Source organism: Apium graveolens, chromosome 5, assembly GCF_009905375.1.
Source record: "Apium graveolens cultivar Ventura chromosome 5, ASM990537v1, whole genome shotgun sequence".
In the NCBI taxonomy this organism is placed as follows: domain Eukaryota; kingdom Viridiplantae; phylum Streptophyta; class Magnoliopsida; order Apiales; family Apiaceae; genus Apium; species Apium graveolens.
Window position 1 is genome coordinate 298886697 of NC_133651.1, and position 72089 is coordinate 298958785.

The 72089-nt window shown below is 33.6% G+C and overlaps 9 protein-coding genes across 9 annotated transcripts; 4 read left to right on the plus strand and 5 right to left on the minus strand.

Moving 5' to 3' along the window:
- The first annotated feature begins 13843 nt into the window (after positions 1–13843).
- On the plus strand, positions 13844–15113 carry LOC141723356 (PR5-like receptor kinase). The gene is given in 2 exon segments (XM_074525145.1): positions 13844–13879; positions 13882–15113. Coding segments are annotated over 2 exon segments (918 nt in total). The 3' UTR covers positions 14764–15113.
- Positions 15114–19137: 4024 nt separating this feature from the next.
- Positions 19138–20299, plus strand: LOC141661088 (uncharacterized). The gene is made up of 2 exons (XM_074468070.1): positions 19138–19804; positions 20019–20299. The coding sequence occupies exons 1-2, from the start codon at positions 19138–19140 to the stop codon at positions 20297–20299; spliced, it is 948 nt and encodes a 315-aa protein (XP_074324171.1).
- Positions 20300–23762: 3463 nt separating this feature from the next.
- LOC141661089 (putative F-box protein At3g16210) lies at positions 23763–24962 on the minus strand. The gene has a single exon (XM_074468071.1). It carries the CDS (start codon positions 24960–24962, stop codon positions 23763–23765), a length of 1200 nt encoding a protein of 399 aa, XP_074324172.1.
- A 1465-nt stretch (positions 24963–26427) lies between these two features.
- Positions 26428–26940, minus strand: LOC141661090 (uncharacterized). Its single transcript, XM_074468072.1, has 2 exons — positions 26840–26940; positions 26428–26767 (listed from the first exon to the last, which is right to left on the minus strand). The coding sequence occupies exons 1-2, from the start codon at positions 26938–26940 to the stop codon at positions 26428–26430; spliced, it is 441 nt and encodes a 146-aa protein (XP_074324173.1).
- Positions 26941–53937: 26997 nt separating this feature from the next.
- On the plus strand, positions 53938–54714 carry LOC141661091 (LEAF RUST 10 DISEASE-RESISTANCE LOCUS RECEPTOR-LIKE PROTEIN KINASE-like 1.2). Its single transcript, XM_074468073.1, has one exon. It carries the CDS (start codon positions 53938–53940, stop codon positions 54712–54714), a length of 777 nt encoding a protein of 258 aa, XP_074324174.1.
- Positions 54715–55351: 637 nt separating this feature from the next.
- LOC141661945 (PR5-like receptor kinase) lies at positions 55352–56647 on the plus strand. Its single transcript, XM_074468974.1, has one exon. The coding sequence runs from the start codon at positions 55469–55471 to the stop codon at positions 56588–56590; it is 1122 nt and encodes a 373-aa protein (XP_074325075.1). The 5' UTR covers positions 55352–55468; the 3' UTR covers positions 56591–56647.
- Positions 56648–56740: 93 nt separating this feature from the next.
- LOC141661946 (putative F-box protein At3g16210) lies at positions 56741–57861 on the minus strand. The gene is made up of 2 exons (XM_074468976.1): positions 57317–57861; positions 56741–57103 (listed from the first exon to the last, which is right to left on the minus strand). The coding sequence occupies exons 1-2, from the start codon at positions 57827–57829 to the stop codon at positions 57080–57082; spliced, it is 537 nt and encodes a 178-aa protein (XP_074325077.1). The 5' UTR covers positions 57830–57861; the 3' UTR covers positions 56741–57079.
- Positions 57862–61217: 3356 nt separating this feature from the next.
- Positions 61218–61640, minus strand: LOC141661092 (uncharacterized). The gene has a single exon (XM_074468074.1). It carries the CDS (start codon positions 61638–61640, stop codon positions 61218–61220), a length of 423 nt encoding a protein of 140 aa, XP_074324175.1.
- Positions 61641–63815: 2175 nt separating this feature from the next.
- LOC141661093 (uncharacterized) lies at positions 63816–64238 on the minus strand. The gene has a single exon (XM_074468075.1). The coding sequence runs from the start codon at positions 64236–64238 to the stop codon at positions 63816–63818; it is 423 nt and encodes a 140-aa protein (XP_074324176.1).
- Positions 64239–72089: the final 7851 nt, after the last annotated feature.

Genomic DNA, 72089 nt, shown 5'->3' on the forward strand with positions numbered 1-72089 from the left:
GCTAGGAATGGTACACACAGATGTATGTGGACCAATGTCTACGCAAGCCATGGGTGGATTTTCATACTTCATTACTTTCATGGATAATAGATCTAGATTCGGATATGTGTTTGATGAAACACAAGTCTGAAGCCGTTGAAAAGTTCAAAGAGTATAAGTATGAAGTGGAGAAACAAACCAAACATAGTATTATAATTCTTCGATTAGATCGAGGTGGTGAATACTTGAATGGAGAGTTTCTGGATTATCTCAAAGTAAATGGTATAGTCTCCCAGTGGACGCCTCCAGATTGGTATCTGAAGGGAGAAATCGAACTTTGTTAGACATAGTTCGGTCCATGATGAGCTATGTGAATCTTCCAGTATTCCTATGGGGTTATGCATTGGAAACCTCAGCATATTTACTGAATAAGGTGCCTTCCAAATCTGTTCCTCAAACTCCGTATGAGATATGGAAAGAAAGGAAACCGAGTCTTAAACACGTTAAGATTTGGGGATGTCCAGCTTATGTCAAGTAAGTTGACCCAAATAAGATGGAATATCGATCCGTAAAATGTAGTTTTGTGGGATATCCTAAAGAGACTTTAGGGTATTACTTTTATACCGATCATCGGGTGTTTGTCTCCAGACATGCTACCTTCTTGGAAAAGGAGTTTATCCTTGAAGGAAACAGTGGGAGCAAAATTGAACTTGATGAAATTCAAGAAGCACAAACTACTACAGATCAAGTGGAAACACCTGTTCTGACTGAACAACCTTCTGTGGAACAGCCCATTCGTAGGTCAGGGAGAGTGTCTTGCCAACCTGAGAGGTAATATGGCCTTGTCATTGAGAATGACAATGAGTTGTCGATCATTGATGATGACGAACCTGTGACCTATAATGAGGCTATGAGTAGTGTTGACTCAGAGAAATGGCATAGTGCCATGAAATCCGGAATGAAATCTATGTATACGGGATAAAAAAGAATGATTAGAGCAGATGGCCAGGTGGAGACCTTTAAGGCCTGGCTTTTGGGAAAAGGATTCAAACAAAGGCAATAGACTGACTTTGATGAAACCTTTTTACCTATAGCCCTGTTAAAATCAGTTCGGATTTTGCTTGCGATTGCTGCTTACTGCGACTATGAGATCTGGCAATTAGCCAGATGGTTTTCTTTCCAAGAGAAATGAAAACCTAGTGTGTAAGCTACTGCGAACCATATATGGTTTAAAGCAAGCTTCTCGTAGATGGAACATCCGTTTTGATGAGACAATCAAAGAGTTTGGTTTTATAAAAAACGTAAATGAACCATGTGTCTACAAAAGGGTTAATGGGAGCGCGATAACATTTCTTGTGTTGTATTGAAATAGAGTTGACACACATAACAACATAGCAGACCCACTCACAAAGCTACTTTATGAAATTCACTTTGATCGTTATAAAGACAAGATGGGTATTAGATACCAGAGTGATTGGCTTTAGTACAAGTGGGAGATTGAAAGGAATATGTCCTAAGTCCAATCATGTAGAAGGATTTAGGAATAACTTTTATGTAATCTGTTTTGATTTCATTGATATTAATGAAAGACTTGTTTTGTTTTTAATACGGGCTCTATCTATTTAAGTGTTTAAATAAGATATACCATAGTTTAGAGTAAAGCCTTTTATGGATTATGATGAGATCATAATAGTGAGACCTAAAAGATGATAACTCTAAACTTAAATAGTTCCTGGTCATAGGATTACTAACTGGTAATTAATAATCCGCAAAGATCGGTACATACTATGCTTGCTTCATTTTGAAGGATGTCTGTTCTTATAGATATTTGTGTGGTGACACTATAGCTAGTATGTAGGTGCTTATTATAGAATAAGTTCACTGAACATGACTCGCACAGCTGAACAACTGATGGCGTTCACTCACGTGTCAGCAGTTGTTCACATAGTGATAGTTGTACAAGTATCCTTAGACTTGAGGTCATCATATTGTGTACACTGAACTATGCTTTGGTTTAGTTCTTAGTCTCCAGGGACAATTATTAGGGCTCTACTGGGTATAGAAATTTGTACACGAAGATAGTGTATGATCAATAAAGGATCTACCCCTTCCAGTGAAGGAAGCGAATGTTCAAGGCTGATCCACTTATGCTAGTTCAGGAATCTCTGGCCAGAGTGAATGAAATTAGAAAGGAGATTCTAATTTGCATAGAACTAAGCATAGTAAATGGTAAGTAAGTGATTAAATTAGATAGGCTTGACACGAGATCCATGCCTTGTATTTAATCAGGACATTGTAGGGTAGAAGGAGTTTATTGTACGGTAACTATTCACTGAATAGGTTCTTGGTATTCTAAGCAGTGAATTCGTATTATCCGGATAGTCGCGATATGCTGAGAAGTATCCCTCACGATGTAGAATAAATATGATTAATTAATTAATCATATTTAATAAATTAGAGAATTTATATAAATAATGATAAAATAGTTTTATTATTATTTATTTCTACTACCGGCTTAATATTGAACCTACAGGGTCACACCATAAAAATTAATTAATAATGGATGATAATTATTTATTTATGAAATAAATAATTAATTGGCAAATTTAATAATTGATTAAATTAGATTTAATTGATTATAAATTAATTAAGAAAAGTTCTTAATATTATTAATTAAGAATTTAATTTTTTGGAAATTAAATCAAGAGAGAGAATTATTTCTAAAGTGTTTAGAAAAAGGATTAATAATTAAAAGGTGTTTTAATTATTAATGAGAATAATAAATGGGTTAATAATAATAATATTTTATGGGAAAATTTCAGCTGAAAATTTTGCCTATAATATACTATTATAAACCCTATTTTTATTCTAACCCAACCCAAAAATTTTAGAAAAACCTAATTCTCTCCACCTCCTCCTCCTCCTTAACGTCGTTTTCTTGGTGGATACCGGTAGAGTGCTTCACGTTTGAGGATCAGCTGCTAAGGATCTCCGATTGTTGCTTTTGGATCGCTATTAAAGGTTAGTAATCGATTCATATATTTTAATCACGATTTATATGCTTTTATTTGGATTTTATATGTGTAAACGTGTTTTACCATGCCTCCGCTGCGATATAAATCCATCACTACCAACTCTTGGAGTAAAGTACCCTAAAGATATTGTGCTTAACATGTATGGCTATATAGATATAGATTACGCAGGTTGTAAGAAAGACATGAGAAGCATCTCTGAAGCTGTCAACCTAAGTAACAGGAGAAGCATCTATGAAGCTGTCAACCTAAGTGACAGGAGAAGCATCTCAGGAAGCTGTCAACTTCATGGAAGAAGATTGATTTCCTGTTATGATAAGAAACAACCTCAAATCCAACAACTCTATAAACACTCTATGACAAGACACCTTCACACCAGGTATCATTTCTTTAGAGAGCATGTCTTTTAATCAAAGAGTTACTGACAGAAACATTTATTAAATCACTTGATAAAGTTAATTTTTCAAGACTGGTTTGTAAGTGTGAGATATCATTCATTGCATATTAGTTGGAAATCCCATCTATAAGGAATTCTTCATATAAGTTCACAAGTATTAAATCTTCAATATTTAAAGGACTTGTGAATTTATCAGTAATCCAGTACCTTATACTTAGTGCTACTATCTTGATTATCATGATTACAATGTCATATACATTTATGGTAGTTAATTATTATAGAATTAAGTTTGAATACTATTTTAATTGATTTAAATTATGACTGTAGATAATTTCATTCCATATCAGTCTCATAATTTAAATCGTATTAAAATAATATGCAGCATAGTTATTTATATCATGTACAAATAATTGTGATACTTTTAGTATTAGTGATATATTTAGAATTTTTGTTCTAATTAATCAATGCTTATTTCTAAAATCACTAATATTGAAAGTTGAATTATTTTCCAAGTCATGTGCATAAACTCTCAATATTTTATATGTTTAGAAAGTATTTCTAAAATTACTAATTATCCAAAGGGTGATTGCCATGTATATAAGTCATATATCCTATTGGTGCTTACTCAATGATAATTATAAATATTTAAGTTATAGTATCTACCTCATAGATATTTAGTATTTATTTATTTAATATTTATTTTGGGTTGTTTGGATTATGGAATTTGAAGCAATTCAATGATTTTATTTGCTCCATAATTCAAACTAACTTAAAATAAATAAGCAGTATGATTGATTATAAATAAATTTGTCAATAATTGATATCTAGTATATTGATTGTAAGTTGTGTGTTATAAGTTAATTATGAGATTTTGGTTTTAGTGAATTTAGCAATGCTTATATCTCAAGAATTCACTGAAATCAGAATATGATTGTAGCATGATTAGTTGTGTGTAATTTTTGACTTATATCAGTTAATGATACTTAGTTAAGAGTTCAAATATGAACTAATTGTGAAGTATTAGTATTTGTGAAATTACTTAGAACTCCTCTAAGTAATCAATGCTTATCCTCAGTCACTTATACTAATATAAAATTCCTAAATACTTTGATAATAGAGGCAATACTCAATGGATCAAAGTATATGGAACTTAGAATAATTTCCTAATATTGCAAACAAGACAATGTTGGTTAATGTTTCTTTATTTATCGAACCAGTATTGTTTGAGATACTACAGTTGTTAGGAGTTAACAATTGTATGATATATGAAATTGAATGCTGATATCTTTTTTATAGATAATTGGTAATTAATTCACTGATATCTTATTTTAATATTTAAAATAGGATGCAACATAATTATTGGTATCCAAAATATTTGACAAGTATCAGACAATGATATATTGTTAATATTTTGTTGCAGATAATTGTAAGATTTTTAAGTTCTAGTGGATTTATATGAGTTGCTATATCTGACAGATTCACTACAATTTGAAATCAGCAGCATAGTCATTCTTATTAATATTATTTATTAATAAACAATGTTGTTGGTAATAATTTTATAAAGATAGATTATGGAGCTTTTGACATGAATGAGAATTGCTTAGAATTTGAAGTATTATCTGGCAGAGATTTGAAGAACCTAGGAAATGAAGATGAAACTACTTGAAGATCAGTTTAGTGCTAGAGGAACAAGCATCTTTCATTTTAGTTACTTAAAAAATCTGGAAATGCAGTATTTGATCCAGAAAACCAGTAGCATTATTTACAAGTCCTGGTACTTTACTTTTTCTAGTTGTTAGTTGAGTTATCCTCTTTATTTAATTTGTTTGTTAGGTTTAACAATCAAATAGGGGGAGATTGTTGGTGAGACTGCGTAGCCGTATGAACAGTTACGTGATAACTCAACACGATAACAACACTAGAACAAGACAGGTTAATAATACTACGTCTACATAAGAAATCAGGAAGAATGAAGACAAGACAAATACAAAGAATCAGAAGATTAGAAGAAATCTTGAAGTCTGTTTACATGTCAATGAAAGAAGCTCATTAATATGATCACGCCTCAGTGAAGAACAAAGGTTAAAGACTTTCAGGGTTTCAGAAATGTTGAAGATTCAATATACAAGTGCTACTGGAAGATTTCAGTGTATTGGCATTGATTGAAGATAGACAGTGTTCGAAGCATAGGGATCTGATGAATTGAAGACAGGGTATAGACAGAGGTTAATGAAGATGTTGTCTAAAGTACCAGAAATGATTCCAGTGAAAGTACATCTGTTTATTGATAGTCAGTGTTCGAAGAGATAAAGTTGAGGCAAGCTTAACAATGTAATCAAGGCTATAATACGAAGACCTGAATCGGGGTTAGTCGTCTGTGAACCAGACCAGTTGCACTAGGCGTCAACAAGACCAGTTGCACTAGGCGTCAACAGCTCGTGAAAGGAATCTGAGTATTATTTTTAGAAGAATTGTTAAGTTGAGGAACGTACTTGGATTGAACATTTATCTGGTAAAGTACGAGAAAAGGTGTGTGGGATATACAGCTAAACAACTAAGGGGACTGGCGAAGCTCAAAGTTTAATTGTTAAATTAATTAAATTTATGTAATGGACTTTAATTAATTTATTTAATAAACTTAAAATGATTTATTTTATAAACTTTAAATAATTTTATTTTATAAATCTAAATTAGTTTATTTATATAAGTTATATTTAAGTTAATTTTATAAATAAATTTAATTACAATTTAAACTTAAAAAGAAAAGAAACAAAAAGAAAACAAAAAAAAGGATAAAAAGAAAAGAAAAGAAAAAGAAATGAAAAAGAGAAAAAATACAAAAAGAAAGAAAAACAAAAAGAAAACAAAAGAAAAGAAAAAGAAACAAAAAAAGGAAAAGGAAAAAGTAAATCACAGGTGCATGTTTGTTTTGGTTAAGTAGAACATTACCTGTACCCCTAGTCGCCATAGGTCTTATGTATTAGTTTAGTTAAGTACAAAGTTGTACTTGTAACCCCTGTGGTCGCCACAGGGGAGTTAGAATAATATAATTAATTGTAGTAATACTAGTACAAGTAGCTAGTCGTCAGAGAACTTTTTCCCCCTTGGTCGCCACAGAAAAGTACCTCCTGTTATCGCCATAGAATCCTCAGCCACACAATTTTATTGGATATAAAGACTACACATTTGCAGCAGAAGAAATCAGCCATTCATTTGGATTAATTTATGTTCATCTTCTCTCCCGAGAGAGTAGTGAAATGGCAGCAAAGATTTACAGAGAAGCTCAAGCTTTTTGTATATCCGATTAAATTCTCACCGGAGTAACGTTATAATGTCCGATTTAATTCTTGTATATTCTTAGGGGCATTATAATTGTTACTCGGTAATTAAATCTTTGTACAAACAAAAGCTAGATCATTGTATAGGATTTCATTTGTAAATCTTTGTAGAAGTTAGGAACTTTGTTGTTCTTAGATTGTAGCTAGTTAATTTATTTACCGGAGTGTAGCAACATCCCTCGAGGATTTATATATGAATATATACTTCCCCGAATATCTTTTGTTGCTCGTTTTATATTCCCAAACACTATTCAGCTCAAGAACACGGAACCACTAACCGGGCACTAAATCTATATCCACTAAAGATTCGAAAATTTTTTTAATTTAGTGATTATCGTATTCAACCCCCCTTCTACGATAATTCGGGACCTAACAAAATCAACCTAATGAGCTTTTTGAACAACTCGTAGGAGTTAACTTGATAGATAAGGTTTTGTCTTGGTTGAATCTTGAGGATAATGCAATTAAGTCTCTTCTTGAAGAAGTTGTTTTGCGTGAGTATGAGAGCGATAGAGAATTTCATGAGTTGTATAAGAATTTTACTTGTGATGAGATGTTAGAGGAATTTAATGCAATTTTTTCTAAACATGAAATTCAACTTGAGGATAATTTTTTTGATCCTAAGACCATTGTTAAGACTTTTGTTGGTGAGCCACCCACACTCTATTATATTCTTTCATTTTTGATTCTTGAACAATCCTTGGTAGTTAATAATAAAACTCATCATGTTGTTATTTCTAGTAGCAAAGTTCATAACCAAGCATTTCAAGTCACTAATCTGCTTAAACAACATAAAGAAGCGTCTAATTGGTCTATGAAATATATTAGTTCTATGAGTTTTATTTTGATGGATGATCTTATCTCTCTAGTAGATAATGTTGTTCTTATGAGTGAGTTTCACATGTGTATTGATTGTATTACGAAGGTAGTTTTTTCACGTTCTGGTATTAATTAATTAATATTTTTCTATATGTGTCTCACATAGTAAAGTGTAGGTATGGGGGAGTAATTATGTGTGTGTGAGTCTGAGTGTGTGCGCGTTATAGGTAATTGTATTTCTCCGTCATGCCCTTATCAGGTATTCTCGTCCTTTTACTTTGTCACTTTTCTCTCATTTGCATTCATTGAGGATAATGCATAATTTAGGTATGGGGGAGGGGTTTAGTAGTACTTATATATATAAAAATTCAAAAAAATTGAAAAGTGAAAAAATCCAAAAAAACCCAGAGATATTTTAGCTAAGTTGTCCAGTCCACTCTTGTACTTTAATACTAGTTGGTGTTAGCAGTTTTTCAAAAAACTTATTTATATAATGCCTTGAGATGATTTGAACATAGTTGAGTAAGGTCTTCTTCATGATACTTGTGTCGAATGAATTTTTGCTTAAGAGTCCAAGACGACACATTTGCACAATGTCATTGTAGGAATGATTATTTAAGGAAAGTTTTCGATATCTGAGACAGAGCCCACATGTTGAAACAATGTCGGATCAAATTTTTACGAAAAAAAGAAAAGAAAAAGATGCTTGAATAAACTATTTCAATACCCAGTATTCCTCACAAATAAAAAAGATTGAGATGATGGGCACAAGTAGTATAATTGGCTAGTCTTGTTTTATGGCCTTTGTTACTCGAGTAATTAAGTTTGTAGAGATATTTCAAAACCTAGGGCCCTAAGACCAACTGGTTTGGGAGTCATTGGCCCAAAACTCGCTACATGGGTAACATAGAAAGCTTAAGAAAACGAACATTACACATTTAGTAAAAAAATGAAAAACAAACTGTGAATTTTGGCTAGATACTTATTTTGATAGAGATTGGGTCCGTTCAATATTGGTTGAAAAAGAAGAAATGTACTTACACAATTGATTCTTCAGAAACCTACTTTCACGACACATCTTGGGATTTTATATAAACGTTCATAGTCAATATAAGTGAATTGTTGATACCTATATCTTGGCTATAATTAGAAGAGTGTTAAAGGCATGTATTTTCTTAAAAATTATTGTGTTGACACTGATGAATGTTATTGTTGATAGAGTTTTGACATTTACTAAAGTATTTCGCAGATTTTATGGGCATATCTTCTGTAAACCTTTATGAGACAACACTGCTCTTGTAGAGATCGTCTATGAGTTTAACGGGTTGGTAAACCTAAAATTTCCCGTCACGCCTACGAAAAGGAGCATAGGACTTTTCTTAGTTAGCACTTTTATTTTTGATTTTTCTCAAGGACGAGCAGAAGATAGGTTTGGGGACATGTGATAGGTTCATATTATTGCAAATTAGTAATACCTATTTTATGTCAATTTTCATAATTTTATTAATAAATAAATTGGTTTTACTTTGTTTTGTAGGAAAATAAATAAAATTAGAATTTGAGTTGGAAAATGTGCAAATAGGAAATGAGGTGGACTAATCTTGAAGACAAAGGAATTGGAAGATAAATAGAATACTTATTGGAGAAGAACAATGAAATATTTTAAGAATCTTACTTGTATTCCAAAACCCAAACCCTCATATTTTCCCTATATATATGGGTCTCCCCTCTTATATTTTACACAACCAACACACTCTAAGACACCTAATTAATTATTTGTTTTTTTCATATTTTTATCATGTGTAGCTAAATTTGTTCTCTAGGATGAAGATGAAGTTAATTTAATTGTTTCGATACCTTCTCGTTCTTATTATTTGATTCTCATAATTTTTCTTGGTGCTTAATTGTTCAATTGACAAAGTAATTTTGATATATTATTGTTACCGGATTTATTTTTCATAGCCTATACTTACTCCATTAAGTTTTGATGGGTTATTGTTAGATAACAAGTTTCACAGTATATGTTTGTCTCGTTAATTGATACGTTATTTTTGTGAAGAAAAGAGAACTAGTTTTAGGGCGAGTTGATATTAATTATGATTGATTAACGGATTTAGATTCCTAGGTTTTTCATATTACTTGTTATTTGCTAATTAGGTTAAACAAATCTCATCTCAAATCTATTTTTCTAGTTTGCCTGATTTAAATTATTAGGATTTTGAAAATTCGTAGTCTTTGTGGATCAACCTGTAATTGTTACAATTAAACACTGTGCGCTTGAAGTTCTTATATTTTTACATATCTTATCCATTAGACTACCTTAATAAGCTCTTATGTCATTATTTTAGCATATCAACATCAACATAAAATATAGTAAATTAACAGAAATAGCAAATCTAATCAGGAAAATAAATATTTTATGTTAACCCCAATTATGTTTTTTATTCTTTTAAGCCCATGATACAGCTCGTTGAATATCAACTACACATTTCACTAAAAGTCCGCACTTATCTGATTTTAGTTGAAATTACTTGCATTTAACAAGTAACACGTGCAGATAACTTTGAAGCAAGAACATTAAATATTGCCGCCACAAATAAAACTTCTCACCTCAATAATTTAAGATGCACATAAGAAAAAAAGAGATTACATAATGATAATTATGTTCACACTTTTGATATGGCACGAGCTACAAATGGGCAACTAAAAAAACACCAATATTAAATGGCGGACACCAAAATTTTTTACCTCAAAATTAACCCACAAATCAAAATAGGACATATTTAAACAATAAACCAACACTTATAATTATTTGCTCAATTAACTAGTTATAACTAATATACATCAAACATATGATAATAAAAATAGTCATATTAGAGTACATCCAGATTAAAGGTACATAAGCTTTTTCACAAGTCACAGAAGCTGACACTTACACATCAAAATCATTATATTTAACAAACGAGTGAAATCAGGGCCGGCCCTATGTATTTGGGTGCCCTAGGCGGGATTCAAAAATGGTGCCCCATATTCATAACCAAAAAATCACAATAAGATATATTCATTGTATAAAAGAAAACTTACCTGAATCTAAAGTAGCAAGTGAATATAATGAATTTCTTGTACGCTAAATATCCAAGTTTTCAACCTCCTGCAATAATCTCCTGCAAGCCACTGATGTAGTATCATGAATATAGAACAGTCATCATTACTAGTACACAATAATGTCAAAATAAAGTTATAAAAATGAGTTTACCTTTATTGATTTTGAAACTTTTTTCTAGGCTTTTGAGATGTGAATCTCTTTATGATTTTGCTATAATCTAGAGAACTTGCCAGCTCACTTTCAATAGACAATAAAGCCAATCCATTAAGTATATCTTGAGACATCGAAAAGCGGAGATAAGATTTGATCAGTTTCAATCTAGAAAATGTCATTTCCGCCTCTACCACTGTAACAGGAATGGTCACAACGATTCTATAAGCTATCTAAGCATTTGGATAATTTATTTGTCTTGAACTAAAACTTAAATAATTAAGCACATCTATTGCCTTTGTTATCTCATCGGGTATTACCATTCGAAGCACTAGTAACTCGTTAAACAACTCTGCGCCAACAATATCATATCGCATATCATGTCTAAGAAATTCATGCACCTATATACATATGTTATTGAAATATTTTGGTGCCCCTGTGCGCGGTGGTGCCCTAGGCGGCCGCCTTTGTCGCCTTACCCAAGGGCCGACCCCGAGTGAAATTCATGTAAAAATGCAAATAAAGTACATAAACAATTCATTTAACACATTTAATAAAAATTGTCCGTAACTTATGTTTTAACAATTTTATATTATCCAACTTAAGAATTTAAACAATTTTATTTAAACAAAGTACAAGCACGTTTAAAAATATAATTCACTCTTTATATTTTCTCAGATATATACACATAAAATTATTGTACAAACAATAATCAATTATTTATTCAACAGTTTAAAAATAAAAAAATTGCTACCGAGATAAATTAATTCTCAATAACAAAACTGAATTATTACACTGTCCGCACACATCTGGACAATAATACAAGTCAAGCCCGGAAACACACGTATTATCCTCCCAATATGAGAATTTATGAATGCAATTTTAGTTACCATAATAAGATCAAGTTCCAAAAAAATTATTAGTCTCCAAGGAAGGCTTGCAATATATATATATAAGAGTAAAGTTCTATGGAGTCCACTTTTAATTGGAGTCCTCGGAGTCCATATATGTTCTGCAAGTAAAATATAGCTTAAAATATTGCAAAACATATTATTTTTCGACAAACATCACTATTCTATCAAAAATCTTGTAGATTGCATACATTTTACAAGCAGAACATTGCAAAAATATATATTCTACAAAACATGTTTAGTTTGCAGAACATAAATGTTGAACATATTGCAGAACATACATATTGTACCGTAAATATATGAGATTTGCATGATTTTGTTGAAGTTATGCTATTTGTGTAACATTTTTTGCAAAATAACACGTTTTACAATATATTTTATTTGCAGAACGTAGATGGACTCCGAGGACTCCGATAAAAAGGTATATATACTAAAAAGAACCTGACCAAAAAAGTGGTTTTAATTTAGATTATAAATATAGAACCTTTTCATACTCTTATACGAAACACAACAGCAAGTGAGTAATATTAAAACTGAGTACAATTAACACATGGAAGTATAAAAAAAAATCAAATATATTGATAGCTTGTATCAACTGGCAGAACAAATAAATATGTCATGCATATCGCAACAACTTAAAATAGTACAATTCATTGAAACAAGTGCCATCGAATTACTACACTCCGCCCGCAAGGGTTGGCTCAGTTGGTTAAAGAGAGGTTAACTATCTTCTTGGTCACGGATTAGAATCCCACGGGAGGAGAATTTATGATTATGCTTTTGAGTCGGAGTCTGTCGCTTAAATGCGGTTTACCTTGGTTCACGTGATTTGCAGGCTATTGCGTGAGCCCGTAGGGTTTACCCAGTGCACACCCAAAGGGTAGCGGCTGCGGGTTACCTATGATAGATTTTTTTTTTACTACACTCCCGAATAGAATTCGAACTAACTAATTTATCAATTAAATTAATTGATATGAATTGGGTTATCTATTTTAAGCTTCTAAGAAGTACTCTCTCCGTCCCAACCATTTCTATATAAATGGTTTGGGCACGGAGGACAAGAAATTAATTAAAATAATATTAGTTTTGGTAAGGCAGTGGGATGAGAGAGAAAAAAAAGGTGTAATTTAGTGAGAAATAATATAAAGTTGGATAAAGTCGTAGGACCGGTCAATATTTAATGAATAAAGTGAGTGTAGGGGGAGAAAGTAGTGGATGTGGTTGATTTGTATATTATTAAATTCTCACTATTTTTGGTAAGTTTTGAATATATAGAATTGAATGGGACATCTAAAAAAATGAAAGTGTATAGAAATGAATGAGATAGAGAGAGTATAAAATAAAGAGTATACTTTAAATCAGAAAATCAATATCAAATATACCGATAAATGTTCGAGTCAGGTGAAAATCACGCTCTCCTTAATACACATAATCCCCTTCCGTGTGGTACATGAAATTTGATGGATTTCTGTCTTCCAGGATACAACGAACAAAGGTGATTTTCAAGCATTTGACCCGCCTTCTACGAACTGAACAAACACCGCTACTATCTCACAAGAGTAGAACCTAGAACTCTAAAAAGAATGAAAGAAAAGGATAAAAGTAGCATCGCATCTATTTTTCCATCCTCTACAATGAAGCAAAAGATTTTTTTCTTATAAGGGGGAGAAATAATTATAACTTAAAGTCTTTAATTTGTAACCTCCACATTAATGAACGAAATTAAAAGTAGCTCATTAGTATAGGAGTTACACAAATTAAAATATAAGTTTTAGGACAAAAAATAATTAAAGATCAATTTGAATCTATTCAAAATAATCCAACAAAAAGTTAATTGAAATGAGAATGTGCATAAATGTAACATGTGAATTCTGGTATTTCGAATGATAGTTTTGAAATTGTAGTATTGCAAGTGGTATATCGGCTACGATGCTAGTACACATAATGCATTTTACTCTATATTACACGTGAATTCTGGAGTAAATGCACATGTAGTAAAAAAAGTTATATTATCAGAAACGGCAAACAAAGATTCTGAATAGGTTGAAGCTTTACTATATTTGCATGGAAATCTTGCCCCCAAAAGATTTAGATATCATGATATCAAGAAAATGACACATTCTTTCGAATTCAAGCTAGGCCAAGGAGAGGTTATGGTAGCGTGTACAAAGGCAAGTTACCAAATGACAGTGTTGTGGCGGTGAAAATTTTTTCTAACACAAAAAGTAATGGTGACGAATTTCTCAATGAGGTTGCAAGCATTAGCAGGACCTCTCATGTCAATATTGTCAGTCTCATAGGTTTTTGTTTTGAGGGTTCTAAAAGAGCTTTGGTCTACGAGTATATGCCTAATGGATCTTTGGAAAAGTTTATATCAAACGGGAAATCCTCATCAGTGCAACTGGGATGGCACACACTAAGTGAAATTGCACTTGGAATTGCTAGAGGGTTAGAGTACTTGCATCGAGGTTGCAGCATACGAATTTTGCACTTTGACATTAAACCTCATAACATTCTTTTAGATGAAGAGTTTTGCCCAAAAATATCAGACTTTGGGCTTGCCAAATTATGTTTAGGAAAAGAGAGTATCATATCAATGCAACACATGAGAGGAACACCAGGGTACATTGCACCAGAAGTATTTTCAAGAAACTTTGGAGGGGTATCTCACAAGTCTGATGTATATAGTTATGGAATGATGATCTTAGAAATGGTTGGAGCCAAAACCAATACACAGGAAGAAATTAATAACTGTAGCAGTGAAAAGTACTTCCCCAATTGGATATATGATCGCCTTGAGCTGAATGCTGATCAAATGGGGCTAGATGACATCTCCAATGAGGTAGAAAACCAAAGTACAAAAAAATTGCTGATAGTTGGGTTGTGGTGCATCCAAACTCATCCTTCAGAAAGACCATCTATGAAGGGGGTATTAGAAATGTTAGAAGGGAATGTGGAGTCCCTGAAAATCCCAACCAGGCCCTTCTTAGAGTCCACAATAGAGCCTCTAGATACTATTTCAACGACATAGTTAAGGACTTAAAAGGTAACAAATCCCCAGTTTTGTTAATAACAATATTGTGGAAATACTTGTAATAGGACTGAAGGATTTCATAAGCTGGCTATAGCACATCGATTGCAGTTAGCGGGTCTGATCATCCTTCCCCTTCAGAATGTACACTTCCATATGTGTCATGTATTCAAACTTTATTTTATCTACCAAGCTAAAGGAAAGAACTGTAACTTCACCAGTTCAGATCTAAAAATTGCTCCTAAACGAAGTCCTACTTAGCGCAAATATTTTGTTTTCGAGAATCATCTCTTGTTTTAATGACTCAAGATGAAGAAGCATAAGTTTAAGTTCTTCGTTCTGAGACTGAAACTTACATTGGCACTAGTCAATTTGGCAATTACATATCACCTTATGTTGATTTCGATTCTTCCATTAGGCACTGTAGTCTGCAGATACTCATAGTATCAATTACTTCTAATAAATTGATGTGTTTAGAAATTAAATTTACCATTTGTGTTAATACATCTGCTGCTAATGCTTATATAGTTTGAGCTGCGGATGTGTAACCAGCAACGGGCCACTGCTAATAATTCTACTATACTTTATAAATGCATTAACCAGAATTCACTTTTTGGTCCTAACTAGCTTACCTGTAGCACATGGAAGGTAGGATCAAACCTGCAGCTGATTCTGGATCCGACTCAACAGCGGTAATCAGCTTATACTGGGATCCAGGTTTTATGTGATATCTAACCATACACGAATTTTACTTTTCGAACATTAATCTCCATCGTAACGCAAATGTATCAGCTCACGAGAACATTTTAATCAATCCTAGTTCCTAGTTGGTAACCCGTGCGAAGCACCGGTGGGAAATTAAAAATAATAGTATCAAATTATTATTTGCATAAAACTGAAACTCATAATCCGTGTAAAATACAGATCTAAATATAATATATAAAATGTTGTTAAAATATTTAGTTAAAAAAATCGAAGTTAAGTGTAACCTAAAATTTAACCGTATAGTTCTAGTTATGCATGAATCTCATTATTTACTTATATAAATCTGACATGTTAACTTACTAATACGATTATTTTAAAGTAAATTGACGCTTGAATGTTCAGCAACATATAAAAATTGAAGGAAAATAAAATTTAGGGAGAGTAGAAGTTAATTTTTGTAAGTTGAGATTTTATTACATAAAATTTTAAAAATAGTTGTATAATTTTCCAGTGAGTACCAAGATTTAGAACCTGAAAATGGTTTCCTTATAACATAAAGGTCTTTTAAAAACGAAAGTCCTTGGTAAAAAAACCACTGCTGCCTCCCTCCTTTCCTCCCCTCTTCTAGGGTTTGTCCATTTTCAAGTAAATCGAGGGGCTCCCACGGGTTTTTTCCGGTGGAAAACCCCGACCCTTTTATTCTCTTTTATTTTTGTTAATTTTGTTTCAATAAAACCCAATTGTTTGGGTGCTTGTGTGTATCTCCTCTTGGATTGCATGTCTTATCTCTCCTTTTGGAGAGTTTCTTATATATTTTTTAGTCATGTTTGGGTTTATCTGGTGCTGGATCTGTTGAGGATGAATTTATTGATATTTTTGGTGATCTGCAAAGCCTGCATTGAATCTGGGACAATAGTGATTAGTGCAAGAGCTCACCTTTTACAACCAAAGATTGTTCATCTTTCATGAGTTTACACTTTCGGCATGTTTATAGCTGGTATCTAACATGTAGATAGTCGGGGTGACTTCGGCATGTCTATAGCTGGTGTCCGACATGTAGATAGCTGGGGTTCCGCTTCTCCAATCTCATTTTATGTGATTGGTGTTTCTGAACATTGGGTTAATCATAGTTTTTATGTGATATGCTCAATTACGATGTTGCTATTTTCAGAGATGCTGGTGCAATTTGGATCGCTTGTGATGTCTTTGATTTCGTTTTTACCTTCAAGAATTTTTAAATTCTATGTGTTAAACGATGAGGAAACAAATCATCTAATTGTTTTAGTATGTTATTTGTTTTACCACCTGGTTGTATCGACAGTTGGGGGTTTGTCCCGACTGTACCATATTCAATTTAATGAAAACTTTCTGCATTTGTCAAAAAAAAATATGGTTTACTTGTTAGTATAGATAGATGATAACCCGTGCGACACACTGGTCCGAGACTAAAAATGTCGAATTAATATTTGTAGAGAATTATTCATAATCTGTGCAAAACACGAAATAAAATTAATATATTAATATCAATATTAAATTGATACTTGCAAAAAATAGTTATATGGTTAAAAAGAATCTTATCAGTTATGAAATTTTCCCCATTAATTCTAATTTTGCATTGTTTTACTTGATATAGAAATCTAACATATTAGTTTTATTTTTTTTGAAACGAATTGTATCTCTATTTGATGAACCAAATATATATTCTTTAGATAATTTAATATTAATTAATATAATTTGATAATCATCTTATAATTAGTCTTTTCAATATAATTTATTTAATATTACTTAATTATTGATAAAAATTAATTTACAAATTAAAAGTAAATAGATGTTATTAAACTCAATTTAATATAACTTAATATAGTCTAAATACAACTCATAAATTTGTTACTGTTAAAATATATTTTTTAATTTAAGTAAATAAACGTTGTGATGGACAGTAACAAATACAATCGTTAAATCAATAATTTTCAGTTTAAAAGTTAATAAGGTTACTAAAGTCATTTGTTATTACTTAATTATTTTTAAAATAATACTATAGAAAATAAAGTTTACAGAGAATAGAAGTCAATTCGTGTTAATACTTTACTTTGTAGTTAGTAATTTTTCAAAATAAAAGTAAATATATGTTATTTTACTTAATTTAACGTAACTTAATAATTTTTTAATATAATTTGTAAATAAATAAAGTTTACAGAGAATATAAGTCAATTCGTGTTAGTAATTTACTTAATAGTTGTAGTTTTTCTAAAATTAAAAATAAATATAAGTTATTTCACTTAATTTAACGTAACTTAATAGAGTTTTAATATAATTCACAAATTGTTTAAAAAATATTTTTATTTTATAAAGTAAATAGACGATTGGATAAACACTAACTAAAAAGAAAATAAAATTTACAAAAGAATAGAAGTCGATTTGTGTTAAAAACAAAGTTTATTGAGAATAGAAGTTAACTTATGTCAAGTAAGTACAAATTTTAGTACTTTGGTACTTTTAGCACCAAATTATACATAATTTCGGTTATTAATAAAGAGTATGGATAGTTGACTGAACACAGATAGATTAGACACCAGTAGCATAAAATGAGATGGAAAGTATCCAAAGTTAAACAAGTAGATCTCTTCACAATGGAAAGATCAGGGATAAAATGCAGGAGAGGATGCAGGGATAAAATGCAGGAGAGGGTTATTGGAGCTACTACAGCAGCTCCACACACTAGTTATGCTGAAGATCATGCACACCAGAATATACTTCCATATTCCTCTCCCACCTGCCACCATATGACGGCTGTAAAAGTTAGTTAGACATAGTTGGTTATAAAGTAGTGTTTACTCTTTTTTGTTGGTTAGCAAGCTTAATGGCTAAGATACAATCTGTAAAAATAAACTCTCTCAATTGTGCTTCTCTCTAAGTTTAGCTCTTCTTCTTCGGTGGTAATGTATAGAACATCTACTAGTTTTCATTAATGGAGTCTGTTACATAAAGTTCATGTTCATCCTCTTCTTAGTTTGCTGATTGTTACTTGTTTCTAAAGAGCGTAAATGACAAAGTTTATCATGGTATCAGAGCCTGCTTCGTTGATTTGAGATTTTACGAACGTGTTGCATCTTCTTCGAATAGATTCTTCATCTTCTTCGTTGATTGTGATCTCTAATGGCGTTTTCGTATGATACATCACTGTTCTCTATTATCAGGTGCAATTGTTCCAAATCTCTTAAGTTTTAATTTCTTCTCTACTCTTTGCTTATTGTTTAATCTACTGAGGTAATGGCGAATAATAGAAACTTACATCCTAATCAAGATCCTGCTAGCGTATATTTCATACATCCTTCAGATGCAAGTTCATCACAGCTTATATCTACTAAGTTCAATGGCACTGGATATGCTAATTGGAAGTGATCGATGATTCTAAGTCTCTCTGCTAAAAACAAACTAAGTTTTGTTGATGGATCTTTAACTAGACCTTCTAATACCACACCTGAAGGAAAAGCCTGGGATAGATGTAATGATCTAGTTTGCTCCTGGCTATTGTTTAATCTAGATGATATTATTGTTAAGAGTGTGCTTTTCTTCAAGTCTGCAAGAGAGATATGGTCAGACTTGGATGAACGTTTTGGTTATACTAGTATGCCACAATTGTACTCTCTGGAACAATAATTATCTGAAATGAGTCAAGGTTCTAAATCTATATCTGAATTTTTTACTGCAATCAAATCTGTATGGGATGCTATCAATGACACCAGTCCCTTGCCTACTTGTACCTGTAATCACTGTACTTGTAATTTGACTAAAAGAATTGTTGAAAAACAACAAGAACAGAGATTAATACAGTTCATGATGAAGCTCAATGATAACTTTAGTGTTGCAAGGGGAAATGTACTGATGATGGAGCCAATTCCAGCTATCTCACAGGCTTTTAGGCTATCTCAGACTGAATCATTGGCTTTTATTGCAGAAAAGAGGCCATATGACAACAAATTTAATTTCAGAGGATATTCTAATGCATCTCAATCTCAAAGGCAGCCTAATGTTTTTAATCAAGGGAAAGCTCCAAATTCTGGAAATGCTAAAAGGACTTACTATTGTACTCATTGTCAGATTTCAGGACATAGTTTGGAGAGATGTTTTAAGGTCCATGGTTATCCACCTGGATTTAAGTTTAAAGAAAAGAAAGTTGCTGCTATATCTCAGAATCAATTGAGTGATTCTTCTTCTAACACTACAGATCCAGTAATCTCTAGAGAGCAATACAACCAGCTTATACAACTACTCAACAATCATCGGGTTAACTCCAACAATGATACTGTTTCAACTAGTCATGCTTTTCTAGCAGGCAAGTGTTTATTTTCTTCCAATAATGCTACTTGGATTCTTGATAGTGGTGCCACAGATCACATTTGTTCAAACTTGAATTCGTTTTCTGATTTTACACCAACTACACTCAATGACAATTGTTGTTCCTGATGGCAGAAAAGTTAAAGTAACTCATATTGGTTGAGTACAATTGAATTCTGATATTTTTCTGCATAATGTACTCTATGTACCAGAGTTTCAATTTAATCTCATATCTATTCACAAACTTTGTCAAGATTTATCTTGTGAAGTTCTTTTCACTCATGATAAATGTATTCTTCAGTTCCCTTCTCAGAGACAGAAGGTGATTCCTCTTGGTAAAATTGAAGCTGGTCTATACTCTGTGGATGCTCAAAATCATAAAGTCACACTTCTAGATGCTGATAAATCTCACATATGCAATGTTGCTTGCTTGTCAACTATTGAAGATGTCAAGCTGTGGCATTTAAGGCTTGGACATTTACCTTTTCAGTAGATGAAACTTGTTTTACCTTCTTGTAATGTTCAGCTATGTATGAAAGAAAACATTTGTCAAGTCTGTCCTGCAGCAAAACATACTAGACTATCTTTTTCTCATAGTTGTATCAAAACTAAAAATATATTTGAATTGGTTCACCTTGATATATGGGGACCTTATAAAACTAAGACTCCATCTGGCTGTACTATGTTTTTGACAATTGTAGATGACTACAGCAGATTTAATTGGGTACATTTATTGAAAAATAAGTCCGATACAACTGCTGTTATATCCAAGTTCACCATATATGTTGAAAATCAGTTTAACACTTCAATTAAGACCTTCAGATCAGATAATGCTAAAGAATTTATTGAAGGTGCTTTGAAATCTTTTTGTGAGTCTAAGGGAATCTTACAACAAAGCAGCTGTGTGTACACTCCACAACATAATGGAATTCCTGAAAGGAAGCATAGGCATCTGTTGGAGACTGCAAGAGCTTTATTTTTTCAGTCAAAGGTACCTTTTAAATTTTGGGGTGATTGTATGTTGTGTGATGTATACTTGGTTAATAGAATGCCATTGAGATCTCTGGATTTTCAATCTCCTTATTTTAAAATTCACAAAGCACATCCTGATTTGACTTCTCTCAGAACATTTGGTTGTTTATGCTACATGAGTACTATTAAAGCTCATAGATCAAAATTTGATCCTAGGGCTATACCATGTGTGTTTCTAGGCTATCCTAAGTTCTAGATTTAAGTGATTCTCAAATTCATGTTTCCAGAGATGTTATATTCCATGAAACTCATTTTCCCTTTCACAATCAACCTGTCACTTCTATATCTTCTTTTTCCCTGATACAATTTACTTGCCTACACACACTGTTATACCTGATATTTCTACTGATATTTCTGATGACATTCCTTTGCATAATTCATCATCAAATCCTTCTCATACTGACTCTTTATCAATTCCTCCTAGACAGTCTACCAGATCACACAAACCTCCTTCATACTTGAATTCTTATTGTTGTCATGCTGCTATCAATCATACTCTTTGGTGTAATCTCATCAATTATTCCTCTATGCCAGACACTCATAAAGCTTTTCTTGCTAATTCCTGTGAAATTACTGAGCCCAGCTCTTATAAGGAAGCTTCTTCTAATCCCTTATGGATTGAAGCCATGAATAAGGAAATTCATGCTCTTCAAGAAAATAAAACATGGGAATTAGTTGATTTACCTAAAGGAAAGAAAGCCATAGGATCTAAATGGGTGTATAAGGTGAAACTAAAGGCTGATGGCTCATTGGATAGGTGTAAGGCAAGGTTGGTAGCTAAGGGATTCAATCAGAAGTATGGTCTTGATTATCTAGAAACTTTTTCACCTGTTGTTAAAATGGCTACTATCAGAACTTTGTTAGCAGTTGCAGCTAGTAAGCAGTGGTCTCTTTTCAAACTAGATGTCAACAATGCTTTCCTCCATAGTGATTTACATGATGAGGTTTACATGAGAGTTCCTCCAGGCATTCCAAATCCTTTCAATAGGGTTTGCAGGCTTATTAAGTCAATCTATGGTCTTAAACAAGCATCCAGGGAATGGTTCTCTAAGCTACTTGCTGAACTCATTTTACAAGGCTTTATCCAGTCTAAAAATGATTACAGTCTTTTTACTAAGACTTCAGATTCAGGTATTTGTATTGTTGCTGTCTATGTTGATGATATCATTCTGACTGGCACTGATTTGTTGGCCATACAGTCTCTTAAATCACATTTGCACACTGCATTTGGCATTAAGGATTTGGGCAAGCTGCATTATTTTTTAGGACTGGAAATTGGCTACCTCACTGATGGTATTGTTGTTACTCAACATAAGTTTACTAAGGAGCTACTTTCAGATTGTGGTCTTGATCTTCATAAAAGGGTTGTTACTCCTTTACCTGTTACTTTAAAATTGTCTGCAGATTATGGCACATTATTTCCAGATCCAGAACTTTATAGATCCTTGGTTGGTAAATTGAATTTCTTAACTCATACAAGACCTGATCTTTCTTTTGCTGTGCAAACTTTAAGTCAGTTTATGCACTTTCCTTGTTCTACACATTTTGAGGCTCTTCATCATACCCTCAGGTATGTAGCTCATACTGTTAGTCAAGGAATTTTTCTCAAGGCATCCTCTTCTCTTAGTCTTCAGGCATTCTCTGACAGTGATTGGGCTTCTTGTCCTGATTCTAGAAAATCAATCACTGGTTATCTTTTACTTCTGGGACAGTCACCTATAACTTGGAAATCTAAGAAACAGTCTACCATTCCTAAGTTTTCTAGTGAAGCTGAATACAGAGCTCTGGCTTGTGCTGCTGTTGAGGTTACATGGCTAGTTAGACTGCTTAGTGATTTTGGTATAACAGATTTGACTCTTGTAACTCTTCATTGTGACAATCAATCTGCTTTACATATTGCTAAGAATCCAGTCTTTTATGAAAGGACTAAGCATATCGAAATCGATTGCCACTTTACTCGTGACAAAGTTTTGGAAGGGCTCATTCAGCTGGCTTACTTACCTACTAATGCTCAGCTTGCAGAATTTCTTACAAAATCTTTACCTTCACCTCGGTTCAATCTTTTACTTTCCAAGTTAGGCTTGATTGATTCATCCAATCCTAACTTGAGGGGGGTATTGGAGCTACTACAGCAGCTCCACACACTAGTTATGCTGAAAATCATGCACACCAGAATATACTTCCATATTCCTCTCCCACTTGCCACCATATGACAGCTGTAAAAGTTAGTTAGACATAGTTGGTTATAAAGTAGTGTTTACTCTTTTTTGTTGGTTAGCAAGCTTAATGGCTAAGATACAATCTGTAAAAATAAACTCTCTCAATTGTGCTTCTCTCTAAGTTTAGCTCTTCTTCTTCTTCAGTGGTAATGTATAGAACTTCTACTAGTTTTCATTAATGGAGTCTGTTACATAAAGTTCATGTTCATCCTCTTCTTAGTTTGCTGATTGTTACTTGTTTCTAAAGAACGTAAATGACAAAGTTTATCAAGGATCAGGGATAAAGCTCAACAAGTAGAGTTCAAGACATCAGCTTATAGTGTGTCAAAGAAAATGCATCAGTTTACAAGAACATTTTAATCAATATAGTTAACTGAACTTAGATAGTACACACCAGTTACATAAATGGTCCGGAAAGTATCAATAGAAGATCAACTAGTTGTATATGTCTTTAAAATGTAAAGATCAGAGATAAAAATTGCAGGCAAGGATAGGCATGGCTTATATATCATATAGTTAACTACGTCGGCATATAGTATGTAACAGTAGGTAATTCCATGTACCCTAAAAAAAGGACCAAGGAACATAAGAGCAAACAAAGATTGTAGACAATTAAAGCAGATATAATAACAACGCAATCTAATAAAAGCAAATACAGTGACAATGATTGTTGCCAACATGAACCATAACAAGAATACCTTGTCCCTAACTATCATCTTCGCTGTCATCTTCATCAATGTTCCAGGTCCAGTGAACTTTTGTGAATCCAGCAATTTTACAAAGGCTCTTTGTATACCTGAAAATTTGACCATGAAAAAATGCATTCATGAAATATCTGGCCTGTTCATTTCCGGGGGTACACAAATCGGCCTCTCCATTGTCGGGGTTGTACAGATAACAGTTATCATATTCTTGCAGTAGGAAATCACCATTGTTGAAGTATCCTTGAACAAAGTCCACCTTCCAATTTACATCTATATTTTGCCTTAGAGTCCATGATGGTTGAATTCCATCACCAGTAAGGCATGCCTCGTCATCCAGCGACCACAAGTTCATTTTGGCAGGATCCTCATACTTACTCATCCAAAAAATGGCAGCAACAGAATCATTGTATTCGATTATGCGAGTACTATGATAGAAATTATTGAATTCGGGGACAGGCAACTTAATACCGCAGTTAAACACCTCCGCATCCAAATCAAAAGCAATCATGCCATTTGTTCCAGTAGTACATAAAAATCCGTTGACACAAACATCAAATATTTTGGCATAAGCATCATAATTTTCGCTTGTAGGAAAATCACTTGGACCAGGCTCAATGTTTCGCCAAGCGTTTGTATGAGTAGAATAGACCTCAGCAAAAAAGATGTTATTAGCAGAAACAAGCTTAACAACCTTAAAATCATCAGCAATCGAATTAAAACCAAAGCCTAAAACCACTCTCTGCTCATCACCACGAATATTACCCTCGGGAATAAGTTTTGACATCTTAATAGCAGGATTCCAAAGGTAAATGTCAAATATACTATGATAACTGCAGCGAACACAGACAATACCGCAAGCAGAACCAACAAGACATACTAAAGAGGGAGGCATATACGGAAACTCATCTTGAGGAAAAGGAAAGTCCAGATCAGCAACAAGTTGACCAGAATCGAGGTTCACCAGTGACATTGTGGTGTCCGAGTCATCGCCTTGAGTGTAGGTGTGAGCGATGCAAGATCGATCATCAGATGTTTCATTTGAGAATGCGAGTTGTGATTTGACAAAACGAGGGTCTGAGAGAATTGAGAGCCAGGATTTACAAACTGATTTGCATCGAAGTAAATCATTGACAGACAGGGGTAGGAGAATTTTGGATACTATATCATCAGGAATGTCTTTAAGCAGTTTCGATGCACTCATTTTTCGACTTGGCTTGCCTCAGGATTAGTGAGTACTTGCTGTCTCCAGGACACTTTTTTAAATTGAATTGGTTTTATGTAGGGAATGGGTTGCCTTTACACTTCACCTGTAATGGCTATATGTAGAAAGTAGGTGTAAAAAAAAATTCTGCATGGTTTTTGTATCACTATCTTATCCTATCCAATTAATTAATCTTCAGTACACCTACATTGACGCGCCATGAGGAACTGAATGCCTTTAGGCTTGTCTGGAACCCCTTTTCTAAATTTGAAATAGAAATAAGATCTCAAAAGTGAAAAGAAAAATTACCTATAAAGAGATGTATACATATATAGACAGGGTACATGTAAGACTCAAACCCAGAAGACTTATGAACGGTACATACCCAGAAAGTGTTGTGAGGAAACGGTCCAAAGGGTTCGGATAACATTATATGTCCGGACTATACAATGGATCCGGATGTCATGGAGCGTGTTGCATAATCAATCAATACGCGTAACATGTCTATCTTTATACTGCCTTAACAATTAGTAATTAATACAAGATATGCAGCTTACACTACTCTGTCTAAATCGCTCTGAATGCTACAATTATATAGTTCAGTTTCGTATTTATAAGTATCTAGTTAGAGCTGTAAGTAATAGTAGGAGGATGTCCAATAGTGTGCTAAATGTAATGTTATATCTATACTACCCTATAACCCGTGCGATGCACGGACTAGTTATCCATTTATAATTTTATTATTTTCTAAAAAATAACTTATAAAAGACGGTAATTATATATTATTGAGATTAACGAAATTAAATGTTTACATATTATTTTGTATGTATTATATCAAATGATTCAAAATTTAGATAGTTAAACTTTAAAACAAAACACTCAAAATATTATAAATGCCATGACTATGGTTCGAGTTATGAAAATGGAACTGCAGTCATTAAGAGAAGATAAATGAGACAAATTTTTAGAAGATATTAAGAATTTTTGTGTTAAGAACTCTATTGAAGTACCTAATATAGATGACATAATATCGATTCGTGGTCATTCAAGGCGTGAAGGACAAACTATTACATAATTTCATCTGTTAAGATATTTTGTGGGGTTAGTTATTTACTTTCATTATTTATGTATCTTTTTTGCTTTAGTCAATTTATAACTAATCTATTTTGAGTTTTCAATGTAGATATGTTCTGTTCAAAATTGTTTTTCAAGTGATTGATATAACCGAGTTACTTACTGGCATTGCCTCTCTTAGTCCCTGAAAATTCATTTTTAGATTTTGATCTTACAAAACTTCTTCGACTGCCACCTTTAATCCAAATTATGATTTGGTATTATTTTTTGTAATTTTGTTTTTTAAATCTTTTCATGGTTTATTAATTAATTTTTTATATTATAATTTGAATTATTAAAAATAATTTTGGAAGGTTTTTGTTCCACTGCCAGTGCATACAATCCAAACTACCTAGCATCCCAGGAATCCACTATTCTCTACCACACGCAAGAGCCTAGCAATATCAGTTGCGTTACGAGTTCTCAAGTACTCTAACTTGAAAATCTCCACAACCCCTCTACAAAATTTTTCAAGTGATTCACTAGCAGTGCTTTTTCCAATCTTTACATACTCATCAATGTTATCAGTCGGCGCCCCGTATGCAAGCATCTTTACTACTGCAGTCATCTTCTGAATACCGGATAAACCAGTGGCACCTGTAGCATCATTTTTCTGGATAAAGTAATTGTCATGTTGTTGGAGTTCAATTAAAATTCTCTCAAACAGTGGTTTTGTCATCCGAAATCGTTGCCTAAACATTTTGTCATTGAAAATGGAATTTGTAGAAAAATAATCTCATTGTATTCCTTCGTTAGCAGCAAACTTATCACGGCGGATGAAAGCTCGACCACTGATGGAACCAACATAACCCTTTTGTTCGTCATTGCTTGTTTGCTGTTGTTGGTAGCTGCTCATCAATTCCATTTGAAGTATTGTATGCTCATCTTCATCGGATGAATCATTATCAAAATCTCCTCTTTGAATTCTTTTTTTTAAAATTGCTCATGACTAAAAGTTGAATGTGTAGACAGTGGTAACAAGTGAGTATCATATATCATATTAAAAGTTGTAGGTGAAAAAATTGAATGAAGGTTGGTGAAAGTTAGACGGGAAAATTAAACTATAAAACATAAATATGGAGTAGTTGGAAATGTTAGTTAAATATGAAACAAATTTAGTTAAATATAGAACCAACCATTGGAGATATTGTGTTATTTTAGCACCAAAAGGTACTTTTTGGTGCTATATTATTGCAATAGCTATACTTAAATTTAGCACGCCATTGGCTTTACTCTAATAAGTAATTATGTGCTCATGCATGATGGAAAGTTGAGCTACCAATTACATGGATCTTTTTTCCATTGGCTCCAAAAATGTAAAATTGTAATTGATCCAAATTGAGGCCAAATATAGATATAATATCTGATGAAAAATAAGTCATCACTTACATGGTTATCAATCAGATCCAATACCACATGAAACAACCACCAAACAAGACAAAAAAGAAACGAAATAGAGAAAAAAGGTTAAGAATAGCCTAAATGAAATTGAATATGAAGAACTACAAGATAACATTACGGAAAATTCTATCTTTTAGAATGTCTAGTGTTGCTTCACTCTTACTGTAACATCCCGATATTTTATAATTATTTTTAGTAGGATTATTTAATTTAATTATTTATTAGTGTCAATATGTTTTAATTAAATCAGTGTATAAGTTTATTTTTTATTTATAATCAGAATATTGTTTTAAGAGTATTAGTTTAAAAAAATGGTAAAGCTTTTATTAAAAAAGAGTGAGGGTTTTAATAAAAAAAAGGGAAAGATGGAAGAGAAGAGTTCGGGTTTGCTAAAAAAATAAGGGTTTGCTTTACTTTCATCAGAGAAGAGAGGAGAGAGGGAGAGAGAAAATAGATGGAGTTAGGGATGAACATCAAGAATTTTTTGGAGGGTTATGAATTTGGAGTTTGTGGAATTGGGGTTCTTATGATTTGGGATTCTGGAATCGTTAACATTCCCGATAACTAAGATCTCGAGGTATGAATATCTTTATCTTCCACTTCGTATTCGTATTAATATTCAAAATTTGTATGCATGATTTCCAGCAACTCTGATTTCTTGTAAATTATATATCTAATTTGTTATTTACCTAATTGTTGTAATTTTAGACTCCTTGGAACGATATTTCAATTATCTACAACTTTCGTTGTTTGTATTTTTTTAACTCTGCTCGTAAATAGGTCAAAATCTGCTTTTTGTATAATCTGTTGGTTAAATTTATGTTTGGGCGGCCTGACTTCGTAAATTCATATTAAATTGAATATTTGTTCAAAAATTATTAGCAATACCATTCTGGAAAGCTCTTTTGGATATCTGCATTTTGATTTTACATTCCGCTGCCATATTCCATAATTCAGATGCCTTAATTAGTTGGGTTGTTAAACTTACTTCTCAAGTTTCCCTACTCTGAACAAAAATAGTGGGGGAACCACATTACACCTTCCTTGTGTGCAGATTGGCCCATTAACCATTCTGGAAAGCTCCTTTCAACATCTGCATTTTGACTTTACATTCCGCTGCAATATTCCACAATTCAGATGCCTAAATTAGTTGGGTTGTTAAACTTACTTCTCAAGTTTCCCTTTTCCAAACGAAAATAGTGGGGGAACCACATTAGGCCTTCCTTGTGTGTAGATTGGCACATTAACCACAGGCCTTATTCTAATGCTTGACGATTTAGTCCTTTCCAGCCCCTTCTTAATCCTTTTGGTATGCCTGTTGTTCCTTGTTCCTCGAACCAAGAGACTTTAAAGAGGATGTGGATGAAAAGGGAGAAGAAAATGAAGACGGTGACAAAGTAAATGAACACTATTTTCTCAGCCTTAGCAACTCGTTCCACATAACATTGCATTTAGGTTGTCTAGGAGAAGGGTCATTATCAATAAATCGACTTATTTTACTCTCCACTTGGTTGATGTCTTCCGCCTTCACTGCCTCTTTTGATTTCTCGAACTGTTGAGTTTGCCAAAATGGAAATAACTTCCAATCAAAAAATAGCTCATCAACAAATAACATTGTTTGGTTATCACTTGAGAGAAACTCGAATTCCACTTTAAGTGTTTTTTTCCCTTTCACTACTGCCGAATTTAGATTAATTGAGATGAAATCATCATCATCAAGCGAATCAGTGGATAGATGCAGAGGTCACATCAACAGTTTTTAAGGAAATCATTTTACTTTCTCGGGCTTTTAAAATAGGAACTAAGAGTGACGAGTAAACTCATGAGGTGTATGATTAGCATCTGCATGTAAACACAACCGGTGCTTTACAATATTCTAATCAATATATTGGTTCTTAAATAATCATAATTTTTTATAGACGATGACAAAATTTAAACCTAATGGTCCGGTAAAACAGAAATAAGTGAATTTAAGGTTAAGTGTGTATATCGAAACGCAATAGGAAACCTTGGAGCTACAGACAAAAGGTTGTCAACTGTGGTTTTAGAAGAAATGCTTAATAGTTTAATAATCTACATTTTTATTGGACTTATACTGCTTGAATGTGTAGTTACAATAGCAAATACGAAATATCTTATGTTGGATATAAATAAATACATAACCACGGATCATCTTATGCAATATTATCAAGGTTAAAATTTAAAACTGTAGTGCGGAAGCGTACCTGATTCCATAGCTCTTAAATATAAATATGGTTGAATGACTTGATCGTGGAACTTGTGATTCCTCTTGCTTGATTATGGATTATGGGACTTGATCTTCCGCCTCTAGCCGTATCTCACTCAAACTGATGGGAATGGAGGAGTAGAGATTGTGAATAGTCTTGGGGACCAAAACCATATTATATTCTTTATATAGTAGCCTAATTAGACCTCATTAACCCTAATAAGGCTTACTATGGGTATTACACATTACATAGCTCATACCCAATAAGATGTCTTTGGACTCTTTTTTTAGACCACTAAATTAGTCCAAATATAGAATAAACAATTAAATATAATTGTTTTAATTTGTAAGCCCATAATATATAGATTATAAAAATAATTTAACAATCTTCCACTTGGGCATAAATTACTCTAAATAACAATTACATTCAATAATCATATGTGCGTACAAAATTTGTTTATCTTTTAGAACATCTTCATAAAACAATCTGGTCCATCTCATATATAAATATAGAACCAAAGCGACCTTCGTCACATTAGCGTAACTTGATCATCAATGATCACTACACAAATATATTCAATGACATAGATCAAGAATGGATGTGTAACAGGAAATTATATGCAATGTGATCTCAATCATGCCTATTTCCAATTGATCCTTAAATACATTAGTGAGATCAAACTTATTTCATTCAATATTTATGTCAAACCACAATTTAAAGATAACTCATTTAGAGCAACAGAGAGAATAAATAAAATAATAAAAATAACTTCATTCTACAGAGAACTGAAAATACATAATGTATCATAGTAGTTAGTGTCAAGAAACAAAAAAACAAACTCCCACTAAACCTGAACATCCTCCAACGAGACAACACCCATATGAGCAATATGCCCATGAAAGACCTTAGGTGTCAAAGCTTTAGTTAGTGGGTCTGCTAGCTTAAAGTTTGTTCCTATGTGTTCAATGGATACTATTTGATTTTGCACTCTCTCTATAACAACTAGATACTTAATATCTATATATTTTGAAGCTTCAGAGCTTCCATTATTGTTCGAAAACTCAGTTGCAGAACGATTATCACAGTATACTTTTAATGGCCTTTCAATTCCATCTACAACCCGCAATCCTGTGATAAAATTCCGCAACCATATAGCATGATTGGTTGCCTTATAACAAGCTATAAATTTTGCTTCCATGGTAGATTGAGCTATGAGTGACTGCTTAGCACTTTTCCAAGATATAGCTCCCCCAGCTAACATGAAAACATAACCAGAAGTAGATTTTCTCATATTTATGCAACCACCAAGATCAGAGTCGGAATACCCAATGACCTCCAAATTTTCCGATCTCCGATAAACAAGCATATAATCTTTTGTTCCTTGCAAGTACCTCATAACCCTTTTGACTGCAATCCAATGATCCATTCTGGGTTTACTCAAGTATCTGCTTAACATACCCACAATGAACACCAAATCTGGCCGGGTACAAACTTGAGCGTACATAAGACTCCCAATAGCCCAAGCATATGGAATGTTCTGCATCTCTTTTCTTTCGAGTCATTCTTAGGGCACTGTTTCAGACTAAAATTTTCACCCTTCGCAACAGGTTTACTTATATGTGCATAATCTTTCATGCCAAACCTGGCAAGTACCTTTTCGATATAGCTCTTTTGTGATAACCCAAGGATACCTCGAGAGCGATCTCGGTATATCTGAATTCCTAATACAAAAGAGGCATCACCAAGATCTTTCATCTCAAAACGATTTGATAGAAATCTCTTAGTTTCGTGCAATAAGCCTAAATTATTACATGCCAATAATATGTCAATGATATAAAGCACCAAAAATATAAATTTACTCCCATTGAACTTGTGATATATGCATTTTTAACAACATTTGACTCAAAACCGTATGAGACAATAGTCTGATGAAATTTGTGATTCCATAGACGGGAAGCTTGCTTTACACCATAGATGGATTTTTATAAGTTTACAAACCATAGACTTTGAATCACTTATTTCAAAGTTCCCTGGTTGTGTCAGGTATATGGTTTTATCAATGTCACCATTGAGAAAAGCTATTTTAACATCCATATGGTGTAGCTCTAAATTAAAATGAGCCACAAGTGCCATTATTATTCTAAAAGAATCTTTCGATGATACTGGAGAGAAAGTTTCTTTATAGTCAATGCCTTCCCTTTGAGAATAACCTTTTGCCACCATACGTGCTTTATATCTCTCGATGTTGCCTTTAGAATCCCTTTTGGTTTTAAATATCCATTTACAACCAATTGGTTTCACACCTTCAGGCAACTCAATAAGATCCCAAACGTCATTGACCTTCATGCATTTCATCTCATCATTCATGGCATCAATCCATTTTTCACAATTTGCACTTCGTTTGACTTGTTGGAAATTGACAGGGTCATTTTCCATTACCCCTATATCAAACTCATGCTCTTGAAGAAATACAATATAATCGTCTAGAATTACACTCCTTCTTTCTCTAGTGGATCGCCTAAGTGGCAATTCTTCTTGAGGTTGTTGAGTTTTCTCTTCTTGAGCATTATTCCGAGTCGCAGTAGGAGGTGCGATATGCATATCCACATTGTTGTCTTGAACTACATGAGGCAAAGAAACAGATTCTTCCTTAAAGACAATATCCCTAACTTTATCTCTCCCCTCAAACACAACATCCTCAAGAAATTTAGCATTTCCCGTTTCAGAAAAGGACTTTGACAAAGGATCAAAAAACTTAAAACCCCATATCCACTTGTTAGATATAAATAAATACATAACCACGGATCATCTTATGCAATATTGTCAAGGTTACAATTTAAAATTGTAGTGCGGAAGCGTACCTGATTCCATAGCTCTTAAATATAAATATGGTTGAAAGACTTCATCGTGGAACTTGTGATTCCTCTTGTTTGATTACGGATTGTGGGACTTGATCTTCCACCTCTAGCCGTATCTCACTCAAACTGATGGTATGGAGGAGTATAGGTTGTGAATAGTCTTGGGGACCAAAACCTTATTATGTTCTTTATATAGTAGCCTAATTACACATTACATAGCACATACCCAATAAGATGTCTTTGGACTCTTTATTTTAAACCACGTAATTAGTCCAAATATAGAACAAACAATTAAATATAATTATTTTAATTTGTAAGCCCGTAATATATAGATTATAAAAATAATCTAACATCTTCAAGATTTACGCCTATTTTTTGTCGGTTTTGATTAAGACAAAAGAGACAGAGCGAGAGAGATTCTGCTCAGATATCATTATATTTATAGATTAGTGATAATAGGGTTGATTAATAAGGATCGATCAAAGATAAAGAAGCTTTGATTGTCTGCCCTTCTTTATAGATTAAAAGAGATCATAGTCTAGTATAACATGAAAGTCCTAAATATGTGGCCTCGTGAGCTTTACTTAATGGTGACCGTGTCGCCCTTCCGAATTTTAACATTTTGCTGGTATATTCTTCACTTCAAGTCTTCAACAGTACTGTTGGTACATACAACATTGAATTTTTATTATAAAGAGTTTTTATATTATGGTATATATACATATCTTCAAATACATTGTTATCAGATTGAATGATAAAAAACACCATTATCCAGTATTGTAAAATTCGGGAATTGGGGAAGATTGTTATCCAATAAGGATTAATCGAAATTCTAAAATCAAATCGATTGGGACGTACTTTATAGGGAGTTAATCGGTTGAATCAGGAAGTTTTAAAACACTGATGATCTTACTTATATATTTAGTAGATTTAAGATTCTCTTACATATATGCTTATGTGCTAATCTTGTCTACAAATCTATCTATTTACTATTGTACAGAAGGAAACTTAAAAATAAGAAGGTACCTCATATTACTATTTAATGTTCTTTCATTGATCATTATATTTTATTACCATTTCTTTAATTATAACGTGTAATTTATTGTGAAATAAATAGATCAAAATAAATATAATATAATTGGATCAAAGAACAAAATAAATTTTAGATGACTAATAATTGGATAATGATTTCTCTATATCTTCACCCTTTATGACAATGAAGGATAATATCTAAAAATTATGATAATAAAAAGAGAAATACTAGATTTTTTAGATTTTTTTCCCATGTACAGCAAATTCCCTAATAATATTATGAACCCCGTGTATATAAATATTTGTCCACAAATTAAAACCCGCCATATGAGTCACGTTATTTTTTAAAAAAATTAGGAAAGATTTTTGAGAAAATAAACAAAAAAAATGTGAACGTTTGCATGCAAAGATTTTGTTAAAGTAATCCTACCAATTTTTCTCTGATGTAAAAGAGTGTAACATATAATTACCGGTTTACCACTAATTAATTACTTTGGCTTAAGTTGCATCACAAATAGAGGTGGCCAAACGAATGGTTTGGCTCGGCACGATCGGAATTCGGCTCGCCAAAAAGTCGCCTAACTCGCCTCGTCACGTGCCGGTTCATTATTCGGCACTACTCGAGCCGAACATGAATTGGAAGTTGTAAAACCGGAACCGGCCCGGAACTGGCCCGGAACCGGACCGGAACCGGCCCGCCTAACCGCCTGCGAATAAACAAATGAGAAATTGTTCGGCTCAGCCCGCGAGTTGGTGAATTATTCGGCACGACCCTTGCGTTGGTGGCACGCGCTTCACCTGCTCTATTGTAACAATCAACACAGCAACGTTTCCGTTTGTGTTTTTATGTTTTTGTTTGCTAGTTTTAAAACTACGAGTAATGAATAAAAAAAAGTTGTAGACTTGCAGTTGTACAAAGAAAAACATTAACATAAATATAATTATGTTTCTCTGAGTCACCAACATTCATAATAAAAAAACAAAAAAATCAGTGGATTTGTAATTGTTATGCACAGTTACACACAGAACAAACTGAATAATTCGCTTCGCTGATTCGCTTGAACCGAATAATTCGTGTAACCCATGTAACTCGCTTAACTCGTTTAATTCATGAGCCGATCACGGGTTAATATTTCGTCAAACCGGCACGGCACGGCATGGCTCGTTCACTTCCACGGGCTGTTCACGAGTTAATTGAGTATTGAACCGGACCGCCAAAAACTCGGCATGGCTCGGTCGGCCCGCTCGTCTGGCCACCTCTAATCAGGAGTAAATTAACCCTTACGTCATAATATTTTTGATATTTTCTTGACTTATGTTGAGTACGTCATGACATGCTCAAAAAGAGGAAAAAATGCCCTAAAAGGCACAAATTTTTGGTCCAAGTGCCAAAATAGCACCCCTCAAAATCTGGACCCTTGTCTGGCACATCCCCAACACTTTTAAAACATGCATTATATTTCCCAGCGAATAATTCAAGCATCTTCCCATCTCCTCCCTGTATGTTTCACTCTTCCAAAATAATTAAGACCAGGGTTCAGGCGATTGCTTTGGAACAATCTATTCGATTCAGCAATGATTTGTAAGATAGACTTCTTCACACCTGATTTGGTTGCCGATGTGGTCAATCTGTGTTGAAGCAAAAACCCAAAACGCATGTAATTCGTACATTTCCGTGCATAACGCAAACTATTTTTGCGTTTTCATTGATTTGGTTTGGAACAAACGCTCATCTTCAACATTCATAAAAAGATACGTTTATAGGCCTAAACGCTAATAGTAGATGCGTTTTATGTTTGACGTGAATAAAAATTGCATTTGTTTGTTGGTTTTTGGAAACTAAATCAGTGGGAAGTAAGGAAACGTAACCCTATGTTGCGTTGCTGGGTAACATAAGATTTATATGCGTCATATGTGTGCCATACAAGGGACGGGTCTTCGATGCGTGCTATTTTGGGTATCAATACCTCAATTTGTGCTATTTTGGACCAAAACCCAAAAAAGAGTGAAAACAAGGTCAAGACATTATTCTAGACGAGGCCTCGAATCATTATACTCCCTCAATTCCAAATTAGTTGTGTCAGTCCATCCCAAATTAGTTGTCTTAGTTGACGTTTGTACATAATTAATTTGATTTTTGCACGTTCTTAACAGCATATTTTTGTTTATTATTTTTTCAAATTTCTTTTTGTGAATAAAATTTTAAGATTTAAATTTTTATTCATAAATAGAAAATTTAAAAAGTAATAAAAAGGTATATGGTCAAGTCACCTTAAAATACGATAACTAATTTGGGATAAAGGGATTACTATTTTCAGAATTTCGAGCACTAGTTTTAGCCCTTCATTATATCCAATTTCTTAATAACCACGTTCAAAACAAATTTTATTAAGAATCAGTCAAAACTCGATTTTAAATCTGAGTACTCAAGATCAAATTCGAATTTGACTTTCTCAGTTTTTTTTTAATTCTCCCAAAAAAAGATCAAACGTGAGATTATATATCTTATATATTTTTTATAAAATATTGACATTTATTAGAATAATACATGAAATTTTATTAAAATTTATTTGAAATTATTTTTTCAAAAATTATCAAAAAAAACTTATACCTAAACTTTATTATTTCTAGTATGATAATTAATTATTAGTAAAATTAAATAATTTTATTTTTATTAGTACTATGTATATGTAATCGGAGAAAGAATATTAGTACTATGTATATTAATTTTTATTAATAACCTTTTTTAATAAGCGGAATCTCTTTTTAAGTGATACTCTGATTTCACTTACTTTTTGTTTCCATCACCTTTTGATTTCACTTTTTTATGATTCATTTTATAAGTCTAAGTGTATTATTTTTATCCCTTTTGATTTCTATATGACTTATAATTCTATATCTATTACTTTTACCCCTTTTTTGAATTTTATAAGCCATACTTTTTTGATATTTTTATAGGTTTGAATCCTACTTTTAATTATATTTTAAAATAAATATGTTCATAAATTGGCATAACTAATTAGGTTCCGATAAAATATAAAGCACGATCAAGTAAATAGGTCATATGTTTAAATCAGAATATTTTAATTTATTTTTTTTTAATTTGTTGTTATGGATATTATAAACACTATATTTTGGTTTCAACCCTAGAAAATAATAAAATTGATCAAACCTTATTATGATTACAATTCTATTTCCGTAAAATATTAAATTATTTCTTAATAGGATATTTGGTTTTATCTTAGTACGGTTACGCCATATTTTGGTTTCACCCCTATATTTCTATTTTATGTAGAGTTCTATGTTTTTTAACGAAATATAGATTATTGGAATCATATTATAATTACGATATTTCAATTTTACGTATATTTTTTTAAAATTTTTATTAAAATAATAAAATAGAATCTTTTATACACCATTACTAATAAAGGAAACCATCTTTTAAGGGTACTTTGGTTTCACCCCTTTTCAGTTTCACGAACTTTTGGTTTCACCCCTTTTTAAATCTTAGTACAGCTCTAAATATATCATTATTATTCTTTTTTTAATTCTATATGACTTCTAATTCTATAGGTAATATTTTACCTTTTTTTATTCATATATACCACATATTTATATTGTTTTTATATAAAAAGAATCTTATATAGATTGTAATTTCTATATTCATACCTATAAAATTCTATTTTAGCATCAAATGCAAATTTATGCATACATGAAAAATATTAGAAAAAACAATATACGATCACAAACTATATATTAGGAATATGTCATATGTAACGCCCCAAATCCGGGGTCAAGATTTGGTGTTACTAAACCATTATTACATAAAGTAAAGAAATAAATAAATAACCCCCTTAAGTCCGGATCTTTTACAGGTCATGGTATGAAACAAGAATCTAACCTTCTATAACTCACTTCAACTATAATACAAGTATATATACCTTTGAACTAATGCTCTTGTCACATTCTTCTAACACCTTCAACCTCTCGCAACGGAACTTCTCTAACTTCTGCTGTCTATCAAAGCTATTCACTTTAGTCCTTATCTGTTTCTGGCAGAAATAAGAATTGACAAAGCAAGAGTGAGCCAAAAATGCCCAGCAAGTATATAATTTGAGTTTCAAATATTAATTTTATTGAAAACTTCCAGACAAAATATCTGCAATATTTTGAAGGGCGAAACACGAAATCATTTGAAGGATATATCTCGTTATCTTAAAATCAATTTGATTTGCATTGCTATGAATCACTTAGGACATAATGACATTTTTGTAAGAACTTTAGAGATCGCGTGTTTTCCATATAGCTTCTGGTATCATCTCATAATTGAGCAATGGATGCAATAACTATTCATAAAACGACATTCAAGAAATTCCTAACTATTCAGTATCCATCATTATCGACTAAGTTTCCATAGACTTAGCCTGCTAAACCAGCCTGATAAGGACGGGTTGAATAATTAAGAAAATCCCAATTCATTCAAGATTCTAAATATCACTGAGCAACAAATGCTGCAGCAACACTCTGAACCTCGAATTCATTTATAAACACTGTAATTTCCCGAAACTGAGGGCTAAGAAAGAATAACTTTAACCCATAATCACATTTTACTTCAAGAGGGAATGCCATTAATGGCGAACAACAATAAATTGGACTGAACACTAGAAACCAACATATGCACTATAACCTGCTGATCAGTCAGGAGATAGTGCGGATCTATACCCAACTGCATAGACCCAACCAACATTAGGAGTACTCAGGCAACTATGGCCTAAAGGGTCCGGTCCATCTCCGGCCCATAGGATCCAGCTCATCACTGGTCCTTATATATATATATATAGTAACCATCCAGTCCGTGGAGTATTTTGATGTCAAATCACTTTGGGTACTTGCTCAAGAGAGCCATCGATGATAAAGAAATAATAGTGAAAGGAACTTGCATAAATAAGAGTAATTGTAGCGAAATATAAAACAGTTAACTATTGTGAACTTATAATAGGAGCGAATAAATATTTGCAGTATTTAAGGAGAAAAATTAGGAATACTTGCAGTATTTAAAAGAAAGTTCGGGGATACTTGCATAAACAGAATTATTTAATTCAGCGATATGTTTATCGATTCTAAACTGAGAATAGGGAAAGCAATACTTGCATGGTAAAATTTAAAATAAATATCACTTGAACAATAAGTGATGATAGAGATACTTGCACAATATGAATCGAATTAAACGTCACTTGAATGATAAGTGAGGTTAGGGTACTTGCCTCAATAAGCTTTAACCGCTATTGACTCTGGTTCGACTTTGATCGTTCGGCTTTATCGTCAAACTACTTTCCTATTCTTGATATGATCCCAACATTCAGACCCTTCAGTTGGAACTTCGTTGATCTCGACGTCTAATCACTAGATCGTTCCTAGTCCGATGTCAAATCTCGGGTCTTCCGTCTAAAACCTACAGGGTTGAAATACCCTAATTCAGATAACCGCTTAAGCTTAACATCAACTCGTTATCATATTCTACCCATACGATTTCATAACTGGATTCATATTTATATGTATTATCGAAATACACATAGCAATTATGGTTCACATCTTCGAAACTCGGTTCGGTATTTATTTTCAGAAAATACGTATACTCGTCGTTTCGAAAAACAGGATAATCGATTATTTATAAACTATCTTGTCTTAATCGCAGTCAAGTTCATATAATATAATTGTATATAGTTATTCGATGTCTCCGATAATTATAGGTTACGTTCCCGTATTTTCGGATATTTTCCCGAAAATTGGGCAGCGTTTCCTTTGTTTATCGGCCTACCCGTCGAAATCAAATCGACGTCCATCCCCAACAACAATCCAATCACAATAACAACCACGACATAATTCAATCCACAATCCAATTACCAAGTCCCAAACTCCGATTCGCTTAATTATTAATACTATTTGTATTTTGCATTTTCATTCGTATTTTTATTTTATTCCCATTTTCGTTTCACAACTAATTTACCAACTATTTTTATTTAATTAATAACGTAGGACTCAGATAGAAATCATCATCGCCCACCGTCGGCTCGCCGAAGCTCATCGCCGACGGCGGTAAAATTCGTCGGTACCCGTTAAATTCGGGTTTCCATACGAATTCCACCGATTAATTTCAATCATTTCTCGTACGAATTTTATTTTATCACGAACCGTTAATCAATATTTTTCTGCAAAATTAATAAAAAGAATTTCAGTCAGACAATTAAATAAAATCACAGAGGCAACAATACGTGTCACGCACACAGGTACACAAGTCCGGCTGCCATGCCGGAAAAGTGCGGCAACCGGAAAGAAGAACAACACACCATGCAGCAAAACCCACGATGATCAAGCCAAACATCGGTATGACCAACACAATACAGTGAGTAAAACAGAGCAGACAACGGAACCGCAATAACAAAGCAGCCACGCGCCACCCACTCGCCACCGTCTTGCCGGAAAGATCCGAGGAGAGGCGGCGGTTCAAGGCAACGCACACACACACACAATTATACATATATAAACACATATGCAGCAATAACAGGTATGAACAATGAATCCAAGGCTGGAATATATAAGGCGGCGATCGGAAAATTACCGAGGAACAGGGGAAAACGGAAAGGGAAGAAACAATAGAGGGAGAGATAGAGATTACGGAGAGAGATTTTGAGAGAGATTGTAGAGAGACAGTCGAGAGATGCGAGAGAGAATTGAAGAGAGGGAGAGAACGAAGAGAGAGACGGAGACAATTGATGTTTATCAGGAAAAGAGGAGATATAATTATCTCTTCTGATTATTTTATTTTGTTCTTATCACCACTTATTTATTTTCTTATAATGTCTGACTCATTTCTTTGCAATTTAACGAAATAGTTGCACGTCAAATTTTATCGAGAAAATTATAAATTATATATCACACTTCCCGGAATATTCAAAAGATATCAAAATAATTTTTCATGATTTTTGAAATATCTTGGTATTAAATGTTGATTTTACAATTAAATGGAATCATAAAATTATTTAAAATTAAATAATAAATAAAATATTGATTTCTAAATTTTATAAACTCCTAAAAATAATAAATGAAGTTATAGCACAACAAAAATAATTTTAGAAACAATTTTAGCATTTTTATGAATAAATATTCAATAAAATCACTTTAAAATGAATTAAATGGATATAGCTCGATAATTGATTATAAAATTAATCCTCACATCTAACAAATCATAAACAGTTTATACCACAATGACACACAGTTGACTGAACCATCACCTATTTTATTTGTTTGATAATTCCATAATTATATTTATAAATCAGGTCTGAAAATGGGTTACTTAGCCGCTAAGTAACTGAAAAGACGATACGATTTTAATACCAGAATTGGATAATTATCAAAATAGAGCTTACTATAAAATACTTTATACGAAATTAAAGTGATAATGTCTCGCCTTTTGAGAATATAAATTCTTATCGATATATGAAATGATTTGCGTATCGAAAATTTCATACCGGTACTCCTACAGGTCAAATCGTAACCCGGATCGAAAAAGTTAAAACACGGAAAATGTCCGGAATTACCAAATTAGGTTAGGAAGGAATTTTCGGAAGCGTTTCGGGTTGTAAAAACGTAAAAACGATTGAAGTCGGACGATTCCCGGCTTTATAAAATAATTTTGGTAATTATTCAGAAAATAATTAATAATTCATAAATTAATATAAAATCATCTAACACTCCAAAAATTACCAGAAAAATACCTTAATTATCTATATTTTATTCTGGACATATTAAAATTAACATACTCACATTTTATTACATACAAACATCCAAATATTATTATCAAACACCAGATAATTCACCAAAAATTCATATAACATTCACATAATAATCATATATTGATATAAATAATTATACGATATTTCCCAGATGTTACATCCTTCCCCCCTTAAAAGGATTCTGTCCTCAGAATCACGCTAAGGAATAATACTATTATTTTTCAAGTATATAACTTTCATTTCCTCAGGTTAATCTCTCAACCTCATAATAATTTTTTTTTTAATTTTAACGTATAATACCAATCTTTCCTTTATAGCCTCTTGCTAACATCATATTTTTTTTTTTTATTGCTTGCATAACTCAATTCAACTCTCCATCTCCTATATATATACTGGAGCTAACCTACTCCTTCCGAATATCTACAGATAAACGCCTTATGAATGCGCTGTATGAGTAACGGTGAAGCCAACTCACTTCTACTTATCATGTCTATTTACTACTTAGGAGGAACAACATAACACATCTTAATTCTCTTTTTCTTTCTAATTCTAATAACTCGTGCCTACATGCATTTCCAATTGTTACTCGGTGTTGAATCTCGTCCTCATATGTTTCTTCGTTCAAATAATCTAATTTGTAATCACTTCCTATCGCACTGGAGGTAACCGTTCCTGTAATCTTCTTCTTCATTTGTAAATGATGCACGGGAACCAGGGCGCATTGGCTTTCTGACGTTAACTATGATATTCCCCAAGTAGCTTTCCTATAATTCCTCGGTCTCATTATTTTAATCATAATTTAGCGGTCTTTCACTGACATTAAATCTGTCAGTTACTCACATAACCTGAATCACCCTTCATTTTTATACGTAGGGAACTAAATTACCTTTCTCAGCTATATACATTTAAATATCTTATGAACTCGTTATGCCTATAACAAAAGGGTCAGCTCATTCGTAACCGTTCTATCTATCTCATTGTCTTGATGGATTAACTTGAGTTATACCAATCTGATTTTCTTTCTAATTTTAACAATTTGTGATTATGCACCTTCTATTTTCCTGACTGTTCAACTTTACTTCTCGCGTCTCCTTCTGTTTAGTTAATCTGGCCTATAATTGTTTTTAATCGTATTCGAGAACCTTTAGTTGATTTCTTGTACTTTCACTCCGTATCCGCTTGATATACTAAACTTATGGCGTTTAATGCTTCGAAATGTTTTGAATATATTAAAACTAACAATTAAAAAAAAAAAAACAATCTCGACCATCGCATTTAACTCACCATTTTGTAGTATTTTTCAATTCCTTTTAAATATTAACAATTAGATTCATCAAGTGAAATCTTTTACTCTTTAAATAGAATATTAATTTGGAATAGAATGAACCATAACTTTATTCAAAACCGAACTCTTGGTACTAATACTGAATTTTGTTGTCATATCAAATTAGATATCAATATGAACTTTGATGCTAACAACATCCCATACTGAAGTCAACACCAATCATCTATATTAATACCACGTTTGATATTTAACAACAAAATAAGTATCAGTATATTCCAGAAGTCGGATCAAACCTGCTCTCAATTTCTAACTTTTCTTATCCCTTTATTCATTTCCCTGCTTACATGCATTCTTGGAACGAACTCCTATTTTCAACTATCGATGTTCCATCTCATTCTCCTAATAATTCTGGCACAACCGACGTTCTCAACTTGCATATTTTCTGGATTATTTTATAAAATTTCTTTATCATTCTTTTGATTTCACTTCTTGTCTTGATTAGTTCTTCGTTCTCATTATTCATTATCTTGTTCATACATAACAAATTTCTTTTTCTTAGTAATATTATTTTGTTTATTATTGAATAGGTCATTCCTGGAATTCACACTGGAATGAAGGCTTTTATTTACACTATTTAAATTCTTACTAACAAAATTATCGAATTTCCTCAGTAGCTATTTTCTTAACCTTACTTGACGGGTCACAAATCACGTGTTTGACTTCTCTTCATTGATTCTCATTTCTTTTCCTGAGTTCACATGCGGACTTCATCAATCTTCGTCGTTCATTGGATGCTTGAATTTGCGAGCTTTCCATTATTCTATAGCAACTTCTATTCAACCGCTTCAGGTTTTGAAATATTCTTCTTACTAACATGAACCAATAACTTCCTATTCTTTTTATTCATCAAAAAGAGCATATTCTTCTGGATCACTCCTTACACCCGATTACAATAACATCACGCTAATTGAACTAGGCCTTTTTAATTTACGGTAACGCCATTACTTTTTCTCAAATTTCTATATCTTTCATTTCGGATCTGGAAATTATGTTAGAGCTTGACTCAATCTAATTGGAATCGATTTCCATTTAACTAACCATTAGTTGGCAAAGTGGATCAATCAACTCCTTTAAATGATCACTTAAACCAAGTGCTAACTAGCTAACTGGAATCAAAGACCAATTACATAAAGTCAGTTTGGTCATAACAACTTTCTCAAGAACCGAGACTGCAATTATCTGGAATGCTGACGAGAATGATCATATACTTCTTTGTTCTTAACTATAGGGTAATTTCTGAAAATTTGGGCAGCACTTCCCCTACACCAATGTCTACCAGTCGGACTCAAGCCGACACCATTAATCAACCAAGTCATCCACAATCATATACATCCACTTCCATCAACTAAATCATCAATTCCCACAATTCACCTTTGATCAGCATCTAACTAGTATAACATATCTCTTTTTAATTGGGATTGGATCTGAAACCCACAATGATTAATATAACCATACCTTTCTTAGAATATTACGAATTGTTCTTAATAAATTTAGGGTTTGATTTCATGATTCTGTTAATTTATTTCTGATCATTATTAATCGGTTTATATTTTAAATAACTGCGCATGGTCTCCATTATTACCATCACAATCTGGTAGGAACTCAATCGTTAGATCATTATTTCTTGAAAAGTTTCACAATCGAGTCACCATTGCTTTATCTCTATTTATGGCTTCGCATCGAACTTCCGTTACTGACCCGGGTATGAGCATTAAGTTCACAATCACTTATTTACACAAATTAGAAAACTTCACAATTTCTTGAAGAACACGTTTGAAGTTTGATTTTTTTTTTTTTTTTTTATTTGACGACTAATATCTTTTCATGACGAAGGGATGCCTCGTGTATTAACCGCCTGTCTGAGTCATCGTTCAGAATTTCCTTGATCTTTGATCATCGTCCCGATACTCGTTTCCTTCGTCTAACACACACAACTCTGCTTCCTTATTTTGTAATAAATGTACGATTCACTAACCATTCATTTCGTGTCGAAATCCTCTAGTTTGAAGTGCATTATTTATCAACTTACAATCATATTCTCCTTTGACACGTAATTCTACCTGTCGCACTGACTATTCTATTTCTTTTGGAATCGTCAAAGAACAGACTCGATGCAAGAGGAGAGTTTGTAAACATGATTTTAATTGAAAAACGGAATAAGGAATAACAATGCGACAACTGATTGAAGGAAGAAAAATGAGTGAAGGATGAGACAACCATATTCATACTCAAGATGGCCAGTCTTTCATACTATATGGCATACAGCACATGATTAGGTGGCGTCCCACCCGACTTTTCGTCACTTCGACAAAGCGTCATATCATAACACTGTTGTCTCAATTGGGAATCAAGAATTTGAGAAAAGTAACAATTTAGGAGGGATACAAGAATGTTCTTTCGTTTCCGCCTCATATGATTTATTAACATAAAAAAAAACTCATACATATTTAAATTCAAGAAGAACATATGTTATCATACTAGAAAAAAAAGAAGGTCAATGCCGATCACCTTCCACGCTTTATTTACGTATGCCTTCAGGATCGTGCGGATACAGGTTCACGATTCAAGTCACATCACTGCTTTGAAATGCTTCCTGGAAATGCCCTCACACCAAATGCTTCAATAATTTAATCTTAATCGCGTCATTCCGAAGTTAAAATCACAGCTTCAGATTTCATCTATGTCGTGTAAAATACCCATTGATCACGTAATGCCTCTATTCCATTGATAAAAATACGATTCTTCTCCAACTATCTGGAAGATTCTGCCATTTCCTTCAATCTTCCTTCATTCGTTCGATTCACGAATCTTGTTAAATTTTATTAATCTTATAAAGTGGGGAAATAATATTTTAATACGTTGATTTAATTATTGATTTTATTAAACAACGTTTACTTTCATTCTTCACAGCAACCTTAAACCTTCTTCCTGCTGATGGGTCTACTTGGCCCTTTGAATAACAACACTGAGTCTAATTCCATTCTTCTTTTTAGATCATTTTCTCTTTATAATAACAAGAACATAAGTAGTAGTTTGACAAATCATTTGTAAAACTCATTTCATGCAAAAATCTTCTGAAAGTTGATTAAGAAAATCTTTTCCGAAATCTCATTTTTAAAGTTTTGGAAATCAATTATTTTGGTCGTCATTACTATATACATTACTTGCTATCTTCCTGATTTACCAATAAAATGTCTAATTCAAAGAATGTCCATATAAGGTCTCTCTACTTTGGTACTTCTTCCACTTTTCCTTGGACTATACATGCATTTATTAGCCGACGAAATTTCATTCACCGTTATATACCATTTTATTCCTAACTTGGACTCAACGCTGACATCTGCCATTGTCTTTCATATTCATGTCGTCGTCCTCGACGTTATGCTTACAACCACGCACGCAATTCGACGTTCTATATGTGAATAGGGTCGCATCTTCTTGCTAATCTTACCTATATCTAGGAAGGTAAATATTATTCCTCATGCAGCTCCCGATAAGTGATAAGAATCTTCTCGCAACGGTGATGCCTTCAAAACGTGCAACGTTGGTTCTTCATCAGCTTCCATTCACTGGTTGCCTCCGACGATAAGCTTTCCTTTTACCTAATTCTAAATTAAATCATACCATCACTCACCTAGTTTCCCCTTACACAAATGCTTACGAGATCACCCGCATTTCCTTCAAACCACATGAAAAGTAGGGTAACATACCCAGTCTTCGTTGATTCCTTATTATTGTATGATCTGAGGTTTCAATATACCTATAATGTTGTGATATTCGCCTTGAACTTTTTCATCAATCCTATCTTACCAACTCCTTATCGGATCTGCTAACCCTAATTCGCACTCAACTCAATTTATCCTGAATATGCCTAGGGTCTTTCCTATCTTGTACGACCTATCATTCCTATCTTACTCTCACCTATTCTTATTTCAGTGACCAATAACCTGCAGCTCTGATACCAACTTGTAACGCCCCAAATCCGGGGTCAAGATTTGGTGTTACTAAACCATTATTACATAAAGTAAAGAAATAAATAAATAACCCCCTTAAGTCCGGATCTTTTACAGGTCATGGTATGAAACAAGAATCTAACCTTCTATAACTCACTTCAACTATAATACAAGTATATATACCTTTGAACTAATGCTCTTGTCACATTCTTCTAACACCTTCAACCTCTCGCAACGGAACTTCTCTAACTTCTGCTGTCTATCAAAGCTATTCACTTTAGTCCTTATCTGTTTCTGGCAGAAATAAGAATTGACAAAGCAAGAGTGAGCCAAAAATGCCCAGCAAGTATATAATTTGAGTTTCAAATATTAATTTTATTGAAAACTTCCAGACAAAATATCTGCAATATTTTGAAGGGCGAAACACGAAATCATTTGAAGGATATATCTCGTTATCTTAAAATCAATTTGATTTGCATTGCTATGAATCACTTAGGACATAATGACATTTTTGTAAGAACTTTAGAGATCGCGTGTTTTCCATATAGCTTCTGGTATCATCTCATAATTGAGCAATGGATGCAATAACTATTCATAAAACGACATTCAAGAAATTCCTAACTATTCAGTATCCATCATTATCGACTAAGTTTCCATAGACTTAGCCTGCTAAACCAGCCTGATAAGGACGGGTTGAATAATTAAGAAAATCCCAATTCATTCAAGATTCTAAATATCACTGAGCAACAAATGCTGCAGCAACACTCTGAACCTCGAATTCATTTATAAACACTGTAATTTCCCGAAACTGAGGGCTAAGAAAGAATAACTTTAACCCATAATCACATTTTACTTCAAGAGGGAATGCCATTAATGGCGAACAACAATAAATTGGACTGAACACTAGAAACCAACATATGCACTATAACCTGCTGATCAGTCAGGAGATAGTGCGGATCTATACCCAACTGCATAGACCCAACCAACATTAGGAGTACTCAGGCAACTATGGCCTAAAGGGTCCGGTCCATCTCCGGCCCATAGGATCCAGCTCATCACTGGTCCTTATATATATATATATAGTAACCATCCAGTCCGTGGAGTATTTTGATGTCAAATCACTTTGGGTACTTGCTCAAGAGAGCCATCGATGATAAAGAAATAATAGTGAAAGGAACTTGCATAAATAAGAGTAATTGTAGCGAAATATAAAACAGTTAACTATTGTGAACTTATAATAGGAGCGAATAAATATTTGCAGTATTTAAGGAGAAAAATTAGGAATACTTGCAGTATTTAAAAGAAAGTTCGGGGATACTTGCATAAACAGAATTATTTAATTCAGCGATATGTTTATCGATTCTAAACTGAGAATAGGGAAAGCAATACTTGCATGGTAAAATTTAAAATAAATATCACTTGAACAATAAGTGATGATAGAGATACTTGCACAATATGAATCGAATTAAACGTCACTTGAATGATAAGTGAGGTTAGGGTACTTGCCTCAATAAGCTTTAACCGCTATTGACTCTGGTTCGACTTTGATCGTTCGGCTTTATCGTCAAACTACTTTCCTATTCTTGATATGATCCCAACATTCAGACCCTTCAGTTGGAACTTCGTTGATCTCGACGTCTAATCACTAGATCGTTCCTAGTCCGATGTCAAATCTCGGGTCTTCCGTCTAAAACCTACAGGGTTGAAATACCCTAATTCAGATAACCGCTTAAGCTTAACATCAACTCGTTATCATATTCTACCCATACGATTTCATAACTGGATTCATATTTATATGTATTATCGAAATACACATAGCAATTATGGTTCACATCTTCGAAACTCGGTTCGGTATTTATTTTCAGAAAATACGTATACTCGTCGTTTCGAAAAACAGGATAATCGATTATTTATAAACTATCTTGTCTTAATCGCAGTCAAGTTCATATAATATAATTGTATATAGTTATTCGATGTCTCCGATAATTATAGGTTACGTTCCCGTATTTTCGGATATTTTCCCGAAAATTGGGCAGCGTTTCCTTTGTTTATCGGCCTACCCGTCGAAATCAAATCGACGTCCATCCACAACAACAATCCAATCACAATAACAACCACGACATAATTCAATCCACAATCCAATTACCAAGTCCCAAACTCCGATTCGCTTAATTATTAATACTATTTGTATTTTGCATTTTCATTCGTATTTTTATTTTATTCCCATTTTCGTTTCACAACTAATTTACCAACTATTTTTATTTAATTAATAACGTAGGACTCAGATAGAAATCATCATCGCCCACCGTCGGCTCGCCGAAGCTCATCGCCGACGGCGGTAAAATTCGTCGGTACCCGTTAAATTCGGGTTTCCATACGAATTCCACCGATTAATTTCAATCATTTCTCGTACGAATTTTATTTTATCACGAACCGTTAATCAATATTTTTCTGCAAAATTAATAAAAAGAATTTCAGTCAGACAATTAAATAAAATCACAGAGGCAACAATACGTGTCACGCACACAGGTACACAAGTCCGGCTGCCATGCCGGAAAAGTGCGGCAACCGGAAAGAAGAACAACACACCATGCAGCAAAACCCACGATGATCAAGCCAAATATCGGTATGACCAACACAATACAGTGAGTAAAACAGAGCAGACAACGGAACCGCAATAACAAAGCAGCCACGCGCCACCCACTCGCCACCGTCTTGCCGGAAAGATCCGAGGAGAGGCGGCGGTTCAAGGCAACGCACACACACACACAATTATACATATATAAACACATATGCAGCAATAACAGGTATGAACAATGAATCCAAGGCTGGAATATATAAGGCGGCGATCGGAAAATTACCGAGGAACAGGGGAAAACGGAAAGGGAAGAAACAATAGAGGGAGAGATAGAGATTACGGAGAGAGATTTTGAGAGAGATTGTAGAGAGACAGTCGAGAGATGCGAGAGAGAATTGAAGAGAGGGAGAGAACGAAGAGAGAGACGGAGACAATTGATGTTTATCAGGAAAAGAGGAGATATAATTATCTCTTCTGATTATTTTATTTTGTTCTTATCACCACTTATTTATTTTCTTATAATGTCTGACTCATTTCTTCGCAATTTAACGAAATAGTTGCACGTCAAATTTTATCGAGAAAATTATAAATTATATATCACACTTCCCGGAATATTCAAAAGATATCAAAATAATTTTTCATGATTTTTGAAATATCTTGGTATTAAATGTTGATTTTACAATTAAATGGAATCATAAAATTATTTAAAATTAAATAATAAATAAAATATTGATTTCTAAATTTTATAAACTCCTAAAAATAATAAATGAAGTTATAGCACAACAAAAATAATTTTAGAAACAATTTTAGCATTTTTATGAATAAATATTCAATAAAATCACTTTAAAATGAATTAAATGGATATAGCTCGATAATTGATTATAAAATTAATCCTCACATCTAACAAATCATAAACAGTTTATACCACAATGACACACAGTTGACTGAACCATCACCTATTTTATTTGTTTGATAATTCCATAATTATATTTATAAATCAGGTCTGAAAATGGGTTACTTAGCCGCTAAGTAACTGAAAAGACGATACGATTTTAATACCAGAATTGGATAATTATCAAAATAGAGCTTACTATAAAATACTTTATACGAAATTAAAGTGATAATGTCTCGCCTTTTGAGAATATAAATTCTTATCGATATATGAAATGATTTGCGTATCGAAAATTTCATACCGGTACTCCTACAGGTCAAATCGTAACCCGGATCGAAAAAGTTAAAACACGGAAAATGTCCGGAATTACCAAATTAGGTTAGGAAGGAATTTTCGGAAGCGTTTCGGGTTGTAAAAACGTAAAAACGATTGAAGTCGGACGATTCCCGGCTTTATAAAATAATTTTGGTAATTATTCAGAAAATAATTAATAATTCATAAATTAATATAAAATCATCTAACACTCCAAAAATTACCAGAAAAATACCTTAATTATCTATATTTTATTCTGGACATATTAAAATTAACATACTCACATTTTATTACATACAAACATCCAAATATTATTATCAAACACCAGATAATTCACCAAAAATTCATATAACATTCACATAATAATCATATATTGATATAAATAATTATACGATATTTCCCAGATGTTACATCATAGGCTTGATGATAAGTTCACCAAAACACCTTGGTAGATTTAATTTAGTGTTTTTGTAACTCTCAATTGATGACTCTCTTTAACATCCGTTGAGAGAGTAGCTTATGTCTTAATAAGTTTTGTAACACATTTACTGCATATTACAATACCTTAGAGATCTAGATGCTGGATATTCAAAGTCATGTTGACTACTAGATTAATATGCAAAATAGGTTGGCCAATTATATATATTAGATACCTTGTAATTTTGTATATGTGAAATGAAGTTAACTGCTATGAAATACTTTCAACGGATGATTCTACAAGGTTTCAACGGATGATCTAAGTCACAATCAACGGATGATCTAATGAAGTTTTAACGAATGATCCAACACAATTTCAACGGGTGATCCACTGAAGTTTCAACGGATGTTCTAATTCAAATTGCAGTTGATAGTTACTTGACAGTCACACGGGTTGATTAGATGCAAATAGAATGTGGCAGTCTATTTACAGGTTTTAGAGAAGAAAGAAGCATTTCCATTTTCATGCTTACTTGAAGAAAATCAAAGATACTGGATGGAGAAATGAAGAAGCATGTGATCAGACAAAGACACATTTTGTTTTATTATTTTGTCTTATTCACATGTATCTTGGTAATATATAAATCAAGAGTAGCTAGTAGTAATCAATCAATCAACAAGAGAAATAGAAAAAACTGTATCCGTGAAGAATTTCTTTGTTCCGTATAATTCTACTTGTAAGCAGCTGTGTGCAAACCTTGTATCTCAGAGTTCTCGATCTTATATATATCTCTGGTGGAAAATTTTAATCTACCAGAAAGTTTTTAAATACTTGTGTTTAATTATTTTGTGTTTGATTACCTCAATATTTTCATTCCGCACTTTTGCTTAATCAAACACTGTTATATATTTGAGATAGAATATTTCTTGAAATCGAAAAATAACCAGAATTACATTCAACCCCTACTTCTGTAATTCTTTGTTAGATTGTTTGGGAATAACACTATATAAAAACGCAAATCCAGCTAACAATAAGAAATCTAATATGCAATTATTTAGTAATGTTGATTTAATGTTTTCTTAAATTATGTTGATTTAATGTTTTGTTAAATTATCCATCAATCGTGTTGCTCATTGCATGACTAAAGTTTCAATGTAAAATATTAGTTATTTTTTTTCGGACAATAGAGACATTATAACGATAAGTTTGTTGTTCTAATAATATTTGAGTTAATAAAAATAACATATAATTTCAAAAGAAAAATTGCAATAATAGTATAATTTTATTTACTATTTATTTAAATTATACTTTAAAATTAATTTCTATTATCATTTTAATATTGATATTTTGATCTCGGCATGTGTCAACTAGTCGTTACTAATAAGGAAACCCGTCTTTTAAGGGTACTTTGGTTTCACCCCTTTTCCGGTTTCACGAACTTTTGGTTTCACCCCTTTTTAAATCTTACTAAAGCTCTAAATATATTAGTATTATTATTCTTTGATTCTTATATGATTTCTAATTGTATATGTAATATTTTACCCCGTTTTTTTATTCTTATATACTACATATTTATATTGTTTTTGTATAAAAGGAATCGTATATAAATTGTAATTTCTAGATTCATACCTATAAAATTCTATTTTAGCACCAAATGCAAATTTATGCATACATGAATAATATTAGGAAAAAAAAATATGCGATCACAAGCTATATAAAACACAAATCTGGCTAACAATAAGAAATCTAATGTGTAATTATTTAGTAATGCTGATTTAATATTTTGTTAAATTATTCGTCAATCGTGTTGCTCATTACATGACTAAAGTTTCAATGTTAAATATTAGTTATGTCTTTTCGGAAAATAGAGACATAGTAAGGTTAATTTTGTTGTTCTAATAAGATTTGAGTTAATGAAAACTATATATAATTTTAAAAGAAATATTGCAATAATAGTATAATTTTATTTATTATTTATTTTAATTATAATTTAAAATTAATTTCTATAATCATTTTAATATTGATATTTTGATTCGGCCCGTACTTCGAGTTATCAACTAGTAAGTTCTACTACACGAACACAAAATTTAGAACTAAATGAATTTAATATATGAGAGAAAAAAAATTAATAAAATAATTGATGAACCGAAGTCATAAAAACATACTCCCTCCGTCTCTTTCAATTGTTTACATTTTTTAGAGAGTGTCCAACACGTATTTTAAGGTGAGTATAGTTCTGTAATTTTTTTTTACAATTTTGTTTTTCTGAATAAAAATTAAAACATTCAACTTTTATTCAGAAAAAGAAAATTGTAAAAATAAGTTACATAACTATATTTTTTATGAATGACTGTCAAACCCTTCCTCAAAAATGTAAACAATTAGAAGTCACCGAGGGAGTACAATTTAATCTTCCCTTTTAAAAATCAATTGTTCGTTTAGTTCTGCTCGATTGCATAGTGCTTTCGTCCTTGACTTTGACGTGATCATGAAAAGGTCGAAGCTTTCTTGAAGTTGCATGGAAATCTTTTCTCTAAAAGATTTAATATGAAGATATCAAGAAAATGGCAGTCTTTCCAGATTCAAGCTAGGCCAAGGAGGTTATGGTGGTGAGTACAAAGGCTAGTTACCAGATAACCGTGCGCGCTGTGGAATTTCGCAATGAGGTTGCAAGCATTAACATTGACATTAGCAGGATATCAAGTTCAATGTTTTCTGGTTTTAAGTCGTCTATGAGTTCGGTCTTGTTTTAGTTGGAGTCGTTATGGGCTCGCTGTTGCATAAAGTGTGACTACTTACGGTCCTATAATTTTGTGTATGATCAGTTGCTGAAATCTATAAACATCCCTGTTGACTGTTGTGCCACAATATTAATTTAAGTTAATTACATTGAATAAATCAGTGCAACACCACTTCTTCCACAAGCTCACCAAATCTTCCACCTACCTCAAGTCCTATTTTTTTCATTACTTCTCTCTCTAAAGCCACCAGTTGTTCCATCTTTCTTTTTTGTTGGAATCTTGAAGGTTTAAATCCACAAAAACAACACAAGATGAAGCTTTTGATACTACGTGTATGTGCATCCATTAACATCTGTCTCCTTTGTTTACCATTCGAATCATTCTGCGCGGATAGACAATATGAGGAGTGCAACAAGCTCAGGTCCTGTGGAAACCAAACCATACGATTCCCATTTTATACTGAAAAAATTTCAGAAAATTGTGGGTACCCGGGATTTGAACTTACCTGCTTAAACAATGAAGTCTTATCACTTGACATATCCGGAAACCATTTGAGAATTACTGAAGTATTCTACGCAAACAATTCTTTCCGTGTATCTAATCTTTTGATTTCAAGAAGAAGTGCCTGCAGACTTTCCAAAATTCGCAACTTAAGCTTGCCTAGTGATGATCGGTTTCAGCTTCTCACGACTTCATATCTACTTTTGTTATCAAATTGTACCCCGAACTCTGAACAGATGTTTTCCAAGTATAAACTTAATTGTGGTCAGACAGAAATTGACGCAGATTGGGTTCTGGCCATGAAGACAAATGATATAAACTTAAGTAACGCAACTGAAGCGTGCCAATCTTTAGTAGTGGCACCAGTACGTGAGTATACTGAAGATGATGATGACACTGATTATCTGAAGTTGATTAGGAATGGATTTGATCTGAAGTGGATTGCCCCCAATTGCAGCGACTGTGAGGCTAGTGGTGGGTACTGCGGATACGAAGGTGAGCCTGACAATAAATTCACGTGTTTCTGCTCCGATAGACCACACTCTGATAGTTGTGGTAAGAGTCTATATCATCCTGCTCTTGCATAGCTTTTGTGATTTTTATTTTCCATTTTCGTATCTTCTTAATAGAAGGCATTCTTGAGTCATACCAATGTTCATGAGTAAATTATACATAACCTTCTCTTTTGTTTCAAGAAATACTCAAATACATAAATCTCCAGATTCATCGCATCTTAAACAGAGGTGCGCGAGGACACTTTTACCATGTTGATTAGCAACTCTGTCGAAATCTCATGGTCTTAGGAAATTAGCTGAACATGTATATCGTGCTTACGTTACAGCATGCAGCTTTTGACAGTTTCCACAATTTTTTCTTAAGCCAGCAACTAGTTAGTAAAAATTGGTCCGGGCATAAAATAATTACAGTAAAAATTGGTTGCTGTCACTCTCAAATTTAACAGCAATAGATAAATTAGACATCATAGACGGCTTTAACAGCGACGACTAATTAGTTAATGACTCCATTTGAATGTTTGATCGAGGATGCCCATCAACGGAGAAATTGGGGTACAATATGGTGCTGATTTTGCAATACAAGTCGAAGTTTTCAAAATGAAAACGTTCTTTCAACATCATACTAACATTTTATTCTAACCAATTTTCAGCTCCATCAAAAGGCAAACATGGAGGTCCATTAAAAGACAAACTTGGCGTGAAAGTGGGAATAGGTAACCAAAATAGTAAATAAAGCTACACTTATATTTGCAGACAAATAGAAGAGGTCATGTATGCTACATATATTGCACGCATGTAAAAATTTCAAGGGAGTTTGATATCTAACATGATTTTAATGGCAGCGGGCACTTTGGCTGCTGGGCTGCTGATTACAGCAGTTCTGTTATTTTGTTTCTGGAGTAAGTGCTCATCAATAAAATATCTGATATTATCAAAAAGTGTAAGAGATGACCGTGAAAAGGTTGAAGCTTTCCTGAAGTTGCATGGAAATCACACTCCTAAAAGATTTAGATATAAGGATATTAAGAAAATGACGCAGTCTTTCAAATCCAAGCTAGGCCAAGGAGGTTATGGTGGTGTTTACAAAGGCAACTTACCAGATAACAGTGCTGTGGCGGTGAAGATTCTGAATACCTCAAAAAGCAATGGAGAAGAATTTCTCAATGAGGTTGCAAGCATTAGCAGGACCTCTCATGTCAATATTGTCAGTCTCATAGGTTTTTGTTTTGAGGGTTCTAAAAGAGCTTTGGTCTACGAGTATATGCCTAATGGATCTTTGGAAAAGTTTATATCAAACGGGAAATCCTCATCAGTGCAACTGGGATGGCACACACTAAGTGAAATTGCACTTGGAATTGCTAGAGGGTTAGAGTACTTGCATCGAGGTTGCAGCATACGAATTTTGCACTTTGACATTAAACCTCATAACATTCTTTTAGATGAAGAGTTTTGCCCAAAAATATCAGACTTTGGGCTTGCCAAATTATGTTTAGGAAAAGAGAGTATCATATCAATGCAACACATGAGAGGAACACCAGGGTACATTGCACCAGAAGTATTTTCAAGAAACTTTGGAGGGGTATCTCACAAGTCTGATGTATATAGTTATGGAATGATGATCTTAGAAATGGTTGGAGCCAAAACCAATACACAGGAAGAAATTAATAACTGTAGCAGTGAAAAGTACTTCCCCAATTGGATATATGATCGCCTTGAGCTGAATGCTGATCAAATGGGGCTAGATGACATCTCCAATGAGGTAGAAAACCAAAGTACAAAAAAATTGCTGATAGTTGGGTTGTGGTGCATCCAAACTCATCCTTCAGAAAGACCATCTATGAAGGGGGTATTAGAAATGTTAGAAGGGAATGTGGAGTCCCTGAAAATCCCAACCAGGCCCTTCTTAGAGTCCACAATAGAGCCTCTAGATACTATTTCAACGACATAGTTAAGGACTTAAAAGGTAACAAATCCCCAGTTTTGTTAATAACAATATTGTGGAAATACTTGTAATAGGACTGAAGGATTTCATAAGCTGGCTATAGCACATCGATTGCAGTTAGCGGGTCTGATCATCCTTCCCCTTCAGAATGTACACTTCCATATGTGTCATGTATTCAAACTTTATTTTATCTACCAAGCTAAAGGAAAGAACTGTAACTTCACCAGTTCAGATCTAAAAATTGCTCCTAAACGAAGTCCTACTTAGCGCAAATATTTTGTTTTCGAGAATCATCTCTTGTTTTAATGACTCAAGATGAAGAAGCATAAGTTTAAGTTCTTCGTTCTGAGACTGAAACTTACATTGGCACTAGTCAATTTGGCAATTACATATCACCTTATGTTGATTTCGATTCTTCCATTAGGCACTGTAGTCTGCAGATACTCATAGATACTCATAGGATTTCATAAGCTGGCTATAGCACATCGATTGCAGTTAGTGGGTCTGATCATCCCTCCCCTGCAGAATGTACACTTTTATAATGTAAGCTTAACTGTCTATCTACCAAGCTAAATGAAAGAACTGTCACTTTACCAGTTCAGATCTAAAAATGGCTCCTAAATAAAGTCCTACTTAGCGCATAATTCTTGTTTTCAGATCATCTCTTGTTTTAATGACTCAAGATGAGTAGACAGCAAAAAAGATGTTATTAGCAGAAACAAGCTTAACAACCTTAAAATCATCAGCAATCGAATTAAAACCAAAGCCTAAAACCACTCTCTGCTGATCATCACCACGTATATTACCGTCAGGAATAAGTTTTGACATCTTAATAGCAGGATTCCAAAGGTAAATGTCAAATATACTATGATAACTGCAGCGAACACAGACAATACCGCAAGCAGAACCAACAAGACATACTAAAGAGGGAGGCATATACGGAAACTCATCTTGAGGAAAAGGAAAGTCCAGATCAGCAACAAGTTGACCAGAATCGAGGTTCACCAGTGACATTGTGGTGTCCGAGTCATCGCCTTGAGTGTAGGTGTGAGCGATGCAAGATCGATCATCAGATGTTTCATTTGAGAATGCGAGTTGTGATTTGACAAAACGAGGGTCTGAGAGAATTGAGAGCCAGGATTTACAAACTGATTTGCATCGAAGTAAATCATTGACAGACAGGGGTAGGAGAATTTTGGATACTATATCATCAGGAATGTCTTTAAGCAGTTTCGATGCACTCATTTTTCGACTTGGCTTGCCTCAGGATTAGTGAGTACTTGCTGTCTCCAGGACACTTTTTTAAATTGAATTGGTTTTATGTAGGGAATGGGTTGCCTTTACACTTCACCTGTAATGGCTATATGTAGAAAGTAGGTGTAAAAAAAAATTCTGCATGGTTTTTGTATCACTATCTTATCCTATCCAATTAATTAATCTTCAGTACACCTATATTGACGCACCATGTTTTAATGTTATCAGCAATTTTTAAAGAATATTACACGTCCAATATCTTGAGTCTGGGATGGTGGGATTTGAGTCAGATTCAGGAAGCAAGCAAGCCAGTGTACTTGCTGTGCAGTGTTCATTGCCCTCGGCTTCTCCTCCCCTATAATGAATTGCTTTTGGGTGAGGAACTGAATGGCTTTAGGGTTTTAAAGAAATAAGATATCAAAAGTGTGAATAAAAATTATCTATAAAGAGATGTAACCCTAACATATTGATTATTGATAGGGTACATAATACTGAAACTCAGAAGACTAAAGAACGGTACAGACCCACAAAGTGTCATGACGATCCAAAGTGTTTCGGACAATCCGGACTATACAATGGATCCGGATGTCACCAAGCCTTTTGCATAATCATTCAATATGCGTAGCATGTCTATCTTAGTACTGCCTTGAAAATTAGTTACACTACTTACTCTGTCTAAATCGCTCTGAGTGCTATAATTATCTCGTTCAATTTCGATCCAATACTAGAGGAAACAACCACCAAACAAGACGAAAAAAAAACGAAATAGAGAAAAGAAGGTTAAGGATAGCCTAAATGAAACTGAATATGAAGAACTAGAAACTAACATAACGGATAACTCTATAGTTACAAATGTCAAGGACTGCTTCACTCTTACTTCTCGAGTTTCCCTTTTCTAAAGGAAAACAGTGACAGAGTAGATGAAAGCTGTTTTCTCAGCCTTAACGACTCTTTCCACAGAACATTGCATTTAGGTGGTCTAGGAGAAGGGTCATCATCAAGAAACCAACTTTTTTACTCTCCACTTGGTTGATTTCTTCGGCTTTCGCTGCCTCTTCTAATTTCTGCTCTGCCTTGGGACTTATCTTTTTGGGTTTCTCAGACTGTTGAGTTTGCCAAAATGGAAGTAATTTTCCATCAAAAAATAGCTCATCAGCAGATAGCATTGTTTGGTTATCACTCGAGAGAAACTCGAATTCCACGTTACGTGTTTTTTCTTTCCCTTTGACTACAGCGAAATTTAGATTTATAGAGATGAAATCATCATCATCATCATCAAGCGAATCAATGGAAAAGGAAATCCGGGGACTTGAAATCGGGTTGATAGATTTAAAGGTCGGGTTGAGTTTTAGCATTTACGCCTATTTTGTTGGTTTTGATTAAGACAGAAGAGACAGAGCTACAGAGATTCTGCTAAGATAACATTATATTTATAGATTAGTGATAATAATATTGATTAATAAAGATCAATTAAAAAAGATAAAGAAGCTTTGATTGTCTACCATTCTTTATAGATTAAAAGAGATCATAGATAATATAACATGGAAAAAGTCCTAAGCATGTGATCACATGCATGAGCTATTCTAGCCATGTCGCAACCCTAAAACACATCACGGTGACCGTGTCACTCTTTTAAATTTTAACATCTTGCTGATATATTCTTCACTTTTATAATATTAGGTAGGATTACAGTCATTTTCGATTATCTTACAACTGGTAGTTTTTATTAATCGATGTTACCAAATTTATAACTCTTACTTAATTTTCTCACTCTCATTATCACAGCTAGCTGGACTTATTTTCTCTTTCTTTTACTAACTCCATCTTTTGAAAGGAAGAAGCAGTTGATTCATTACTAACTAGAGGTTGTGAAGAAATGGTTGCAGCTGTGGTAGGCTCGTGTGGGTATTCCTGCATTTATACTGCTGCAGGACCAGATGCCATTGTTGAACTAGAACTTGAATTGTTTCTCATGTCAGGTATTAGGTAAGAGTCAGTGACATTTAGACTTACCTTTATCTGATTCTTTGTATTAAGTGATCCAAATAAAATTTTGGACACATGTTTACAAATGTCTATTTGACTGACATCTATCCCTTAAGTTAAATGTATGTCATACACTTTATAATTTAAAGCAGACATAATAAATCTAGGAAAGAAAATTTCTTTACATTTACTTACCAAAGGAAGTGTGAGCCTTGTGGTGAGATCTTCTAGAATGAGGCTTCCCACATCAATGTGATTGTCATATGCCATGGAGTAGACAAGCTTTTGCACAACACTTGATATATTATCAAAATCCATCTTCCTGTATGTGAAAGCTCTAATGATTGTGTCAAACACAAATGACCATTCCTTCCTTAAGTGCTTCTTGTTGAACCTGGCCAAATTAATTTTATCTGCATAATGGATGAAGTCCATGAATTCTAAGATTTCTACAGAGTTAGGAGTTGCACCCATCTTCTCTATGGGGATGCCCAGTGGTTTGTTTAAATCAAGAGCATTGAATTCCATAGCTACCCCTCTGATACTGCAGTTTACCACCATTGTCATTACTTGATTGTCATCTTCATGAGTGGAAATAACAACACTGTTATAAAATTCATTTAGAACGTCCAAGTACAACACAGGGTTTGTTGTTAGTGCTCCTGTAAGGTAGGAATTACCCATGAATTTCACAAAGCACTTGAAATTTTCAGATGTCTGTGATGGGTCAACAAAAGCTAAAAAATTGGTTCCCTCCTTGGGTATGGTTGCTCTAACAGTGTTTGTGTTGGATGCCATTAGAAAGTGTTTTGAATTTGAGTGGTTAAGTATTTTTGAGAGAGAGAAAAAACTTTAAAATTTTGGGAATGGTGAAAAATCACAGGAACTAGGTCAATTGAGATCTTGAAAGCGTAAAAATGGGTTATGTCGAGATGTCTGGGTATTAATAGGGTAGAGATGTGACTTATCGACAAGAGAAGAATGGACAGTTGAAAATACTTGTACATAAGTCACATGACTTATAGAAAACTCATGTCGAGATGTCATTTTTTTTACTCTTATCGAGAACTAGATGTTGACTTATCAAAATATTTTACAAGATATGCAGCTTACACTACTTACTCTGTCTAAATCGCTCTGAGTGCTATAATTATCTCGTTCAATTTCGATCCAATACTAGAGGAAACAACCACCAAACAAGACGAAAAAAAAACGAAATAGAGAAAAGAAGGTTAAGGATAGCCTAAATGAAACTGAATATGAAGAACTAGAAACTAACATAACGGATAACTCTATAGTTACAAATGTCAAGGACTGCTTCACTCTTACTTCTCGAGTTTCCCTTTTCTAAAGGAAAACAGTGACAGAGTAGATGAAAGCTGTTTTCTCAGCCTTAACAACTCTTTCCACAGAACATTGCATTTAGGTGGTCTAGGAGAAGGGTCATCATCAAGAAACCAACTTTTTTACTCTCCTCTTGGTTAACGTCTCCTGCTTTCGCTGCCTCTTCTAATTTCTGTTCTGCCTTGGGACTTATCTTTTTGGGTTTCTCAGACTGTTGAGTTTGCCAAAATGGAAGTAATTTTCCATCAAAAAATAGCTCATCAGCAGATAGCATTGTTTGGTTATCACTTGAGAGAAACTCGAATTCCACGTTACGTGTTTTTTCTTTCCCTTTGACTACCGCGAAATTTAGATTTATAGAGATGAAATCATCATCATCATCATCAAGCGAATCAATGGAAAAGGAAATCCGGGGACTTGAAATCGGGTTGATAGATTTAGAGGTCGCTTGAACAGTTTCAAGGGAAATCATGTTACGTTTCTCGGGATTTTGGGATTGGAACTAAGAGTGAAGAGCTAAAACTTGGCAGAGTGGCCAGACTCAAATTCAATTTTGCTAAAACGGGATTTATAGTGAAGGAACATGTTAATGCGGTCTTAGGGGAGTAACATAGCACTTAAAAAAAATTGAGTTTTAGCATTTACGCCTATTTTGTTGGTTTTGATTAAGACAGAAGAGACAGAGCTACAGAGATTCTGCTAAGATAACATTATATTTATAGATTAGTGATAATAATATTGATTAATAAAGATCAATTAAAAAAGATAAAGAAGCTTTGATTGTCTACCATTCTTTATAGATTAAAAGAGATCATATATTATATAACATGGAAAAAGTCCTAAGCATGTGGTCACATGCATGAGCTATTCTAGCCATGTCGCAACCCTAAAACACATCACGGTGACCGTGTCACTCTTTTAAATTTTAACATCTTGCTGGTATATTCTTCACTTTTATAATATTAGGTAGGATTACAGTCATTTTCGATTATCTTACAACTGGTAGTTTTTATTAATCGATGTTACCAAATTTATAACTCTTACTTAATTTTCTCACTCTCATTATCACAGCTACCTGGACTTATTTTCTCTTTCTTTTACTAACTCCATCTTTTGAGAGGAAGAAGCAGTTGATTCATTACTAACTAGAGGTTGTAAAGAAATGGTTGCAGTTGTGGTAGGTTCGTGTGGGTATTCCTGCATTTATACTGCTACAGGACCAGATGCCATTGTTGAACTAGAACTTGAATTGTTTCTCATGTCAGGTATTAGGTAAGAGTCAGTGACATTTAGACTTACTTTTATCTGATTCCTTGTATTAAGTGATCCAAATAAAATTTTGGACACATGTTTACAAATGTCTATTTGACTGACATCTATCCCTTAAGTTAAATGTATGTCATACACTTTATAATTTAAAGCAGACATAATAAACCTAGGAAAGAAAATTTCTTTACATTTACTTACCAAAGGAAGTGTGATCTTCTAGAATGAGGCTTCCCACATCAATGTGATTGTCATATGCCATGGAGTAGACAAGCTTTTGCACAACACTTGATATATTATCAAAACCCATCTTCCTGTATGTGAAAGCTCTAATGATTGTGTCAAACACAAATGACCATTCCTTCCTTAAGTGCTTCTTGTTGAACCTGGCCAAATTAATTTTATCTGCATAATGGATGAAGTCCATGAATTCTAAGATTTCTACAGAGTTAGGAGTTGCACCCATCTTCTCTATGGGCCCAGTGGTTTGTTTAAATCAAGAGCATTGAATTCCATAGCTACCCCTCTGATACTGCAGTTTACCACCATTGTCATTACTTGATTGTCATCTTCATTAGTGGAAATAACAACACTGTTATAAAATTCATTTAGAACGTCCAAGTACAACACAGGGTTTGTTGTTAGTGCTCCTGTAAGGTAGGAATTACCCATGAATTTCACAAAGCACTTGAAATTTTCAGATGTCTGTGATGGGTCAACAAAAGCTAAAAAATTGGTTCCCTCCTTGGGTATGGTTGCTCTAACAGTGTTTGTGTTGGATGCCATTAGAAAGTGTTTTGAATTTGAGTGGTTAAGTATTTTTGAGAGAGAGAAAAAACTTTAAAATTTTGGGAATGGTGAAAAATCGCAGGAACTAGGTCAATTGAGATCTTGAAAGCGTAAAAATGGGTTATGTCGAGATGTCTGGGTATTAATAGGGTAGAGATGTGACTTATCGACAAGAGAAGAATTGACAGTTGAAAATACTTGTACATAAGTCACATGACTTATAGAAAACTCATGTCGAGATGTCATTTTTTTTACTCTTATCGAGAACTAGATGGTGACTTATCAAAATATTTTACAAGATATGCAGCTTACACTACTTACTCTGTCTAAATCGCTCTGAGTGCTATAATTATCTCGTTCAATTTCGATCCAATACTAGAGGAAACAACCACCAAACAAGACGAAAAAAAAACGAAATAGAGAAAAGAAGGTTAAGGATAGCCTAAATGAAACTGAATATGAAGAACTAGAAACTAACATAACGGATAACTCTATAGTTACAAATGTCAAGGACTGCTTCACTCTTACTTCTCGAGTTTCCCTTTTCTAAAGGAAAACAGTGACAGAGTAGATGAAAGCTGTTTTCTCAGCCTTAACAACTCTTTCCACAGAACATTGCATTTAGGTGGTCTAGGAGAAGGGTCATCATCAAGAAACCAACTTTTTTACTCTCCTCTTGGTTAACGTCTCCGGCTTTCGCTGCCTCTTCTAATTTCTGTTCTGCCTTGGGACTTATCTTTTTGGGTTTCTCAGACTGTTGAGTTTGCCAAAATGGAAGTAATTTTCCATCAAAAAATAGCTCATCAGCAGATAGCATTGTTTGGTTATCACTTGAGAGAAACTCGAATTCCACGTTACGTGTTTTTTCTTTCCCTTTGACTACCGCGAAATTTAGATTTATAGAGATGAAATCATCATCATCATCATCAAGCGAATCAATGGAAAAGGAAATCCGGGGACTTGAAATCGGGTTGATAGATTTAGAGGTCGCTTGAACAGTTTCAAGGGAAATCATGTTACGTTTCTCGGGATTTTGGGATTGGAACTAAGAGTGAAGAGCTAAAACTTGGCAGAGTGGCCAGACTCAAATTCAATTTTGCTAAAACGGGATTTATAGTGAAGGAACATGTTAATGCGGTCTTAGGGGAGTAACATAGCACTTAAAAAAATTGAGTTTTAGCATTTACGCCTATTTTGTTGGTTTTGATTAAGACAGAAGAGACAGAGCTACAGAGATTCTGCTAAGATAACATTATATTTATAGATTAGTGATAATAATATTGATTAATAAAGATCAATTAAAAAAGATAAAGAAGCTTTGATTGTCTACCATTCTTTATAGATTAAAAGAGATCATATATTATATAACATGGAAAAAGTCCTAAGCATGTGGTCACATGCATGAGCTATTCTAGCCATGTCGCAACCCTAAAACACATCACGGTGACCGTGTCACTCTTTTAAATTTTAACATCTTGCTGGTATATTCTTCACTTTTATAATATTAGGTAGGATTACAGTCATTTTCGATTATCTTACAACTGGTAGTTTTTATTAATCGATGTTACCAAATTTATAACTCTTACTTAATTTTCTCACTCTCATTATCACAGCTACCTGGACTTATTTTCTCTTTCTTTTACTAACTCCATCTTTTGAGAGGAAGAAGCAGTTGATTCATTACTAACTAGAGGTTGTGAAGAAATGGTTGCAGTTGTGGTAGGTTCGTGTGGGTATTCCTGCATTTATACTGCTACAGGACCAGATGCCATTGTTGAACTAGAACTTGAATTGTTTCTCATGTCAGGTATTAGGTAAGAGTCAGTGACATTTAGACTTACTTTTACCTGATTCCTTGTATTAAGTGATCCAAATAAAATTTTGGACACATGTTTACAAATGTCTATTTGACTGACATCTATCCCTTAAGTTAAATGTATGTCATACACTTTATAATTTAAAGCAGACATAATAAACCTAGGAAAGAAAATTTCTTTACATTTACTTACCAAAGGAAGTGTGATCTTCTAGAATGAGGCTTCCCACATCAATGTGATTGTCATATGCCATGGAGTAGACAAGCTTTTGCACAACACTTGATATATTATCAAAACCCATCTTCCTGTATGTGAAAGCTCTAATGATTGTGTCAAACACAAATGACCATTCCTTCCTTAAGTGCTTCTTGTTGAACCTGGCCAAATTAATTTTATCTGCATAATGGATGAAGTCCATGAATTCTAAGATTTCTACAGAGTTAGGAGTTGCACCCATCTTCTCTATGGGCCCAGTGGTTTGTTTAAATCAAGAGCATTGAATTCCATAGCTACCCCTCTGATACTGCAGTTTACCACCATTGTCATTACTTGATTGTCATCTTCATGAGTGGAAATAACAACACTGTTATAAAATTCATTTAGAACGTCCAAGTACAACACAGGGTTTGTTGTTAGTGCTCCTGTAAGGTAGGAATTACCCATGAATTTCACAAAGCACTTGAAATTTTCAGGTGTCTGTGATGGGTCAACAAAAGCTAAAAAATTGGTTCCCTCTTTGGGTATGGTTGCTCTAACAGTGTTTGTGTTGGATGCCATTAGAAAGTGTTTTGAATTTGAGTGGTTAAGTATTTTTGAGAGAGAGAAAAAATTTTAAAATTTTGGGAATGGTGAAAAATCGCAGGAACTAGGTCAATTGAGATCTTGAAAGCGTAAAAATGGGTTATGTCGAGATGTCTGGGTATTAATAGGGTAGAGATGTGACTTATCGACAAGAGAAGAATGGACGGTTGAAAATACTTGTACATAAGTCACATGACTTATAGAAAACTCATGTCAAGATGTCATTTTTTTGACTCTTATCGAGAACTAGATGGTGACTTATCAAAATATTTTACAAATACCAAATTTGTCCTTGGACTAAATTATTCTATTTTATATTGAAGAATTCAATATAAAAGTAGAATTGATTTTATATCAAAAGTATTTACTGAAATAATTTATTGAATTAAATTGTTTCAGTTCTGAGTTATCGAGAAGTCTAAAATTTGAACTGTAGAGAACTCCATATTTATAAGTATATCGAGATCTTTACAATGCTTGTTGAGAAGTCGTATAAAAAAACTTATCGAGCAGTTGACAGGGAATAAAATAAACCCTGATTGCGTAATTAATATTGCATTAATTGTATTAGAATTGGGTTGGCTGTTAAGCTCATTAGAAGAGGCCCAAGACCCTTGATATGGGCCTAAAAATAGCCTTGGAATATAATTAATGTTGAAATTAATTAGACCAGATACGGTCCAATAACGAAGCCCAATTGGAAAGGGCCCAAAACCCTGAATATTAATTAATTAGTGAGGACATAAATTCTTGTAGATTAGTCCCCAAGGGACCTAATAGGATAAGTAATCAGTTTCCTACTTCCTAGTACTCCAAAATCCATTCTAATTCTGAGACTTGTCCACCAAGTCTCCTAACCCAAGTCCAATTCAAGGACTCCCAACACCTATATAAGGGGTCTCACCCCCACCAATCAGAACTACGTTTTTTGGCTTGATTCTCTAGATTACAGAGATACGTAGGCATCTCGTAAAGGCAGAGTTAAGCTACGAAACACGAGAGCAGCCATTAAAGGCCTTGAACTCCCGAATCTTAGTAATAAATACAGCAATTAATATATCCTAGTATTTTATCCATAATATGTGGCGCCGTCTGTGGGAACAGACTGAACAACAACCATGGCGAGAACACAGAGTGGAAACAATGCCCCTGGACGAACACCAGCTGGGACAACTGTTAGATATATTTGATAATGTCATGGCTAATATGTTTTATGTTTAGATTTCAGATCTTATTTGAACAGAACAAATCAGTACTTAACTGATCAGTACTTATACTGGACGTCAGAACTTAAGGGATATCAGTACTTATGTTATCAGGAGATAAGCATCAGGAGATAGATATCAGAACTTAAGTGCTGAAGGATGATCAGATAAGGACAGTAGCTGATTAAAGTTAAGAAGATCAAGATAAACATAAGAAGAGATATGCATGAAGAAGGAATTCCGTAAAGAATGGAATACTTGGAATGAAAGATATCTGATTGATATATATTAGGAAGCAGAATTATATTCCATATCAATTAGCGATTATCTTGTAACTGTGTAATATATAAACACAGACATAGGGTTTACACTATAAGTGTTATCATTATCGAGAATATTATTTACTGTAACCCTAGCAGCTCTCGTGATATTTTGTTCATCACTGAGAGATAACAGTTTCAGATTGTAACAGAGTTTATTGTTTCAATAAAGTTTGTTTTCTGTTACATAAGTTCTTGAAGTTTGATTTGATTGTAATAAACACTGTATTCACCCCCTCTACATAGGCTTAATGACAAAGAAGCAGCTTAAGCATAAGCTGAAAGATGTTAAGAATGCAAACAAGGTAAAATCACCTAGGAAAAACAGGAATGGAAAGGAAGGTGTGAATAAAAGCAATAACTATAAATCTGTTCCTGATGCTCCTAGGAAAGCGTGTCATAACCGTGGAAGTTCTACCATCTGGCTTCTTTTTGCAGGAAGAATAAGAATATTAACTCCTTATCTACAAAATCAGGAGTTAAGAGTCAGTCTGTTAGATACAAACCACAAGATCCTTGTTTTCATTGTGGTAGTTTATGGCATTCCATTTATACTTGTAAGGAATATCATAGTTTGTACTATGATTATTATCAAATAAAACCTTCTTTAAAGAAAGTTTCTGTTGTTCCTTCTAGTGTAAGTTCTGATTCAAAGTCTGGAAGTATAAGTTCTGATAAGAAAACTGTTAACATAAAATCTGATGCTAAATCCGCTGCAAATGTTAACAAACCTAAAAAGGCCAAAGAATCCAAGCAAGTCTGGGTCCTTAAAACTAATAATTAGTGGTCTTTTTGATTGCAGGGCAACAGAAAAAATATTTTAGTTCTGGACAGTGGATGTTCAGGACATATGACTGGAAATAAGGCCCTGCTATCAGACTTTGTGGAGAAAGCTGGCCCAAGTGTTTCTTATGGAGATGGCAACATTGGAAAAACTTTGGGATATGGCAATATCAATCTTGGGAATGTCATCATTAAAGATGTAGCTCTGGTCTCAGGACTTAAACACAACTTACTGAGTACAAGTCAAATCTGTGACAGAGGTTATCATGTTGATTTCTTTGCAGAACATTGTGAAATAGTTAGTAAATCTAAAGAAAAAATTGTTCTGAAGGGATTCAGGCGTGGTAACATTTATGAAGCTAAGCTTTCAACAAGTTCTGATGGTTCTGCAATCTGTTTAGTGAGTAGAGCCTCAACTGAAGAAAGCTGGAATTGGCACAAGAAACTCTCTCATTTAAACTTCAACAAAATAAATGAACTGATCAAGAAAGATCTTGTGAGAGGACTGCCAAAATCAGTGTTTGTTCCTGATGGTCTTTGTGACTCATGTCAGAAGGCTAAACAAAGAAAATCTTCGTTCAAGAGCAAGACTGAATCATCAATTCTTGAGCCTTATTATCTACTTCATGTTGATCTATTTGGTCCAGTGAATGTCATGTCTATTGCAAAGAAGAAATATGCGTTGGTCATAGTAGATGAGTTCACCAGATACACATGGGTGTATTTCTTGCACACAAAAAGTGAAACTGCATCTATCCTGATTGATCATGTCAAACATCTGGATAAATTGATCAAAGATTCTGTGAAAATTTTGAGGAGTGATAATGGCACTGAATTCAAGAATCTGATAATGGAAGAGTTCTGCAAAAATCATGGAATAAAGCAGGAATTTTCTGCTCCTGGAACTCCACAGCAAAATGGAGTTGTTGAAAGGAAGAATAAAACTCTCATTGAAGCTGCACGAACAATGCTTGAAGAAGCAAAGCTTCCAACCTATTTCTGGGCTGAAGCTGTGCAGACTGCTTGTTTTACTCAAAATGCAACACTCATTAACAAGCATGGAAAAACACCATATGAGATGGTGAAGAACAAGAAGCCAAATCTCAAATACTTTCATGTATTTGGATGTAAGTGTTTTGTTCTCAAGACTCATCCTGAACAGCTATCCAAGTTTGATCTAAAAGCTGATGAGGGAATCTTTGTTGGATATCCACTTTCTACAAAAGCCTTCAGAGTCTATAATTTGAGAACAAAAGTGGTCATGGAAACTATCAATGTCTCTTTTGATGACAAGAAGATCACTGGACTTGAAGATTGCATTGATAATGATCAGCTGAGATTTGAAAATGAAGATTCATATTCTGATACCTCAAGTCCTGACAGTCTAAGTTCCGATACTGTAAATTCTGATGGATTAAACTCTGATGTTATTGAAACTGTGGTGACTACGTCAAAGGAAGATGCACCAATGCAGGGGGAGCATACTCAAGATATTATCACATCTCAAGAAGCATCAGAACATACATCTGGCTCTTCAAATTCTGATTCGTCAAGTTCTGATAAGCCAAGTACTGACAGTACTGAAAATCTAAATACTGAAGGATCCAACTCAGAGAGCATAGTTTCAGGGGGAGCATCAGAAAATGAAACCGAAGACAGCATGAATCATGGGGGAGCATCCAATTCTAGAGAAAATCTTCCATCTGCAAGGAAGTGGACAAAATCACATACACCTGATTTGATAATTGGAAATCCTGAGGCAGGTGTCAGAACTAGAACAGGTACTTCGAATAAATGTCTTTACAATTTTTTTCTCTCTCAGTCTGAGCCAAAGAAAGTGGAAGAAGCTCTTCAAGATGCTGATTGGGTGCAAGCAATGCAGGTAGAGTTGAATGAATTTGAAAGAAACAAAGTCTGGACCTTAGTGCCAAGACCTAAGAATAGATCGGTTGTTGGTACAAAGTGGGTATTCAGAAACAAAACTGACAGTGATGGCATAATTGTAAGGAACAAGGCAAGGCTGGTTGCAAAAGGATATTCTCAACAGGAGGGAATTGACTATGATGAAACATTTGCGCCAGTTGCTAGGTTAGAAGCCATAAGGATATTCATGGCTTATGCTGCTCATAAAAAGTTTACTGTCTTTCAAATGGATGTGAAAAGTGCTTTTCTCAATGGAGAATTGGAAGAGGAAGTATATGTTGAACAACCTCCAGGCTTTGTAGATTCCAAACATCCAGATTATGTCTACAGGCTTGATAAAGCACTTTATGGACTTAAGCAAGCTCCTAGAGCATGGTATGAGACTTTAGCTCAGTTTCTTCTGGAAAGTGGATTCAACAGAGGAACTATTGACAAAACACTGTTCTATCTCAACCATGGCAAGGACTTACTTTTGATTCAGATTTATGTTGATGATATTATTTTTGGGTCTCCAAGTGACAAACTTTGCAAAAAGTTTGCCAACCTAATGCAGTCAAGATATCAGATGAGTATGATGGGAGAACTTAGTTATTTTCTGGGCCTTCAAGTCAAGCAGAGTGAAGAAGGAACTTTTATTTGTCAATCTAAGTACACCAGAAACTTGCTGAAGAAATTTGGAATGCAAGACTGTTCAAGTGCATCCACTCCCATGGCCACTGCAACAAAACTGGATACGGATACTGGTAATTCAGTAGATATTACTGATTACAGAGGTATGATTGGCTCACCTCTCTATCTAACTGCTAGTAGACCAGATATCATGTTTGCTACCTGTCTTTGTGCAAGATTTCAAGCAGATCCAAGAGAACCTCACTTAACAGCTGTAAAAAGAATCTTTAAGTATCTTAAAGGAACAGCTGATCTAGGATTATGGTATCCTAGAGAATCAGATTTTAAATTAATAGGTTACTCAGATGCAGATTTTGCAGGTTGCAAAATTGACAGGAAAAGCACAAGTGGTAGCTGCCAATTTCTTGGAGGCAGGTTGGTTTCTTGGTATAGCAAGAAACAAAAGTCAATTTCCACATCAACTGCAGAAGCAGAGTATATTGCTGCAGGAAGCTGTTGTGCACAGATTCTTTGGATGAAGAATCAGTTACTGGATTATGGGTTAACATATTTCAAAATCCCTATTTACTGTGATAATCAAAGTGCTATTGCTATGACAGGTAATCCAGTTCAACACTCTATGACAAAGCACATCAGCATCAGGTACCATTTCATCAGGGAACATGTGGATGAAGGTACAGTGGAATTGCATTTTGTTCCCACAGATCAACAAGTAGCAGATATCTTCACAAAACCACTGTGTGAAGCTACCTTTACAAAATTGGTAAATGAACTTGGAATGATTTCAGGTTCTTTCTCTAAATCTGCTTAAACTTGTTCTATGTTATCAGACTTTATGATCAGTATTTACAGAATTAATCTCTTTGTATATTCTGTGCATTAATTGATAAATGTTTTTAAGTACTGACTGTTGTTTGATACATATCTCTTAACTCTAATAAGTGATATATCTATTTAAGTAATCATTCTATCCTATGAGGATAATTGTGCTAGATACTGACCTACTAGTCTTCAATAAACAAATGATCCCATGAAAGAAGTAATTATTTCTGTGGAAATCTTATGACACAAGCAAATTCTGATACTTGAGCTTAGTTTAGTTTACTTTATTCATCTTATTACTAAGTCCCAAATTAGAATAATGCTACTCATCTGTTTAAGTTCTGATTCTAGTAAAACTGCTGAATGTACTAAGTGCTGATAAACCTCACTTATCAAAAGAAGAAGAACAAGAATCAAAGAATAATATCAGGTACTCCTTTGAGATCTAGAGTAAAAATGTGAATGGGACGACCCAAGTGCATAGCTGGTATTAAGTAAATATGCATTAGAAAAGCAAAATATTTTTCTTGGTGACTGATTCACACTCTATGATTACTGGAGAAAT

What these genes read in the sequence shown, in the direction of transcription:
- LOC141661088 (XM_074468070.1), top strand. Translation starts at nt 19,138, where the DNA reads ATGAGTCAAGGTTCTAAATCTATATCTGAATTTTTTACTGCAATCAAA. An exon ending in TAGTCATGCTTTTCTAGCAG is followed by an intron (nt 19,805 to 20,018) that starts GCAAGTGTTTAT and finishes TCTATGTACCAG; the next exon opens with AGTTTCAATTTAATCTCATA.
- LOC141661089 (XM_074468071.1), bottom strand. Translation starts at nt 24,962, where the DNA reads ATGAGTGCATCGAAACTGCTTAAAGACATTCCTGATGATATAGTATCC.
- LOC141661090 (XM_074468072.1), bottom strand. Translation starts at nt 26,940, where the DNA reads ATGGAATTGATGAGCAGCTACCAACAACAGCAAACAAGCAATGACGAA. An exon ending in GCTTTCATCCGCCGTGATAA is followed by an intron (nt 26,768 to 26,839) that starts GTTTGCTGCTAA and finishes CAAAATGTTTAG; the next exon opens with GCAACGATTTCGGATGACAA.
- LOC141661091 (XM_074468073.1), top strand. Translation starts at nt 53,938, where the DNA reads ATGAAGCTTTTGATACTACGTGTATGTGCATCCATTAACATCTGTCTC.
- LOC141661945 (XM_074468974.1), top strand. Translation starts at nt 55,469, where the DNA reads ATGATTTTAATGGCAGCGGGCACTTTGGCTGCTGGGCTGCTGATTACA.
- LOC141661946 (XM_074468976.1), bottom strand. Translation starts at nt 57,829, where the DNA reads ATGAGTGCATCGAAACTGCTTAAAGACATTCCTGATGATATAGTATCC. An exon ending in CGATTGCTGATGATTTTAAG is followed by an intron (nt 57,104 to 57,316) that starts GTTGTTAAGCTT and finishes TACATTCTGCAG; the next exon opens with GGGAGGGATGATCAGACCCA.
- LOC141661092 (XM_074468074.1), bottom strand. Translation starts at nt 61,640, where the DNA reads ATGATTTCCCTTGAAACTGTTCAAGCGACCTCTAAATCTATCAACCCG.
- LOC141661093 (XM_074468075.1), bottom strand. Translation starts at nt 64,238, where the DNA reads ATGATTTCCCTTGAAACTGTTCAAGCGACCTCTAAATCTATCAACCCG.